The sequence below is a fragment of the Ochotona princeps genome, chromosome 26 (assembly GCF_030435755.1).
Source record: "Ochotona princeps isolate mOchPri1 chromosome 26, mOchPri1.hap1, whole genome shotgun sequence".
Lineage (NCBI taxonomy): Eukaryota > Metazoa > Chordata > Mammalia > Lagomorpha > Ochotonidae > Ochotona > Ochotona princeps.
The window spans coordinates 13,169,083-13,241,171 of NC_080857.1; the positions used below are offsets into that span (position 1 = coordinate 13,169,083).

Sequence of the window (72,089 nt, forward strand, 5' to 3'; positions counted from 1 at the left end):
TATTATAAACATTCTCCTGAAAGTATTTTTGTAGACCTTCTGTAAATTGGATTGTGGTGCTGACAGGAAAAGTCTACAGGTGTCAACTCCTTCATTCATGCAGACTTCCTTTTCTCAAGAAATCAAATTGCTAGAGCTACTGCTGTCATGCAGTTAAGCCACCTGCCACCTTCTATCAGATGGAGCCTCAAATATTCCACTTATATTCAGCTCCATGCATATGTGCCTGCGAAAGAAATAGATTACAGCCATAATATCTATGCCCCTGACCCAGGCGAGTTCCAGCTTTCACCTGCCCATCCCTGCCTGTTGTACCCACCTGGCATGGAAATCAGAAAATTGAAGCTTTGAAAGACAGAGTGAAAGAGAAATAAATCTCTCTTTTCTTTTTTTTTTTTTTATGCACACCAGAAAGAAATACTAAGGAAACTATGGGCCTACTAAGGAAACTATGGCATTAGATTCGCTAGACTGAATTTCCACTAAGTGTCCTGGATATTTCCTTGCACTGACATCCTAATCTTGACACCTGCCAATTGCAATACAGAGTCGAGTTGCAAATAACTAGAGTTGTATTTGTTAACATGCTATTTTTCCAGGATAGTTCCTATGTCGAAGGTCCACAAATTCATAATTACTAGTTTTTTTAAATGAGATAAGTTATTAAAGGTAAAAAATACACATTCCTAAACAGTAGATTTTTATTTTACGGATAACATTAACTTATCTTTAATCCAATATGGCATTTTTATAACCACGGGGGCTGTGCAAAAATCTTGGAGATTTCTCAGAATCATAATTGAGCCTGTTCCTGACTGGTTCGTTATCTTCACTTTCACCTCAGCCCCAACCCCTCTGTATTTCTCCTTCTTCTCTCAGAAACAAGCAAGTTTCCTTGGTTCCTACATATGTTTTAAAAATTACTCTAAGCCACTCAGTTCACTGAGGACATTTTTTAATCAAATGCTTTAGCTCCTCAGGATTATTTGCATCTTATAACTAGGCAGCTGATGGCAGAATGAGAAGTTTACTTCCCGTGGAAGAACTTCAACCATCAGTGACCAAAATACAGTGTCTTTCTTAAAGCCCTAATGAAACATATCCTGGTCTAGGTAATGGGCAAATAAAGTTTGAGTAACTGAAGTAGGTCTATTTTAGTAGGCATTGGTCAGGGTTTTAACTGGCTGATGTTCTGCATTTTAAGCTGCACCACTCCAGACCCACTCTGAAATTTAGATAGGTAAAACCAGCACTGCAATAAGCTCAAGCCACGCGATAAATAAATCCCTTATTGCTTTTGAAAACATTTATCAAACCCTGGCAATACATCACCCCCAATTGAATAAACAAAACTAAGATCAGTGTCTTTTCCTCAGGGGTGTTCTGTGTCTGCTAGCAAGAAAATGTCAAGCTGACACGATTTATTCAGAGCACTGATAACCCAGCAACTTTGCTCAACATCTCTGCTGCTCAGGGGCAACATCCTTTGATTTGGGACCTTGCTTCCAGCTCTGGTTCTGTGATTTTGGTGACGCAATAAGCACGCCTCTCCCTCTTTCTTTCCCTCCCCCGTCCCGAGAGGGAAGCTTGAGTGCTGCTTTCTGATAATGCAGCATGTTGCAAGCCAGTCTTTGTTGATTTCTCTTTTTATGCAGGAAATTTTGCTCCTATAATTGCCTCGGGGAGAACAAAGTCTCCAAAGGGAAAAGAGACAGCACTTTCATTCAACAACCATTCTCCTGGGGAGTTTCAACATAATCTCCTCACTGAGAATTTCATTCCATTGTACCTGGCTCTTTGCTACAGAAGCATTAAGCCCTGGCTAAGATGTCATCTCTTTGGGGAAGTCACTCTGACCTGTGAGTCTTTGTTACATTACTTTCCTCAGTGGCTCTCAAGTCTTATCATTGTTCTCATCTCCCTGGATTTTAATTTTCTGACTCTCTGCCCTACTGAATTGTAAGGTCTTGGAAGCAGAGTCTATGCCTGTGCAGTGATAACCCTGTAGCCCGAGTTGCAAATTCTGTTCAGTGAAGGCAGACAATATATCTAAGGAAAAAAAAAAACATGCATCAAATGTTTATCACTCAAAGGGATTCTTGGGAGAAGCAAATGTGATTTAATGCCAGTCAGATCTTATCTGGATCCTAAAGCCTTGGAAATTATACGATGTATTTGTTAGGTAATTTCAGGAATACCTCAGGAAAACCCTAATAATAGAAAATTTATTTTGCTTGATTTATGATTAGAGAACCACTTCAACAGGAACAAAGTGATTTTTGTTTTTGTTTTTATTTTTGTTTTTTTGGAAGGGCAGATTAACAGAAAGGAGAAAGAGACTGATCTGCCATCTGTTGGTTCACTCCCAAAGTGGACATAACAACTGAAGCTGAGCTGATTCAAAGCCAAGAGCCAGGAACCTCTTCTGGGTCTCCTACATGAGTACAGGATCCCAAGGTTTTGGGCTATCCTCCATTGCTTTCCCAGAACACAAGCAAGATGTTGGATGGGAAGTGGAGCAGCCAGGACACGAGCTAGTGCCCATATGACAAGCTGGCACTTGGGCATAGAGCATTAGACAGTTAGCAATTTTAAGTGCCCCCACAAATGATGTAGCATTTCTAAGAATTACCATGATCCAGATCTTTAGGGGACCAGAAATAGAGGATTCCATCCACACTACCATACGTATCATCACCATGTCTTTTAGCTCTAGGTCATGAAACAGAAAAGTAATAAAAACAATGTTCTACAACTTTCTTGTAGTAAGTAGTGCAAACAGTGAGCTTCATCAGTTCTACCCCAACTGAGACACCCTTGGAGAAAAATATAGAGCATGTAGAAAGCACCACTACCCCTTCCCTTAAGGTCGACATGCACATCCCCGACTCTAGTGTGTAATTATCCCCTGTATAGGTTAGTGCTTACACGTGGTATCCTAGCAAAACAATAATATCTAGTAGCAACAAGGTAGTCTTTTGCTCATCTGTGTTTCCCAAGCCTCCAAGCCCCGTTTAGACGAACTCAAGTGCTTTATTCATCAAGCAGTTGTTAAGTTCTGCAAATGCTGCCTTTTGTTTCCAGATTTTCAGAGAAACTGTCTAATCCCCAATGTCAAGGGCACAACAGAAATCTGAGCTGCAATAGCTAGGCTTGTCACATTAATTACAGTTCTGCCAGAGTTGTAAACAAAAGTAACCGTGAGTCTTAATGCAGAGGTTCCAGTGAGGTTGCCACCTATGTCCCTGGCTACTCCTTCCCAGACTCTTCAAAGCTGTTGGCTTTCCTCATTTCTCCATGTTTTCGGTTTCTCTGCCTATGGTTTTTTTTTCCTGAGTGATACATCTGCTTTCCTGGCTTCAACTATACTCTCCTATGATGACTATATATTTAGGTGTCAATCCCTTTGATATGATCACAACTGTATTTCCGACTACTTACTAAATGCAACTCAAATGACCACTATTACAAATAGTTCATGTGTCCCTCTAACTCCTAAATCCTTAAGCATTTCCCCTCTAAGTACTGAACTTACAAGCCAAGGAGTTTGCACTGCTAAGCAGTATGCCTAAAAAAAAAATTGCAAACCCTGACATAATTCACTTATTCCATTGGTTCACCATATCTGTTTTTCAGATTTTCTCACTCCAAATGTAGGACCTTTCCTTACAAGTTTCTGTCACTCAGTATGCCACTTTGTCCTCATTTTGCAGCTGCCTGATTTCCAGCCTACATATATCTGACATTCTTTACTTATACACCCTCTATGGAACAGTGTTAAATTTCTAAACAAATACTCTGTTCTTTTGATTTCCATTGCTTAATTTTTATAAGTGTGTGATGGAACAGACTTAGCCTTTTCAAGTCTGACAGGCTGATTTCCTAAATCTGAGTTTGCTTCATGTTATTGTCACTATAAACCAAAATTCTTGAGCCGTTCAAGACACAGTCGTAACCCGTATTCTACACAAAATCTCCCACCACTCTCTTCTCGGCATTGTCATGTGAACAAACTGAAATCTTCTCATTACTCACTCTGGTGTGTTCAGGTCCTAAGCATAATGCAAGCATGGGATAACTTTGGGTTCACTGTAGCCGATGTGTGCAAATACTTTATTGATCATTTCAAATGTTACTTACTCTCCTTGAAATCATTCATATTTTCTGATTCTGGCTATTCAATATCAGCCTTTCAAAAAAAATCTATGAAATGTAGACACACAGGATTAGAGAAATCTGCTTGCTGATTTATCCCCATCATGTAGTTGTAATGATGAGGACAAAACTAAGACTTTATCTAGGTTTCCAACGTGAGTGCAGAGACCCAAAAACTTTCAACCGTCTTTTACTGCCTTATCAGGCTCAATAACAGAGAACTTGACAGGAAGTGGGACTCAAGCTGGCATCTACAAGATGCCAGGATTATAAGCAGTGGCTTAACCTTCATAGCTGCCCTTTCTTTAAAATCTAAATATTAGTCACTTTTTTTTACTCCCACTGTTTCAATTAAAAATGGCTTATTGAGTATGTGCCAAAAACTTCACACATATCAAACAGGAGTCACAGTCTGACCTTGTATGTACTTGTATAACCCTTTGTATCTCTTCTTACATATTGACAAGTAGATGTCTCACTTCATAAGTTTGGTACAATTTAATGATTTCAAGTTACTCAGAGCCATCATATTAATTTATAAAGAAAACCTCCACATTAAATTCTGTAAAACTTTCAAATATTCATGTCTACTTTACTGTCCCGTATCCGATTAAAATACTTGTATATCTCCTAGCTAAGAAACCATTGATAAATGATTCTTACTTTAAGAGTGCTAGACAGCTATTTGATTTCTGATCATGCTGCCAATCTGAAATCCAGGAACCTGCCATCCCAAGCGAGCATGAGTTCTGGCCTTTTCTTTTTGGCCATGACTGTTGTAGGCACCTAGACACTAAGCAGCAACTGGAACCAACTAGGTCATGTTGCTTTTCAAATACATGAAAACGCATTAAAACATTTTTTAAATCCATTGCTATTAGCAGAAATGGGTGGAACAAAGGTTTTTGTCTCTACTAGGAATTCAGGCTTTTGACAGCATAATGCGTTAGTAGCAACCTGAAATGGAATATCACAGCAGATAGATATCTCTGCCGATCAAATCAAAATGTTCCTTGTCACTCTGGATGGATTACACAAGGTTTCATAGATTAATACAAAGAATACACCTGCTAGGCAGGCTTCTTAGCCGAGAACTTAGAGCTGTGCAAAATGCTTTTGATAGACCAGGAGGCATGTGTGGAGAGACCAAACATGCAGTGTATATACAGAATGGGGCTTAGTAAGCAAATGGTATCTAGTTCTTACTTTTGTTATCCCTTCCCTATCCTATCTTCTCCTGTACAAAGTGTTTGCTGGGTGTGAAACATGTTTCGTTGACTACTGGGTAGCTCACTGAGTACCACACACAGAGGACTCTCCTTGGGAGACTGCCAGGACCATGGATACAGTCATCGGTGTGTGAGCAGGATGATACAACTAAAAAGGCTGGGCTGTATCTAAGTGAGACTGGGGAAGCTACAACAGCTCAGGACTTTCCGTTCCACATATGCTTTGCTTTCTCAGGCCCCTGGCACACACACAGGCTGATTTTTAACTGCTATGTCACATGGCTGCATATGGATCCTTTTAAAGAGTTCATGACAATTCACAATCAGAAAACTATGCATGGATTTCAAAATATTTTTTCCATCAAAACAATCTTTTCTTATGACCATTTTTTTTCCTTGAGTAGGTAAAGATCACTCACATAATTAGCAGAGAATTTTGTGGCCTGTACAGGGCACAAGGGTTGAATTCTAGAGCCAGTTTCAACTCATGACCCCCGCCCCAAAAAAGTAAACATCAGATTTTTTTCTTTAAAGTGAAGTTTTAGAACATGTGATAGCGACCTTTTTCCCTCCCTCTTTTAAAAACTGAATCATGCACTAGTGGATTAAATTATGATTTTCCTTGGTTTATGATTTCATAAATAAACATGGCTTTACTTTTGGCAGTGTGTCAACATGGCTTGGTTTCACAACACAAGCTGAATGAAATCATGGAGCAGCTGTTCTAGCCAGGTCATAACAATTTAATTTTTACCATATTAACCTTTTTAAAACATATTGATTTTTCATGCTGAACGGTACCCAAAACCACAGCAGAAGCTCATTCTGTGTTAAAGAACAATAGTATCAAATTAAATGGTAAAATAGATGCCAATTCAAATAGACTTAGTATCACAAAATCAACATTCATTTCCTAAAATCATTGGATTCCAGCATGACTGTAGTTACATGTGCTGAAAGAAAGTGAAAAACAAAGATGAAAACCAGAAGCGATTAGTTGCTACAACAAAAATTAAGCACTTCCATCAACAAGAAACTGCAAGGTGAACAGTGTTACAAAGAAAAAAAATCACTTGAAAGAATTCATGAGGAGATTGATTAGGTGAAGGGATATAAAGAAAAATTCAACGTTTGACTTCCTTACACTCCATTTGCTCTTCAGACTCTGAAACCCCCTTCCCAGCCTGTTTTCCATTCCCAGTGCCATAGAAGGATCCTGGTTCACCAGGTTATTCCTTGAAAACCTTGCACCTCTCACTGGCTTTTGGAGTGGAGGTTGCTAAGCAGCCACTTCTGATCTTCTCAACTCGGGCGCTGCTCAAGCCTAATAAAACTTAGTGGCCAAAAAAAAAAAAAAAAACAACTACCAGCATTTGGTAAGATCTTTTAAAAAAAAAATGTTTCAGACGATGAAAAAGGTGCTCACACATGAGCATGCATACACACAGACATGAGCACATTCCGAAAGACCTGCAGGGGTGGGCCAAACTGTGACTGCGATTCACTGAGTCAGAGCAGATTTCACTGCAGACTGCTGGAAGAGTCACAGGTGCCTCCCTGTTGCGTGGATCTGCAGGCAGCTGGAATCAGGCACCAGAGCCGGGAAGCAAAGCCTAAATTCAGATATGGAAGAAAGGCATTTCAATCAGACTGTACACTCAGACCTAAACAATCTTCCAACAGGATTTTACACTCACTTTTTTGAATCTACTCTGCTAGATTTTTATAGATAGCTGAGGAACCTAATGTCTTGCCTTAGATATCTTCATCCTCTTTCACATATTTTTAAAAGCAGCTTCCAGCATGGTGCCATTGTAGCGCCGCAGTCTCTAATTATGTCTCCCAGTTGTTATATTCTTCTCCTTCATAGAAAATACCTGATTTCCCGGGGAGCACAGGGGCAGGGGATGGTAACTGCTATCCACAACAAAACTTCTTGAAGAAAAAAAGTCAGTGGTCCCTGTCACCCACCCAGGAGGCACAGAGTAAGTTCCTGGTTCCTGACTGTAACCCAGCCCAGACGTGACTGCTGTACTCACTAGGGCAGTGAGCCAGCAGAGGAAGATCCATTTCCCTCCTTCTGCAGGTCCCCCACCCACCCAACCCCGTTACCGTGCCTTTCAAATACATCACTGTTTAAGTAGTCATCTGGGCTCTTAAAATCTTACAACTGACCAAGCCAAGCTTCTTAGAATATTTAGAAGGATTTATCTCCTGGAGAAGCACTGGGCACATCACTTAGGAATGGGGTTACGGTTCCCACATTCCACAGTAAAGTACCTGGTCCTCATGACCAGCTTTACCAGCACTCTTCAAGAAGCACAGCCAACAGCTGATTTGCTTACGTCCCTGCCACCCATGCACAAGACTAAGCTCCCAGCTCCTGATTTCAGCCTGACCCAGCCCCGATTCTGTGGTCATTTCAGGGATGAATCAGCAGACAACAAACTCAGGGATAACAAAGTTAAGGAAGCAATTATTTCTGTGATGAGAACAGCTTCCACATATTTCACCGGTATAATTGTGTACAAATAACCATACTTCCTTCCCTTCCCTCACCCCCACCAATTTCTTTCTTCACTCTTTGTAAAAACAAAACTTCAGTCTATTCTCAAACTCACATACCTTATGCTAACTCTACTACTGAATGAGTATAAACTAGAAAGGCCATGTTGATGAAAGGTGTCATGTTGTGTTTTAAACCAACATCTAGCAAAGCTGTAGGAAGAAATACCAAGGGAACATGCTCAGAAAAAAAAAAAAAGTTACTGAACTGACATGTCGCCAGTAGAAGGTAGAATCCTGTCATGAGGGAAAAGGTACAAAACCCCAAGATAACATAAAAAGCAAATGTACGCCGATTATATACAACCTATTATGTCTTTCAATCTAAAATGTCTCCTACAGGAAACATACAGTTAATTCTTTCCCTTGCATCAAATTTGACATTTTCCTTTTTGTTTGAAGTCTCATGTCTGTTAGCAACTCGCCTCCAATGTGAGCAGGTTATGTTTTCTAAGGTAACATGAGTTTATACATCTTTGTAGTATTAACTGACACAAAGATTGCAAAGGTAAATAGTATATAATATGTGAGTTTTTCTTCAAAATTGTATTTGAAAGATGAAACACAGGTTAGAGTGAGAAAGTCAACACAGAAAGCTCATATGTACTAACTTCTTCCCAAAATGCTTGCAGTGGTCTAGAATTCAAGCCTGGAAGCCAGGAGCTTAATTCAAGTCATCCTTGCAGTTGTCAGGAACCGGGTTATTTCAGCTGTCATCACTGTCTCCTAGGGCTCATGTTACTAGAAAGTTGTTATCAGGATATAAAGAAAGCAATTGAACCCGGGCACTCAGTTGTGGGAGTTAGGCACCTTAATCCATATCAAGACCAACAGATCAAACATGTACCTGCGATGTTTTAAAATTTGTATATATTGTGTCGAATCAGGGTAAATCTCCCTATCTAAAACACTTAATGCATTGTTAAAAAATTCAAATAGTTCTGTATGCTTTCATAAACATTCAGTGCATTATCTACAGTTACCCTCCTGTATCAAGAAAATCAGAATTTATTCTTTAAATGTAACTTTGCAACGTAAATTTTCCCTGGGCCTCTTCTACCCACACATTCTTCCTGATTTCCAATAACCATCATAACCATCATAACATCTATGGGATGCACTGTTTCATACACCACATGAGTGTGATGATGGTATACCAATCTTTCAGTGCTTGGCATTTTTCAATTAATGCCAGCCATTCTGAGCCACTTCCTAAATACAAGATTGCATTTTTTTCCCCACATGCTTCGATAGCATTCCATTGTGTGTGCCACATTCTCTTTCCTGATTAGCTAATGAGCACTTATTCTTATTTCTTAGTTGTGGAAAACGTGACAGTACACATTTCCTTCGTGTGTGGATCCCAGTGGTCACTGTCCCATGTGGTAAATTGATTTTTAGAGTCTAAGGAGTCAGCAGACTTTCAGATTTTAGCTAAACCTGCTTTTAGCTGTTTTCTTAATGATTGCTCAAGAGTTTATTACTGATGTTTTTAAGGGTACTTCGAAAAGTTTATAGAACATATCCAAAGACATTAAATTTCCAAATGTGTAACATTTATATAATACATATTTCCATAAATTTTCGGACTCCTTGTATGAATGATTTTGAATTCTTTACTCCATAGCATCTTAATTTCACCTTACACAAACTTTCTGAAATACCTAAAAGGACCAAGAAACAACTCTATTCAAATTTTCATTTTTATAGGTAATTAGTGTAGATAATGTACAGATGTGTTATATATATATTGACTTTAGTCAGTCTGTCCAAGCATTGAATCAATTTAAAACAATAGAAAAATCACCGAAAAGGCAAGAAATGTGGCAGTATTGTTAGTGACCAAGCTGGGCTACCTGATATGAGCGACACATCTTCCCAAGCATATCTTCCCATACTGTCACCAGTGTCAACTTGGAATCTCACAATCCTCAACGACTCATGCCTACTTCCTCTGGGGATGGAGGCTCCTTAGATGCTTACTGCAAGAGCAAGCCAAGAGGTCTGGACACGCAGAACAACCCGAAAATGGACACCAAAAGGGGAATGACACTTATGCTTCTTTTAACTCCAATTTCAGTCAAAAATGCTCCTTGCACGGGTATATGTGTGCCAGGAGTGGTGGCGTACTGTGAGCATATATACATAGCACCTGCATAGACATCACCCAGTCCCCTGACATGGTAGCCAAAGCTCTTCCTTCTTTATCCACTGCATTGCGCAGTACAATTTGGTTGCCACCATCCATCCACCCTCTTCTACTTACTTAATTGAGAACTTAATGTAACTTAAATCACATTATGTAACATAATGTAACATAATGTAACAAAATCCACATCTTTTTGAATATCCATCCTAAGCGATGAACATGAGGCTACCTGATTGAACAGTACAGTCCGCCTCTAAATGTAATCTTTCCTAGGTATCCCTTCTAGGATATTTTGTCATATAACATACAACACACAGTCAGCTGTTACATTCTTTCTTAGGGTTTGTGGCTCTTTTCCCTGGTAATTCAGAATAAAACCACCTGATGATGTCATAGCAGCCAGATCACTGTCCTGCTGATCGACCCACTGTTCATGATCTATTTATAATCTTATCACTTGATTCATGATACCAATCACCCAACACTGTTCGTATTTTATAGGTATCTGATATCCTGTCTACATCTAAATTAGATCATAAGCTCTTCAGGGCAAGCACCTTGTCATCACTGTTTTATGTTTTACTAAGCTTCATGTACACTTAGAGTACTCTATAAATATTCTAGAGAATATTTATAACAAGTCCAACACAGCAAGCAATATCACCCGGGTCACTGTACTCTGGTGGATTTAAAGCTACATAAATTATAGCAGCTACCTAGTTAGCAATATTTTATCTAGAAAATTTTAAGTTCCATAACAATGTTAAGTCCTCAAGTTTTCTACGTTGCCTGAAGAAAAAAAAAAAGAAAAAAGAAGAAGAAGAAGCCGCCAACATGGCTTAGTAACTTTTCAAAGAATCAGAATACTATAGAAGACCATAAAAAATAATAGGCACCCATGGTCAACTCCTGTTGTGGTTCTGTGTGCTCTGAGCAGGAGACCTGCTGCCGCCCCAGCTGCTGCCAGACCTCCTGCTGCCGCCCCAGCTGCTGCCAGACCTCCTGCTGCCGCCCCAGCTGCTGCATCTCCAGTAGCTGCCCTACCCCCTGCTGCAGACCTCCATGCTGCCAGTCTGTGTGCTGCCAGCCCACTTGGGGCAGACCCAGCTGCTGCATCTCCAGCTGCTGCAAGCCCACCTGCTGCCAGCCCACATGCTGTCGACCCACCTGCTGCGTCTCCAGCTGCTGTAAGCCCCTGTGCTGCCAGCCCCCGTGCTGCAGACCCACCTGCTGCCAGCCCACCTGCTGCCAGCCCACATGCTGTCGACCCACCTGCTGCAGAACCCAGTGCTGCCGCCCCAGCTGCTGCACTGTGTCCACCTGCTGCTGCCCTAGCTGCTCCAGTGCTTCTTGCTGCTAAGCATTATGGCCGAGACTCACCTGTTTTTCAACAGCCTATACTCTTGCGGTAGTTTGCCCTCTCCTGTTTCAGGAGAGGCTGATTCTTGACGCCCATTTCAACCGCATTTCTGATTGCCTTTGGCCCTCAAATAGATCACCTCCAATCCATACCATGTATCTCTCTCTTTCCCAAGGAACCCACATTTGAACCCTTTCATATCTGTGTACTACCAAGTCACTGCAATTGAAATGTTTGGTCTGTGTCATATTTTCTCATATGGAGATATTCCTACATCTTGAATAAATCTGAATTGTCAACTCATACAAAAAAAAATAATAGGCACATCATTATGGTTCAATTCAAATTGTAAATAGACATGAATTTAAGTCTCATTTTTGCTTATCAGTTTTGAGTTTGGATTTCTTTACTCACTATCAAAATTGCATAGTTTCAACAACCTCATGGTCATTTTGTAAACATTTTGTTCAATCCTTCTTTATTGATAGAAACTGGTAGTATGAATTAAAATAGGAAAAGCAGTAACATTAGCAGATTTCCACATAAAATCCCCAAATGTGGTTTTGGGTAAAGAACACAAAGCACTATAAATACAAAATAAATGGAGAATGTAAACAATGCCTGTGAATGTCAAAGCTCAGCTGACCTCCTAAGACATGGACTGTGGAAGCCAGATTGGCATATGGTGACTGTACCAGACATAAATAACTATGTTATAATTTTAAAGACTATCAACACAGTGACTGTGGTTTCTATCAAGTCTGAATGAAGAAAAATACCTTAATGAGTTGCTAATGTATTTTGCATTGATTAAAAGCCACTATCCTAGACCATTAGCCAAAGTATTTACACCAGTTTATCAGGGAAATCCTGACAGCACACATTAAGTTGTCAAACTCAGCAGTTTCCCAAAACATCCATTCAGTAACACCTGCTGCAACGATACTTTCTCCAAATAATACTGAGGAAAGTTGGGCAGCCAATGACCAGTTCCTTCCATGAGAATGTTTCCAGTTGCTTTTCTTTTCCACTTTTATTTGTAATTAACAATGGAGTGATTTATTTTAGCCATCAGCCTTTTGTGAATTGAATTATGTGTTCTACAGTTGCTCTCCTCCCAGTACTCCAACAGTGATTTTCTGAAGACTGAGATGCTTTAGATTATAAAACAGGACCCGAGGTATGTCTAGACTATTGAATTTGTCTCATCAGCCTCTAAGAGATTATTTCATCCTTCAACAATAACAGAAATAAATTTAAAAATTTCAAGATGGAGTGAACAACGGATATAATAATTAGGTTACCACTTGGGATATCTACTTCCCTTGTTGGAGTGCCTGGTTCCAGTCTCAACTTCTATACATCCAAACTTTCTACTAAGGCATCTTGGAAAATAACCAGTGGTGGTTTAAATATTTAGGGATCCACTGACTTAACATGAGAGACCTGGTTGGAGTTTCAGGATCCTGGTTCCTACTGGGTCTAGCTCTTACTGTTGTAGCAGAAGTGATCAGGTAGAAGACATACTATCTTTCAAAGAATTTTTGGAGGCAATGTTTTTCCCTCTGAAGGCAGAAAATCAAACATGATCCTAAATCTTTCCAAGACAGAACTGCAATTTACAGAGCCAGAATAACTTTAATTGAAAACATGCCTAAGGAGCCTGGCACGATAGCCTAGTGGCTAAATCCTCGCCTTGCGTATGCCAGGATCCCATATGGGCACCAGTTTGTATCCTAAATGCATCCAGTTCCTTGCTTGTGGCCTGGAAAAGCAGTAGAGGACAGCCTAAAGCCTTGGAACTCTGCACCTGCGTGGGAGACCCAGAAGAAGCTCCTGACTCCTGGCTTCGGATTGGTTCAGCTCCGGCTGTTGAGAGTGCTTGGGTAGTGAAGCAGCAGAACCAGCAGATGGAAGATCTTTCTATCACTCCTTCTCTGTGTATATTTGCTTTCCAATAAAAAAAAAATAAATCTTAAAAAAGTCTAAGTATAAAACATTACTGATATTTTTAACACATGTTTTAAAGATTTCTTTATTTTTATTAGAGAGGCAGATTTGCAGAAAGAAAGAGAGACAGGGAGAAAGATCTTCCAACCACTCCCAAAGTGGCCACAATGGCCGGACTGTGGGATCCTGGCACATACAAGGCGAGGAATTTTAGCTACTAAGCTACTATGCCAGACCCAGAATCTTTCTCTTTATGTCTAGTATTAATTCAACAAGAATGGAAAGGCAGGTGATTCCTTTGTTAAAACCAATAGGCTAGTATTTCGCCATTTGTTGTGTTGAAGTATAATTTTGCTGATCTTGGCAGATTTTAGGATAATCTAGACTGGCTTGTAACTCTAACAAGACATTTGTTGACAATTAAGGTGCAAAACATTTTTTTGGGGGGGGGTGTGCAGGAAAATCCTCAACACCATGGTGAAGAGTGACTAATCTTCGTGTCCCACCCAGCGAGGCATGAGCCAATCCATGCCAGCTCTTTCCTGTCAGATTCCAAGCTCTACTTTTTGTTGTTTGTCTATTTATTTTAGGTTTTTTTAGTTTGTATGATTGTTTGTTTGCTGTGAGGGGTTTTCGGAGCGATCCCGATGGTCATTGCGAGGGAGAGAGGGGGTCCAGAGGTGGGGCCAGGCTTGGACCAGAGAAAGAAATAGACACGAGACAGCTGAATGGTACCTTATAGCCATTTTAAGGTATATAGCAGCTGGTCCTGTATATAAACTAAAATTGAAATGTCAATGAGTTAATCATAGGTTGGTTGTGGTTAAGAACTTGCTTTTTTTTTTTTGAATGTACCGGTTACTCAAAACCATGTCAATTCCATAATGTTGCAAATTGCTGTTGATGTTATATTGGAACTCTTAATTGACTGGGATGATATTCTACCAGCTCTGACTTCGGACCAGAAATGGTCTCCCCAAGAAACTGTTCAACCCATCTGGACAATAAATAGCTGGACTCTATGCTTGGTATATGTTTGCAAGGAAAGAATTTTGATTGAATTTGAACTGTAACACTGCATCAAGGTGGAGGAATCCACCAGGGGGGAGGGGGATGGGGAGGGGTGGGGGGATTCCCAGAGCCTATGAAACTGTCACATAATGCAAAATAATTAATAAAAAAAATTATAAAAAACTAATAGGCTAAAGTGAAGGCCTAGATGCTTACAGCTATTTCTACTTTTCTTATGCTGAGTGTTGATCAGCTTAGGCTTGGCAACAAAGGGTACTGCTATATGCAAATTCAAGATATTCGTTGTGTTTGTGCTATAAGAGATCTCATTATGGATGAACATCACATACCACGTTATTGCCTAAAATCAGGATTGCCCTTAGTTTACACAACCCAACTCTCTATAGAATTATGATTCCATTTGTAAATTATATAAGGTATTTTCATTTCTTATTTCTAAGAAAATGTTACATAAATTAATTCAAAAGTCAGCTTCTTACATTTACAAGGTTGTGTGTGTGTGTGTGTGTCTGTGTGTGTGTGTGTGTGTGTGTGCTCATGACTTGTTTCAGAAATATAAGGTGCCATTTCTGGACGACAAAGAGTATTTTCCCAATTGAATGTTTCAGAGACTGTCATTTTGCTGTATATTCAGTTAAAACTGAGCAAAGGATCTCAATTTTTGAAGGCACACTGTGCATGTACCTAAATCTTCGTATTCAACAACTTAGTTTATCCTACTTTCCATAAGAAAGGAACCTGTAGGCACAGTATTTTTAAAAAAAAATATGTATTCATAATATTACTTCCTTTCTGGTTTTCTCCTAAAATACTTGAAAGGTCATTCTTTTGATTTGGAACAATATTGAATGAAAACTACTTCAGGTTGAATGGCTTGAGTGGGTTTATGATTTTACTTTATACTTCTTCTAGCCACAGGATGACTCACTGCTCTGAAATCAGTAACTGATTTTACAATTTTGTTCACAGTGGATTTCTGCGCACTCCTACTGCTCCACAGGGCGTTGTCAAGTACCCTTCAGTGTGTGCTGTGCACACTCGTGCCTTATCCCATATGGAAAGACACGTTCTTGAAACTCACTGATTACAGATACTGTGGGAAAAGGAAAAAATAAACTATTGAAAAATACGGCTCAGTTATTTAAATGCAACAGCTTTCTATATTAGTTCCATTTCTGTAGAATGCCATATTTAAACAGATACACAAACTGAATCCATACCTACATTTCATTCCATCCCATACAATCAAATGAAACTTATGCAACTGAACTCATATTTAAGATATGCACATATGACTATATGTTTACTTTTCATAGGTTATTGCAATTTTACCAGGGCCCTCTGCTCTCTAATTTTAAAAAGTGCTAGCAAAATTAGTGGTTACATTTTAGTCAAGAGTATTATATAATAAGAAAGATATAGAGAAGTCATCAATCTATTAGTATACACAAAATAATGTAACTTTAACTGAGAAATATGTTTTAAGTAAAAAGTATTGCTTTATGTACTTCAACAAGCATGCTTCTAGATCACTTGTGAATAATTACTGAGTGATTACAAAAAACAATGACATCAATGATTATTAAAAAATGAACCTCGGCTGCAATTTTTGTCAAGATAGTTGATTTTGGTAAAAAAAGAAAGAAAGAAAGAAATGTGACTATATATAAAATGAGTACTATTACTAATCATATTTCTACACTGTATGTACATAAATAGACAAGCCCTGTTACCAATGCAATTGATGACACAGGGGAGAATTTAACTGTGCATCTTACTTAATCAGTATAAGATAATATCTGCTTAAATGCAGAACAATTTATGGATTGATTTATGAAAACATATACACTCAGTCAGGAAAATCAAAGCTACCAGACATGTATCAGATTTAGAAAGATTTGTAACATTCAGAATTGTAAGTTTTGCTGTGTGGAATTTGTGCAGTATTAAAAGAAACCAATCCATTAGTAAAATAGCAATGTAAATCAGAATTCAGAAAGAGGAAGTCCTAAGATCAATAATAACACATAGATGTGTGTTGACCTTGCTACGAATCAGTTACAAGCAAATTAGTAATGCCAGATTTGCTTTAAAATCTGCCTGCTTGTAAAAAGCTGTGAAGTCAATTAATGAAGCATTGGCTACAATGCGGGGATATTAAAATCTTACAAATGGGAATGGCGATTTGGACAGTCATTTTGAGAGCCTTGTGGAAGTATTAAGAGAAAACTTGATGTAAGAACTTTATTAGCTTGAGTATATTTGAAACAAGTGCAAAAAGTAAATATCCTAGTTACTTAACTGAAAAGAAAACTTTTTTTTCTCATGATAGACTCCACTGTCAATCCCTGCATCAGTTGGATTCCCAGGATCCAGAGACACAACAAGCACCATGACTCCGTTCTCTTCATCTCATCCTGCTAAGGTTTTCCAAGGGCTGACCACTCTGTCAGCCTTGAAGAATTTGGGAAGAAGGTTCATGGAAGGACTCTATGGGCTAAGTTTCGGCAGTAACATTACTCGATCACCTCCCATTAATCTGGACCAAGTCACATGGGTTTTTTTTGTTTGTTTTTTTTTTCAGGGGAGAGCGCGAACGCAGTCCCCCACTACCACAAATTATGCAGTCGAGTTTCCCACATTTGGGGAAATCGCAGGGGTCAGCACCTCCCAAGTGCAATGGAGGAGCCTCACCCTGGGAAAACCACCTGCCTGATCATGGTAGCTCCCCTGCCAGGTAAGTATCACATGGTTATTTTTGCAAAAGAAGTTCAGAAATGTAGTCAACCATAGCCCAGGAAGAAAAAGAAATAGAATGAAATGCACCAAGAACCTCAGACACAATCTTTTGATGATTTGTCAGTTCAATTCCAAGTTATACTTGGCAGAAAAAAAATACAACATATTGTATTTTATAAAAGATCATGTAAGTATTATAAAACTTTTTGTTGTTATGACATACGTTTATAGAAATTGTAGAAATCTGAAAATAATGTTGAGTGAAAACTAATTTGCACAAAATTCCCAGCTATTACTTTATTAATTTCTGAAGTACGCATGATGGTACTACATGTTTATGTGAATAAATGACTACAAAGCAAAACTAGAAAGTGAAGAGAGAAATACTGAACAAGTGCAGAAAATTGGAGGATGAGTTTATAGGTGAGAAAGTAAACATTAGTAAACGGTACAGCAGGAAGAGGCAGTGTGCACAAACAGCGCTGACAGTCGGCTGTGCATTCTCAAGTGTCACCACTGCACTTCTGTTCATTTGAGCTCATCTGGAAAGGCAAAAAAACTCAAACCAAATATGTAGAATATATATACATCACACACACACACACACACATGCATTAGTGCCAGGGGATTCTCAAATGCTACAAGATATTCAAGTCATTAAAAATACAACTTTTACAATAAAGAATATTGTGTTATGAACTTGTGAAGAGATCCTTCACCTGATTTTACAGATGGAGTGAGGCTGAATGATAGTTATTTAATAGTTACGCTAATGTTTTTTGAATTGTAAAAGGATAAGATTAAGCTAAATAACAGCCAATAATTTTAAATAATCCCATAAAACAAGGCCTTTTAACACCTGCTTTTTCTTTTTGTGTGTGAGCACAGTGATTCCCTGAGTGTGATTTCTAGATCTGCATCATTTGTACAGTTATTTAGTTGGAATGTATGATCTTGAGTTCCATCAGAGATCTACTGGATTACAAATCAGTGCCTAGTAGCCCATGTTCTAACAAGCCATCCATGTCAATCAGATATACTTCCCAATTTGAGAATCATTGTAGCAACAACAACAACAAAAATTACCATGCATGTGACTGATTTGTATGAATCACAAGAAAAATATTTAGAAACACTCTTATATAGAGGTTTCAGTTATTCAATGGAAAATAAAACTGAAAACCTATTTAAGTTATGCAAAAATGAACTTTCATCCTATACGTGACTTTTGATTGGCACTAACATTGACCTTTTTGAAGTCTGAAGCTTCAGGCCAAATGCCTTTAATTTGATACAGATTTTTGACCTCATCACTGATGAAGAGTTGACATTTCTGATCCACAAGGACAAGATTATCTGACCTTTCTGCATTACAACAATCATCATGATTGGCAGACCTTGCCACTTCTTCAGAAACGAAGTGGCACGTGGCACTCTTAACTCATATAAAGAAACTTCACCATGTCCTATACAGTTGGAACATGACAGATTGCCCCATCTGGTGCTATCTTCTGATTCTACTGCTTCAGTTAGCCTGAGAACCACTCTGAACTTGCTGATGATGACAGACATGAGTAGGTTGGCAGCTGCCATTCTGACGATCTTGGCAGCAATGATACTCCTTTGACCGACAAGACCTTTGTTTAAGTAGCAGTAACAGTTGATTTGAACCCAGCAAGGAAAAAACATTGAAATCCTTCATCTGGACTGCATAGACCTCGTTATTCTTGACATTTTGCTAAGAAAATAACAGACAAGAAGCAATGCAGGACATAATACTTTCATCAGTTGGGAAATCCAAATAGACTAATATATAATGCTTTTATCTAACCATAACGCAATATCATTTTTCAAAAGAGCATTACTGTTACACCACTGTCATCATTTTTAGGTAAACATATTCCAAGATGTCATCAGGAATCAGACAATATTTGTTCTTAGCTTTATGACCAATTTGGCACAAAAAGCATGGATATGCATATCCAAAGGAGTAAGATGTAGCTTGCTGTTATCATAGCGGCATCACCAAACTCTCATTTTATAAAACTCTAAGATTTTATACTTGGTTCTGAAAGTACTAAATCAAGTTGAAAATCTTGTGTATATCCATGCTACTTATATAAAACAGACCATGTCTGTGTGGCATGCTGCACCCTCACTACCAGCTTTTATCCTTAGTGAAGATGTCTGTCTCCACTTCTGACCACCCTTGTTCTTTTCCTGTAAGACAATGTCTCCATTGTGTGAAGTGGGAATTATAATCCAGTGTTTTTCCTGTACTGGAATGACACAAAGAACTGAGATTAAGGCCAAGTTTTTTTTATCAGATCATTGATGTTTTTGAGTTTGATGATATTACCTGATGACCTAAAACTATCTGTAACTAGAATCCTCTCTGATGCACCAATGTATCCATACTAGTTAATCATGGATATGGTAAGATTGAAGTATATGACATCTCCCATATTCAGATATGCACAATTCAGCTAAAGTGAACACCAACAGATGAAGTGTTGAGCCTGTACTGTGAAATGAAATGAGAACAAGGTGGAGGAATCCACCATGGGGGGAGGGCACGGGGAGCGGCTGGGGGAATCCAAGAGCCTATGAAACTGTGTCACATAATGAAATGTAATTCATGATTAATTAATTAATTAGTTAATTTAAAAAGATGTGAGAACATGCCATGCAAAAATTAGGGCATAAAAAGAAATATGGAAGGAGGAGTGATGGTGGGGGTTGAATAGGATGGGAAGTACCACTATGCTTTTAAATCTATCATGAAGTAGACGAAATTTGTTTACTTTAGAAAAATACAAATTTTTAAATTTCAGAAAAAGCTAATTCCCACTGCAGCACCAAGTTCAGTTTCAAACAGTTCACTGCCCAACCATGCTTACCAGCCGACTCTCCTACCACTGTTTGTCAGCCATTCTATATAGATGTCACTTTCAAGCTAGTCTCATCACAGACTCAATTTTCTTTTCTTTTTTTTAAGACTTATTTTATTTTTATTGAAAAGTCAGATATACAGAGAGGGGGAGAGACAGAGAGGAAGATCTTCCGTCCGAAGATTCACTCCCCAAGTGACCACAAGGGCCGGTGCTGCGCCAATCCGAAGTCAGGAGCCAGGAACCTCCTCCAGGTCTCCCATGCTGGTGCTGGGTTCCAAGGCTTTGGGCTGTCCTCAAATGCTTTCCCAGGCCACAAGCAGCAAGCTGGATGGGAAGTGGGGCTTCTGGGATTAGAACCGGTGCCCATATGGAATCCCAGCGCATTCAAGGTGAGGACTTCAGCCACTAGGCCACTGCGCCAGGCCCTCAATTTTCTTTTGTCATCTTCAAAGACTAGATGAATACTTTGTCATACCAACACCTTCCCAAGTTCTCCATAACTACTTCTATTTATCAAGTATGAGTTACTTATTATACAGTGGCCTCTGTCCTTGCTACCTTATGTTATCTAGTGCACCCAGTACCGATGTTACTGAAGCATGTGCGTCGCTTCATTTTATACAGGAGAAAATAGAATTCACCTGCTTATCTCCACATGTGCAAAGCATTTGTATGCTGATTAGTTCCTCTAGGAAATTCATTTATCCAATCATTTTGTGTGACTTTTCTTTCCTTCTCTTGTACACCTTGGAGTATCTGATGTCAGGACTAGCACCTTTGACCAACTACTTGTAGCATTAAGAAACAAAACATTAGATGCTATGTTATCAGTAGTGAACAAATTTTACTAACACTTGAATTTTTGTAATATTTAACTCTGCAAAGCCAAGCTGCATATTATTCCTTTTTCCAGGTGGGTAGAAAGGATTTGAGACGTACCATGCACCTATTTAGCTCACCCTCTACTTGTATCTCCAGAATTCTGTTATTGACCAGTTGCCAAGGTCAGTATTGTGGCATAGTGAATCAAACCGATGGCATCCCATATGAGCACTGGTTCAAGTATCAGCTACTCTGCTTTTGTCCAACTCCCCACCAATGGCCTTGACAAAGCATTGTGTAATGACCCAAGAACTAGGGCCCCAGTCATGCATGTGGAAGATCAGGAAGTAGCTCCAGGCTCCTGGTTTTGGCCTGGCCTAGTTCCAGCATTGCTGCAATATGGGGAACGAGCATGGGCAAATGAAGAACTAGCTCTCCCATTGCTTATAACTCTGATTTTCAACTAAGTGTTAGAAACAAAAATGGTTGGCCAGTTTCATTGTGATCTTTTAGCCTAATACCCATACAGCCCCAATTCCAAAGATGCAGAGCCCTCGTTCAGGGTTTCTCTGCTTGTTCTGTTGCTACCTACTGTCTTACAGGAAGTTGTGTACTACACTGTTTACTTACTGTCCCCCACACTGCAAGCCGATGCATTAACCAGAACCACTCCATCATTCAAGAAAGGAACAAGCTATCATTAAGTTGGTTGGCAGGAACTATTGCTCGTTTTGTTCAGCCACCTTTAAAGGCATGAACATTTATCTTTCACAGAAATTCCTTTAGTGACTTTTGTAAATATATTGTTTTACATGTCAAACACGTGCTGAAGTACTGTATTGTTAAATTCACACACCACTTCACACACAGATATCATTGTAAGCAGGAGTTGCGACAAATGAGCACAATGTATACCACTCCCCACCCTCCACCCCTTCACACAAGAGGTTGTACCTTCAACTTTCAAAAAGATGATGTTGGGCCCGGCATGATATCCTAGTGGCTAAACCCTTGCCTGCATCCGCTGGGATTCGATGTGGGTATTGGCTCATATTTTATTTGAAAGGCAGAATTACAGAAAAAGTGGGAGACAGATCTTCCATCTGCTGGCTCACCCCTCAAACGGCTGTAGTGGCCACAGCTGTGTCTTCCCAAAGCCTGGAAACAGAGGCCTCCTGCAGGATTTTCTCTTGCGTGCAGGGGCCTAAGCACTTGGACCATCTTCTACTTGTTTCCCCAAGGGCCTTAGCTGGGCACTGGATAAGAAGTAGAGTAGTGGGAGTTCACATCACTGTCTGTATGGTATGTTCCCACTAAAGGCAGTGGCTCTGCCTGTTGTGTCACAGTAACATGGTTAATTATCAAGTTCAGACTAGTTGTGTTGGTTGTGATTGCATACCAGTTAACTGTTGGCTGGAACACCTACCACTAAGATGCAATTAAGAGACCAAGTGTGGATAGAATATAAATGGACTACAAAGGAGGCACTGGTTCCATAGAAAACGCCTAATGACTCATTTACTAACAGAGCTCAGCCTTTCAATCATTTCTAATTTTTACCAGAACCCTGGGAAGGAATTAATTCCATGGAGGCAACTACGAAACACCTAATTTTTGTTTTAACTTTCAGATCCTTCACTTTGAATGAGGTTTTTGAGGATTGAGACATTTAAAACAACTGGAGCATTAACTATTAAGGGAGTCATGCTTGGAATTATTAGCACTGTTCCAATGCACCAACTGCAGCGCATCGGATAGGACAGCGGCTAGTCAACCTGACTTCCTGGGCTTCAACCAGAGTACTGCCCAAATCAAAGTCACAAAACAGGATCTCACTTTCATGTTGATTCCCACCACTAAAGGTGGTAGTTTAACTATAATTAAAACTCCACAGGAAATGGCATGTAAAATGCCTCCCAAAAGCAACATTTCATTATTTTGCAGTATTTTGTGGCTTCTCTTTACAACTCCAAATAACAGGAGTATGAACTAGAAAAAAAAAATCTAACAAGGTGGAGGGAAAAAAAGGAAGGAGGTGTATTCATTCATCAAGGTTGGCACAAGAAAGATCACACAGATTAGGTGACATGAGACACCTCATATTCAGGAGAGTGAATTATTTCAAGTAAATGATACCAACAAAATCATCTGTGTTAGGGATTATACAAATTAGCATATGACAAGTATGTAGCACTGACAGAAAGATGACTAGCATAAGATTAATTGTTCATACAAATATGTCCAAACAATTATTGAACTTAGGGCCCGGCAACGTGGCCTAGTGGCTAAAAGTCCTCACTTTGAATGTGCCAGGATCCCATATGGGCACCGGTTCTAATCCTGGCAGCCCCACTTCCCATCCAGCTCCCTGCTTGTGGCCTGGGAAAGCAGTCGAGCACTGCCCAAAGCCTTGGGACCCTGCACCCGTGTGGGAGATCTGGAGGAGGTTCCAGGTTCCCGGCTTCGGATTGGCACAGCACCGGCGTTGCAGTCACTTGGGGAGTGAATCATTGGACGGAAGATCTTCCTCTCTGTCTCTCCTCCTCTCTGTGTATCTGACTTTATAATAAAAATAAAATAGATCTTTAAAACAAAACAATTATTGAACTTCATTACATAAGAGTGAAAAATGCTTGCATTAACTGGTTTTACAGAAGCAGGATGACTAATATTGTAAAAGTGATAAATATAGTTTGTCCAATCCTTTACATCTAGAATTTATGATTCTATACATGACCTCTGCTTATTTTCTATTTTCTTCCTATTCTTTGCCCTTGTTTCTGTTACTCCATTCAGAGAAATTCAGCCAAAAAAAAAAAAAAAAAAAAAAAACAGAATCTTGACAGAACAGGAAAAAAATGGAAATTCAGAAAACTAATATTAACATAAATGGACAAGATTGGGATAATGAAAGGCAGCAAGTGTAAAATGGTATGGAACAAATTTAATTTTATGTGTGTTTGCAGAAAATAATCTCTCCATCTTTATGCTAGGTAACAGTTAAGAAAGGTAAGCATTGTGTTGATTGAAAAGATGAAAGATTTCTGCAGATAACACAACAGAGGCACAATACCTTGATTTCATGACAAAATGTGGAAGTCGGAACATCCGTGGACTGACCACATCCAGTTTCATAAGTTAGTGAAGCGCAGGTGCGGTGGGGCATGTGAAGCCACAGCTCCATGTGCCCAGGTTCCCTGCTGAGCGCAGACTGAAGTCTGGCTCCTCACCTTCCCAGCTGGCAGCAAATGAAACCTTCAGTTCCTGTGCCCCAGCCAAGGACGTGGGGACATCAATTGACATGTCAGGCTCCTGGCTTTACTGTGGTCCAGTCCTGGTGGTGGCAGCCACCTGAGGGAACCAGTGGATCCCACAAACTTAGCATATGTTTCTCTGGTTTTCAAGTAAGAAAAAGTTGACAGAAGCAATTATTCATGACAGACTGATTATAAAGTTACAGTCATTGAAATAATGGTTCTGGTTCTGGCAAAAGAAACTGCAATAGGACAAAATATGTACATAAAGGTTAGTTTATGTGGATCAGTTTATCAGGAAACCAAAGGAAAGATAATCCTTCACATATACGGTGCTGGAAAACTGAGTACCTATACTAAAAAATTTTTAGTTTTCCCGAACCATAATAAACTAGACTCTAAAATGGGTTACAGTTCTAATTATAACATGAAAATCTACAACATCTCAGCTACTTCCCTAAAGCCACAATCTATAAAAACCAAACACTAATCAAAACACACACACACTCAAGAATTGATGCAAATGTTTGGATCAACTAATGATGAAGAATTATATACTAAATATACTAAAAATTCTTAAGACTTCATAATCTAAAAGGACAAAAAAAAATTGACCAAGAGCTTAGCTCAGCTTACCAAAGCAGATTTATAGGTAAGCATACATGAAAAAAAATTCCCCAGGCATGTGAAGGCAGGAATTATTACATATTTGCTAGAAATGCAATGACAGCATTAAGTATTGAGGATGTGAATCAACAGCAACTCTTTCCCAGTGGAAATAATAAATGGTACAATACTTTTGGTAAACAATTTAATGTAAGTTTAAAGAATCCACACACACACACACACACACACACACACAAAATGAACACTTAATGTGCCTGCCAGACTTATTTCTAATTGGCAATACCTGAAAATAACTAAAATGCCCAGCAGGTGACTGAACAGAAGTGTCTTCAAACACTAGATATTATTCATTGTGAAAAACATAATAAAGCAATGAAAATGTATAAGCAATGTAAATGCACATTGGAGTGTTTCTGTACTGCACTGTTGTTTGCATATACCTCTTCAAAATTTATTTATTTTTATTATAATGGCAGATCAGATTTACAGAGAGAAGGAGTGACAGAATGATCCACCTGCTGGTTCACTCCTCAAATGGCCTCAATAGCCGGAACTGAGCTGATCCTAAGCCAGGAACCAGGGGCTTCCTGTAGGTCTCTGCACACAGATGCAAACCCCCAAGGCTTTGGGCCATCCTCTGCTGCTTTCCCAGGCAAGAAGGGAGCTGGATGGGAGGTAAGTGGAGCAACCAGGACATGAACCAGCACCCATCTGAGATCACAACACTTGCAGAGTGAGGACTGTAGCCATTGAGTCATCACACCAAGCCCACACACTTAATGGGAACAGCACTCTGAGTTACTAACAACATGCTCAGATAGACTGCATTAACTTTACCGTAACTGGCTTGAGCCTGGCCTGGTCTTAGCCAGCCCAGGCATTTAGAGAAACCAAATGGTAGATTATAGCTTTCTCTGAGTATTCGTCTTTTTCAAATAGTGATATTTGTATTTCAAGTAATTTATGATAAAAAAAAGTAAATCTTTCACACTAAAATAATTAGGAAGACACAAAAATACATACCTCCAAGAATATTTTTACTGGAACAACTGTATTGATTTCATGTACACACAGCCACTTGTTCCTTGACAAGATTGTATGAAACAAAATCATCCTATGAAAAACTCAATTTTAAGATCACAGAAAGCATGAATAATTTAGCTTCTCATTGTATCAACAGTATTTCACGACACACAGTCATTTAGTTTATATACATGTTTTCCCTTCAAGAAAACCGAAAAATATTTCTTCAAATATTCTGAATTTTAAAGTGGGCATTACAGTGTTTTAAGAAAAACCAGAGTTTAAAAAAAAAATCGTCATTACAAACACATACTACGTAGTTTTAAAAGGCATTTTATAACGTTCACACTTCATCTCTAACCTCAAATATATAGACAGTAATGTGAGTTTCATATAGGTTGCTACAGCGTATTAAAAAAGGGAAATATAAATCAAAGGATCTCAAAGTATCGATGCCAAACTTACTGGCTGTACACTATGTCTCACATTACTCATCAAAATTGAAAAAGTCATACTGATTCTCATAGGAAATTAAGGAGACTTGAGACGACTTAATACAAGTTATTTTAACTTATGAGGCAGTTGTATAAAAGTGAGATTAAATTCCCACTTTCAGAGGAAGCCAGAACAAAAATGCTGGTACCTAACAGGAAATAATGGAATAATGAGATGCCTTGAGGGCTTGAAAAGTAATTTTATGAGACTCTTTTTCATTAAGCCTTTCAAGTCCACAGATGTTAGGTGGCTGCCTCTAGGGGTGGGCAGCAATCAAAGGGCAGATCTGATGGGGAAGACAATAGTAATGGGCCAAAGCAGACTGGCTCACCAGGCTGTCATGGCTTGGATCATGGATACTTCATCAAGAGCTCATGACTCTGGCCTCCGACTCAACTATGCATGAAATAGAACAACTGACCTCAACAACCAATTCTCTACCAATTTGACAAAATTAAGACTTAATCTTCAAGAATGCACACATAATGTTATAATGACAAAGGTAGTTGTAAATCCATCCTGTGACCAGAGTCATATAAATGCATAGGATTTTTATAGTATTTTGATAATCCTGACACAATTTTGCTGGCATTGAAAAGTAGCCTAACATATACCCCTCCACCCCCAAAAAAAGAAAAAAAAAAAAGAGAGAAAAATTCAAAGGCAGACAGGGACATGCCATTCTGTATTTCAGTTACAAGGCATGTTAATAACACTTTCCCAGACCATGTTGGGCAATTGTACTCATGTACATCAACCTTCAATTAAGTGTATAAACATGGTATGCTTAGGAAATTTATTGTAAATAACGCATCTCCAAGTTGTTAGAAAATCAAATTTAATATTTGTTTTGCCAAATATATATATGCATATATGTACATATATATATACATATTTATATAGCAATCCTTGCTTTCATTATCTTTTCCAAGTTTTTTCTATACTCCTTAATTGCAAAGTAAGAAATTCTATGAGTGTATGCAAATGGTTATAATGATCCAGTAGGGGCTTAAAACCCATTAAGAGGCACAATGCCACAGATACCCAGAAAGCCTGCAACAATTTATCTACCCAATTGACAACCACCCTCATGGATTTGCTGGAGACAAACAGAAAAATTCTTAGAAAAGCAGACAAAAATTCAGCATTACACTAGCTAATTGGTAGACTTCAAACTTCTTCTAATATTTTTTTTCATAAGTCGCCCAAGACTGTTAAGATATAGAGGTAAAAGTTTCAAGTAAAGCATGTAACATGTCCCAATGTGTTTTATCTCTATAGCTAGGATGTATTCCAAAATGCTACTAGCTCCAACTTAACACAGTCCCTGTTGCCAGTAAGGTATAAATGACACTTTAACTAGACATACTAATTTGGCTGGGAGTAAGTAACATTTCTTTGAAATGATCTATCAGCTTCCACTGGAAAAAAGTAAACCAACTACATCACTACTTATTGTGCACAGTGAAAAAAATAAATTTATGAACACTCAAGACTCAGTTCAACAAATTGATTTCTGGAATGAACCAGCCATACATACAGGTGAACTCAGTTACAAATCAATGGGCCTAAACTTACTGAAAGGTATGAAAGTAATACTTCAGGATATAGTTAAATTAAAAGCAATCTTTTTCTTTGCACCCCAAACTCAAAATGGCTCTATGAAATTCTCACACTTCCTAAATTTTCTACACACCCACTCATGGTAGATGAGCCTGCTTATGAGATATTGTGCCAAGTCTATGTATTTTTATTTTCCTTGCCATGCTTATCCCAATCAGAGTTATTTAGAACTACAGCAAAGAACATCCATGAAAGTTTGGATGAGGAATACCTTCAAGATGACTGAACATTTTGCAGTAATTATCATATTACACCTAATAAGATAAAATTTATAAGAAGTCCATTAAGATCCAACTTTAAGATGTATTTTATGAATGTACATGTATACATATCGTGAAGCTGAGTCTATCAAATCTACTAGATTTTAGTTGGAAGTGTTAAAACCATGACACACAGCTTAATGTGGTTTCAATGTACAAAAATAAATTGATTTTCCTAATCAATGTGATGTTACTTCTAAACATGGAATGATAAACATGACTGGGATCGACAGTAAGACCAAAAATAAAGCAGAGATTGATGATGTTTATTTCTTGGGGATATTTAATATTGCTAAGATGTTCATTTTCTCTACAGTAAAACATGGAGTCAGTACATGCCCTATTCTTTACTCTTGAAGAGTGATGAGATGATTCTACATAGGTTTCTCAAGCAGGCAAACATCTCTTAACTCTGAACAGAACACCTTGTAGAATAAGGCAAAAACCTATATTAATTTTCCAAGAGATGTAGGTTACTTACATTGACATGAAAATATGTGGATCATCATAAACCATCCAGAAATAAGAATTAAAACCATAATGAGAATTACTGGTAGAATCAATAGAACAGCTAACATTAAACTCTAACACCAAGAGATTTCCTGGATGTTTAACACTTGAATTCCAGCACTATACAGTGTCATGTCCACCTGAGCAAATATTTTAGCATGTTTTATGTCATATATATGCCACCAATTTACCCAGCAATCCATTTGTAAATACTTAGGAAAAAGGAAAAGATAGAATATTGAAGCTACTCTTCATAGTTTTATTCATAGCACATATTGTAAAGCAACAAATTGCTGACAAACCAAAAACCACAAACATGATATATACTTACTGCAGAATCCTATTTATTATCTGCAACAGAAACCCAATTATATAACCACCAATTTTCCAGAAAACAATGTATTGGGCAAAAGAAAAAATAGAAAACATTGGATGTGTACATACTATTATATATTTTTTATGTAACATGTCAGAATTTTGTGAAGTGATCTATAATAATAAAAGTCATTATCATTGCCTGATGATTAGAAAAACAACAGCATGCGAGACAGGACCTCATGCTGATGATCACGTCTGTTTATGTTTGTTTACAGGTGTTTATTGATGTGTTCATTATATAGTAGTATTCATTTATCAATATAAAAACTACATTTAAATTATGTGCAAATGGGACAGGCATTTGGCTTGGCTGTTCCGATACTAATTAAGATACCTGCATTTCATATTAAAGTTCATGAGTATAGTGTCTAATTCTGAATTATGGCTTCTAGTTAAGGAACTGGGAGGCAGCAGGTGTTGGCTCAGGTGGTTAGGATACCATCATTCTTTTGGTTGACTTGGATTGAGTTCTGGGCTCCTATCTTCTGCTTGGTCTGGGCACAGGCCACATAAAGTATTTGATGAGTAAATGGATAGGAGTTTCTGCTATCTCCTTCTCTTGCAGGGAATAGATTATGTTTTCTCCAAAGTATACCTCCTTAATTAAGACAGATTAGAATGCTCAATCTATCTTAGCAGGTTTGGACCTATCTACCCTCTTACTCTTATCTACAATACCAAACAAATAATCAAAGCAACCCCTCCAACAGAGAATAAAGAGAAACTGGTCATGGGTGGGTTTGATGAACTTTATAAATAATGAGGAAATCAACAGATTAATTGAAGAGATAACATACACAGAAAGAAGACTGAGGAATGCAGGGCATAAATTCCAGATGCATACACATAGGGTTTTGATGACTACTGTGTTGAGTTTGGGGATTTTTTGTTTGTTTTTAAACATGCTTTTGTTTGAAGGGCAAATTTACAGAAAGAATGAGAGAGACAGTCTTCCATCTACTGGCTCACTCCCAAAATGGTTGGCATGGCCAAAGATGGTCCAAGCCAGGAATTTCTTCCAGGCCTCCCATGTGGGTCCAGGGTCCCAAGGCTTTGGGGCAACCTCTGATATGTTCCTAGGCAATAAGCAGATTACTGGAATGAAAGTGGACCAACCAGAACATGAATCAGTGCCTATGTGCGATACTTGTGCCAAAGAGTGAAGGATTAGCTTGTTGTACCACATCACCATCCCCATTACTATTTTTAATCTTTTTTAAAAGTGAGTTAACATCAAAAGCTTGTACTGGGCAAAGTCATTATCATCACAGGTACAGAAATGCACTTACCTGCAATGTGTAGAAGAGACTTGAGTGAAGCTGACTTAGCTCTAAACAAGAACAAGGTATAGACACGGAGCCATGGACAGTGAAGTTAATTCTCAAAATTTCTAGTTTTGATGCTGCTCAGACATTCTCTGTACCCTATAGGAAACAAACAGCAAATGAATAAGTGACAATTTCATATAATTTAACTTGTCTCAGTATAATGAGAATATCTGTATTTTGTTGATTAGTATACACTGAGATACTCCTCAGAGAGAAGCCTGCATCAGCTAACATCACTTCTGTTTTGTTTTGTTTTGTTTGGGCTCTGAACAAAAGGTCATTATCAAGTCACATATGTACAGTCATTTGTATGTGATGATATGTAGTATGACTACTAAATCAGCAGCCAACAAAATCAGTTCTTATTGCCTTAAAATTGAACGTTAAAAGACTACAACCAAGTAGCTCAGGTCTTGGGAACAGAACTGGTAACAGGCACAAAGAAATAGGTCCATGTACGTGTTTGTATTGCAACCTGACCCAACTGAGATGAGATGTCTGAAGATTATAGTGCAACAAGTCTGCTTCAAACTAGGATTGTGTTGTGATGTGTGTGCTGGGACAGCCATTGAGCTACAGTAACTGAAGATGTCACTTGGGACACAAGAATCACAATTTCCAGGGCGTAGTTCAAGTCACAGCTACTCTACTTCTGATCTGCTTTCCTGCCAACAGGCACCTAGAGGGACTGCAGATGACAGCTTAAGAACTCAGCTGGCTTCCAGGTCTAGTTTGACATGGCTCATGCCAAACTAATGCTAGCATGTAGCGAGTAGATTAGCGCATAGACAATCATTCTTTTACTCCATTAAAACTGAACTGACACGTGTAAGGAACACATACTCTCCTGATAATATTCTAGATATTTACCCATTTCAGCAGCTTCCATAAACATTCAGTGCTAATTCATCCAGGCAAGTCAATGATAATTCATAGAATAAAGCAACACAACCTGTTCTCTCTCTGGCCCATGTGATATGAATATACCACCTATTGATGTAAACTTTACTACACTATTTGTGATTATTCTGCAAGGCATTACACATTATATCATTTGGAGACTCTCCAATAGATTTTTTCTTAAACAAACAAGCAAACAAACAAACAAAACCTCCCCAGAAAGCAGGTGCCAGTTTAACACTCAGAGCCATACAAAAATGATGAAGTAACATTTCTCAAGAAATGAAATAAACTGTCTAGGTTTACATAACAGTAACTAGCAAAACAAATACAACCAGATTTGTATTTGTTTGGACTGTTCTAAATTTGAACCAATTTAAGATAGATTTAAATCTTGAGTCAAGTTATATTTGGCATTTCAAGGATTGGAACTTTCATCACATCACCAGAAAGCCAGTTTTAAACTAAGAGTTCTTTATAATAGGAATTTTAGAATTTAAGCACTTCTAAATGCAACCCTATGAATGGGGGAACAAAATATAGCTCAAATGTTCCCAAGTAAAATGCTACTAGGTAGCATCATATCACTATTTCTAATTTTATCTTTTGGACTATTCTAATATATTGTGTCCTTTTGATAGTTATTGATAATTTGAATTCCTTCAGTAAACTCAGAAGAACAAGACCTTTCATACTACGTTAACACACTGAACCTCCAGAGAATGTCTGCTTTCCTGTAATTATGTACACACTTCATATTTGTATAAATATTTTGTGCCTCTAGGGGGTAAAATAGGTATCATGAATATTCAACAGTGCTATTTCTCTCAGCGAGACACGAGTATCTTTCTTTGTGGATATTTAACGCTATGATGTCTGTGTGTGTATTTTCCTTCTTGAGCTTTGTTTATATACACCTGGTAAAATGAAGGAGGCACTACAATGTCCATTATGCCAGATACCACACCTCAACATCTTCATCCACACAACTCAGTAGCATTTTTCCTAATGTTACACACACACACACACACACACAAGTCTGAAACTTGACAACATTCTGGTGGGAAATAACCCCGAAATTCAAGGTCTTTGTGTTCCACAACTAATACAACAATGTAAAATCTTACCATGAACAAAACAGGTGAAAAACAGCAAGAAGCATCAGAAAGTAAAAATGAACTGCCTTTAGATATTTACATTGCTGTCATCCATTTGCATGATCATATATTTTCAACATCTAACATCTCTGCATAAATTATCAGCTCTAAGAATGTAACAAACAAAAAAGCTACGTTTCCATTACTATGGGACTTAGATCATTAGGGGGAAAGGGGATAAAACATAGATGCATAACAATGAATAAACGAATACAGAAAGTAGTTTTTAATGCCATGTAGATTATTTGGTGGCATTATCATTCTCAATAATGTGTTTATCAGGTATATCTAGGTTTTGCTACTTTATAGGTTGTTTGTACATGTGCCCTGCTTTACTGTAACAATAGTAAAGAACCCTCAAATTATCTCCAGCATGGTCACATATTTTGTATATAACACTTCAGTGCTTAACATCAGTTTCACAAGCTGTCCATTTTGAAGAACATGCCCTTAATTATATTGTTATCCTAGTGTTCTGTAACTTGCATCACTTTAGTCACAGGAATGTGGGCTAGAGACAGTCAATACGTACTAGCTGGAGGACAAAAATATGGTTACAAATTTCTTCACTGAAAAGTAGCTACTAGACAGACTTAGATTCTTGGAAAAAATAATTCCTATTTTGAATTACAACTACTTTTGGGGTACTACTTTTGGGGTACTACTTACTTACTAATTCAGTCCATGTCCACAATGGCCAGAAAAGCCAGTAACTGACAATCAGCTGGTGCAATAAAGTAGGTATTCCTTGTGAAGCACAGAGCAAGGCACCGCACAGTTATCAATCATTTCTTAAGCTACCCAAAGTGTTAGAGGTGAAGGTTCTTTCAGATAGAATTCCTGCTGGAGAGGTGATGTGAACTGCAAGGACACTTATTTCCCTTTTGTTCCCCTCATAATGACGAGCTTCTGCCTTCTGAACCAGGAATCAATCTTTTCTACCCCAAACAGCAAAGTTATCTAAGCAAGCATTCACCTTGAAAAACATAAGACTCTCTACCAATTCCAGGATAGAAGAATTTTTACATTTCTTGCTTATAGCATATTTTTATCCCACCTCATGAAAAGCTTCAAGTTTACAAATAGCTTCAAAATAATCCCTTCACAAGGTCTTTGTAAATACTTAAATGCTTCCAAATCTGAAACTACCCTGAAAATTCACAGAGAAAAATGAACTATATAATGCACTGACATAAGCCTTTTTCCACCTCTACAAAGATGATTATGGAAATAGCCATGAATCAGCAGAACTATCATTAAAGAAATGAAATAAATAAGGAAAGGAAAAATGATGACCACACATTCAGTCTGGCTTTAGTTGACTTTTAGAAAGCCCAAGGAGGAATAAATCATGACAACAAGAGCACAAACCCTAGATGCAAAGGCTTCACAAAAACATGGTTTCTTTGATGGTCACGAGTTGATGCCTTAGGAAACCAAAAGTTTCAAAATTTGAATATGGTTTCGTCAGACTGTTGATAGCTTGTGGCATCCAGTACTTTTGAAATTCAGCATCGAATACTTTTGAATTTTAAGTGATATCTCAAAATGCACAGATTAGGGAGCTGGGAGAGAAGACTCACAGGTAATGACGATAATCCTAAAACCATACTAAATCTACAGAGTAACTATGGGCTAAAGGCTTTTGAAATAAGCAGTAGAGTGTTCATGAACATTTTATTCTGTTACTTCTACCTCATTTAGAAATATACTTAATTAGAAATACACTCATTTAGAATCCATTAGGTTCTTAAGATCAACAAACCTACAGTAGTATACATCCCATCCAAAGGAGAATGAACACTTTCTGGCCTCAACCATTCAAGAGCGTCACTCTTCATCTCCAGGTTTCGACCTCACACTACTATTTCCTACCCAAACATGTCTTTATGTTGTGTGTAAATATACAAGCCTATGTTCTATGGTTTTATTTTTTATTTCTCAAGATTTTCTGAACTGGTGTAAAATGAAGTAAAACACCAACTGTAATGCTATGCTAACCATGCAAGTAAAAAGTTGGCAATAAGTGATAGAAGGATTCTCTAACACCTAATCTAAGTCTACCACCTCAATTCAATCCAGCTGAATTATTAAAATGTTGTTCATTGAGAAATCTAATTTATATTCAAGCATCGATTTGTTCATCTTCCCTGGGTAGATTGGGCCAAGTTTTCTTTAGTTTGAGCCTGATCTTAGAAACATGAGGTGAGGTCAACTCCAAGTACTTGAACCAAGGCAAATCAAAGCATATCCTTCCATGAATAAGGATGCATACAAGATAACAAAGATGCACATATAAGCACAATTCACAATTCAAACCAATTCCTACTCACCAACATGTCTGTAGTTAGTTTATACAACTGAAGCCAACATTGGGGGGTGGCGATATTCTGTGTACTCCTCTCCCACAGATCAAGGACACAGAAGTCAAGGACATTAATTGCACTCAAGTTTTTTTTTTCTACAAGGACTAAGTTAAAAGTCCAAGAAATAATTTTGTAAAGCCCAAAGTACTTCAATACAAAGTTCCTCTATTTTCTTCTGACCTCACAGCACAGTGAAAAGTCACCTCACCCAAAGGAACATTGGACTCAGGCACAAACTCCTTTTCCCAAAGACAGGAGACATCAAGAAGTTTGGTGGATAGGAGGAAGAGCATACTGATACTACTCAAAGAATTAAGCTTCTACTCAGGCAGGACATATTACAATTTGTTGCTACCACTTAGGTTTCTCCTCAAACGCAGACATACAGTAGCCTCAGGCAGGTTGAAGGTGGTTCTTGGTTCAAGTACATATCCTTTAGTGCCTCAGTCAACATCAGCAGGATCTTCACATTTACACACTTAGTGCAAGAACTGAAAACATAGCACTCACTCCTGGTTTTCTGCAGCTCACAGTTTTCCAGTGGGTCTCATGTCACTTCATGTATTTGCTGTGAAAATTCCAGCTAATGTGTTCTATTCCATTCATTTACTGATGCTTTTCGAATTGATGTCCCAGCTGTGTTTTTGTGCCTCTTCCTTCTTTTGCTTAAATCAAAACATTTATTTCTTGAAAGCAAAGCTTCCACCAGGATCTAAGCAGCCATTTCTAAGTACCCAGAGGATTGTATGGTTTTGTGAAGCAAAATTTGAGAGCAAGTTTAAAAGTAACTGGAGGACTTCCAACCAAAAAGTACTATTCAGTTAAAACTCGGCTCTATAGTTTCTTTCCTGACTATTAGCAATAACATAGAAGCAAACGCAACTTCAGGGACATCTGTAATTACTAGAACTAAAAGCTACCCAAGCAGTAGTTGCAATTTAGGATACACTTATTGAGCAACATATGCAAAGGCAAGCAACACTATTGAGTGGTAAAATCATGCTTCCTTCAATAATCCGAATTTCAATGGGGTTCTTAAATCAGGACTGGTTTTAATCATAAGCTAGTTAGCTATAGAATCCATGAGCTTAAATGATTCAGTTCTATTTGATGGTTCTTAGAAGTGTGTTCCAAATGTATTTCCAGTAGCAATTGACAATTGCTTTCCTCTCTTCAAATCCCTAAATTAGGAGAATATGTTTCCAATTATACTGGGTACTGCATACATGGATTTTATCATCTCTATTCATTGACCATGGTGACACTGCATAATTTATTATTTTCTAATCAACTGATGGCCCGTACTACTCTAAATCCAGTTTAAGATATTTTCTCCAAACCAAAAAAAAAAAAAAATCTCAAACACATGGTATTCTTAGAAACTTTGATACAAATTTAGGGTACTATAGTCCACACTATAATTCAGTATGAGTCAAATCTTTTTGTGATATCATTAACGAAAAAAAGACAATCTACCTGGAGTGTGTTAGTATGGTACACTGATGCAGTTTGTTGTGTAACTGCACTAAATGTAGGCACTTCTGTGTAAACAGGTGCCTTCATTTCCTGATTTTTGAAGTGCATCTTAAACCTAGCCAAAATAGAGATTGCACACATATACAGGTGAACATGCATACATGCATACAATTTAGGTGCGTTTGCATTTGTGTCGAATCACACGTTCATGTTTTCATTTCATGCTGTGTTAACTAAGTACTATATTGCCTACCTACTCTCCAGGAAAGCAGCAATCAAGGTACTCTGTAATACAAACTATTTTCTCTCTTTCCCTTAACAGTCAGATTCTTAACCAGTAAATATTTGCCACATCTTCAGTGTTTTACCTCAGTTTTATGTGTCTCACGGGATATTCTGCCCTCTGTGTTAGCAGCAACACCACAGCATTTCTGCCTCTAGCATCCACGTACTACCAACCCAGGAGTACACGGCAAAGGACACCATTCAATGCACTACTGACCAGTAACAAATGTTCAGAAAGTGCTTTCCTCACTTAATTCCTAAAACACAGTTTTGAAATGTATCCCAAGACTCCTCAAGTTTTGTACGCTCTAACAGCTGCAGCCCATATCAATGATTAGTTGAAATACTTTCATATTGCCTTTCCTTTCTGGATTTTTTAACACTCCCAAATGAGATCATTCCCTTTATACTACCTGTGTGGAAGCCACTGCTTTAGGCTCTGTTCTCAGAAGCTCCCAGTTTAAATAGTTAGTCCTTCGTGAGTAGAGCAAATGAAGACAGACCACCAAGATGCTATTATCTAAACAGGATTAGAATCATTTTAGGACAGTTCACATATTAAACTAGTATTAAGTCTTATAATCTAGTATGATATAGTAGTACTGGTTTATATTATTATATTATATATTTTATATATTCATATATGGCATATTTATATTATATGAATGTATTTTAGTAGTAATATATAATTTGCATTATATAGCTTATTATAAGATACTACACTGATAGACTTGTTTCTATGTCATAGCAGATGTTTTGTACTTAACTTTGGCTTTCTAATGTTAACCATATTTCAAGAGTGCCTGAAACATCAATTTCTAGTTTTAAAACTCACCCCAAGATAGAAATTTGTGAAGGTCAACATATTCAGCCACAAGCCTGTTTCTTAACAAGTCTCTAGAGCTAAATGGGATGTATGGCTATGATCTTGCCCTTGAGGTACAAAGGAAGAAATTCACAAGTCACCCACTTTCTCTTTAAAGGGGAACCTAGACAGGTTCCTCAGGTTGCTTAGCCTTGGCACTGGATGCCCTTCTGTACAAGGATTGAGATTACACATCAACTCTAGGAAGGGAATCAGCAGAAGCTTAAGGTCCTCCTAGAGGCCTTGGTGATCATGGAATTGCCAAGGTAGCTGCAAATTGCCTGACTTCAAACTTCCACCATGATAAAAGTGCTTTATCTTTTTCAGTAACCCCCATTAACAATTGGTCAAATGTGCTCATACATATTTCTCATTTTCTAAAATTGCAAAGATACTTCAGAGATAGTTTTGTTAAACACAGTGTCTCTCATGTTGTGGAGAGAATGGTGAATACTGTTCCCAAATCCATTCCAAAGTGTTCCGCAAAACTTACATTGTTTCTCATTGAAATGATGCTGGCTATCTGTGACACACAGCACAGCTCTCACAATGAAGAAGTACCTGGTTCAAAATGTCAATGCCAGGGTCCAATGCAGTGACTAGTGACTGAAGTCCTCACCTTGCATGTGCTGGGATCCTATATGAGTGCCTCATATGGGTGTCGGTTCATATCCCAGCTATTCCACTTTCCTCCCAGCAACATGCTTGTGGCCTGGGAAAGCAGTTGACTGCAGCCCAAAGCCTTGGGACCCTGCATCCACATGGGAGACCCAGAAGAGATTTCTGGTTCCTGTCTTTGTATCAGTTCAGCTCTGTTCATTGCAGCCAGTTGGGAAGTAAAGCAATGGATGGAAGCTCTTTCTCTCTGTCTCTCCTTCTCTCTGTAAATCTGACTTTCCAATAAAAATAAATAAGCTTCTTTAAAAATACATCAATTCCAAGGTTGAATAATCCTCAGTTAAGCCTAGCTATGTCTCCCTTGATCCCTGGCTCCTTGGCTCCTGTACATATCAATTAATTTACACAAGCAATCACACAACTGTTTCTTGGAATAAAGTAACCTGTTTACTCTATGAGTCTCCTTGATATTTGTGTCCTCTGCTCCTCCATTCAACAGAGATGTGACACACATTCTCCAGCTTTAGGGTACATACTGCAACTCCTTTTTTCTAAAAAATAAAGTTTATGGAGATCTTACTGACATGGAGCTAAGTAAAATTCTATTTCTGAACAATGGAATACAGCAAATACAACTCATTTATATTCATTTCACTAATGTTGAAACCTAACCCCCAGAATGAAAAAGCAAGCAAGACCCAGCTTCCTGTCTGCCATGCTTAGGACAAGGTATCCCTGCCTACCCTTTATCAAAAGAGAATTGTCAACTTAAGGCAGTAATCTCCCCAACCTTACAAGGTTCTAATCACCAAACTCAAGGAGTCACTTCTTCAATATATAAGAACCACAAAGGCTAGTATTATCCTGGAGAGATTTGCGTTGGGGAATTCTACATCTGGGCAAAATGTAAATACTACTTTCAATTAACTCCCAGACCAACTGGAGTCCCCCTGGCCATCATAAACTCCCTGAAGAGCATGACATCATTAACCAACCAAGGAAAGTCACTAACTCCACTGACCACACGAGAACTTGGACATGAGCTGATCATGCACCTCTTAGTCCCAATTCCAATGTGTAAGAAGAGTCTTCACCCTGAATTCCTCGGGAAGCCTGGGAAGCAAGCAATGCCTGTCTGGCACCTTGCTCTATGCGATGAATACCTACTTTCTTATACCACCCTGATGTGAAAAATTGGCCATCTGTGCATCAGGCAAGGGGATCCAAGTTGGGGCATCTGCAACAAGGACTTCAGTTTTTGAGTTGTTTGGCAGCAATTCCTCTATAGTCAATGACATTTGCTACCTCAGCGGGTGATGTACGTAAGTATTCAATCACTCCCCCAGGACTTCCTGGTGACTTTATTATTTTCTGCTTACTTTCTTCGGGTAAAACATGTTCATTCTAAGACACAGGAGTCACTGAGCAGAAGAAAATTATAACAATCTCTTATCCCAAAAGACCTAGAAAATTCCTTTTCAAAATATGTGTGTCCCAATTCTTTTTCTATACATACATACATATATACACACACGTATATATACATGTATATATAAAATGCTAATTTTTTATAACCAGCAATTTTATTGCCCATTTAAAACTAGGGTCCATCTATATGTCCATCTGAAAAGTCTCAATCTCACTTTTTGAAAGGAAGGAAATGGTTTATTAGACCACAAGATGAACTGGAGTTTCAGCTCTTACTCTGCTTTCTGGATACCAATATTCCCTGGAAGAATAACCAATTTTCCTCTTACATTAGCAACCAAGCAAATCCATTATTCTTGTGTTATTTATAGCATCCCCAATGGCCCTAACAAAATCACACCATCTTTCCGTTTTTCTCAGAGGCATTCCAACAGTCTCAGTGGCAAATACTTTGTAATGAAACATTTAATACCTGTCCTATTGAGAAGCCACACCTTTAAATAGATATGTAAACTTATGAGCAATGATATCAACTCCCAGTTCACAAAAGCCAATTGGAAGGCATCTTAGAATAAAGAACTGCTTTGCCAGGAAAAAAGAGAGAGTGATATCAACTTACTACATTGCCAAACTTAAAATCGTTACAAGATATATTTCAAATAAATTGTAGGAATTGACATCTTCCAAGACATGTGCATCAACTAACCAAGATGTAATCAGTTAGATACAGTAGAACTTGAACTGAACTATGGACTACCAGTTTTCCCATATCCGACCAGGGCTACAGAGCCACATTTACCTTTGTTCAAACACTAAGGATCAAGTAATCAGATCCATTCCAACCCAGGGTTCACCTCAAACATTGTCTGAATTAATAAAGTGGAGAAAAATCAACTTCACTTTAGCCTGAATCGATACTGCTAAATCAGATAGTTTTTACAAAATCATTGTTTTATAGGCACTGACATTTCCCAGACCACCTGGAACACGTGCAAAGTTTCATTATGCGGAACAAACCATTTTTAGTCATGACTTCATTTTCTGTTTCCAACAGGGTCATCAACTTCTCTGGGCCATAATCTCTCCCATTCTTGGTTTTACTCGTCAGGAATGAAAACCATGAACTAATGAACTAATGCTTTAAGTAGTGCAGCAGAAATTGAGCAAAGGAGAACTTAACCTATCTACTTGGCATTAATTCTACAGAAGTTGTATTTTTATAAATAATAATATGCTGTATCTATCATGTCCTTTCAATGTTATCTAATTGAAGTAGAGCTATTTCACAAGTCTAAGTTGTAAACAATGTAAGTTACATAAGAGATTGTGGGTGGACAGGGAAATGAAAAGCCACAATTCCCAACCCTACGTAATCCTATTTATGCACTTATCAAATGACCCCTTTTCAGGGGATAATTTCCTTCCCTGGGACCTGAGGGATGTTAGGGAAGCCATGTCATGTAACCACTCCTCCATCAAGGCCCGTAAGATCACATCACTAAGTTGGGAGAGGGATATGAGTAGGGCAGAGAGCAACCCTCTCCCACTCTTTTCCTTCCTGACCCATTCTATGACCGAACATCTCCAATGTGAATCTTAGTTTCTCAATTTTTAGGTAACTTTAACCGTTCAGCTGTATTCACGCAGGTTTTTTAAGTGACAGGCAAGACTGTAGCAAAGGAGTTCTCCTTAGCTGTTTTCCCCAAGAGCTCAGAGTTCTACCAGAGGTGTTATTCCGGTGGGAGGGGCAGCCGTCGGGCAAAGAGAAAGCTGCAGCAGAGGGAGAGTGAGAGCCGAACAAAGGAAAGGAACCTTTAGGGCGGAGGGTGGGTATCAGGAGAACAGAGCTGTGGGATTGGCTGTTGTAAGTGGACACAGAGGACAAGTGCTGCAGGGGAGTGGTGAATAGAGCCGTCAGGCATGATGTCATGAAGTAAAGTGGATTGGCAGAGAACGGGATTTAAGTTCATCTAGCAGCTATCACTGATCTTCATGTCGTGTTAGGATAGTTTACACAACCCTTCAACATTCCTTATCTGTGAATTTTTCTGTTGTTTGGCTTTTTTCCTTTGAAGTCACAACATTTTGATTTATTCATGGATTAAATTTAAAATTAGTGCATTTTAAGGATGTCTAAGTTTACATTCTCTTTTAAAGCATAGTATATTTTAAGTATTTAAAGCCTCCCCTTGTACACATAAATAGTCATCAACATCCATCCAACTTTGCTGCTGGCTAATAGCATCAGTCTATGCTAATGTAAGATGAAATTCCTGTATGTGCCAATACTTTTTAAGAAGCAGGCACTAAAGCCATTTACATTGTGTATCTCACAGCTAAGTCTCTCCCCCAGCAGCTTCAGAAGAGGCTCTCAGAAGACAGACCCCATCAGTATTTTGTAAGGCTAAATTAATGGTTTTCCCTGAAGTAGAGCATTTAGGATCAAGAACTTCGGTGGTGCTATTCCATTGCGCCATTCACCCGAATCTATAGTTCACTTATGCAATTGTGATGGGAAACAGACTTCCCATGCAACTACCTGTGTTTAGTGTTTTTATTTCAACAACAGAATTACTTCCAACACCCCTTACGCTAATGAACAATCTCTTGTATATGCTTCTATTTATTAATATGCAGTTGCCACATGTGAAGGTGTTGATATCTAATCAAGGTGCTTCCTATGACATATCATTTAACCACCACTCAAGTCTGGATTACTGAAAAGTGAACTGTGAACAGCAATTTACCCTAAAGAGTACATTAGAATTAACTTCAATACACAAACATTTCACATAGTTAATATAAACCCAACCTGGAAGTAAGATGTGCACAGATAAGCTGGTAATCTCAGGAAGAGCATCATACAAACCCTGTGGCATCAAGCCCCCAGTTGAAACACTGGCATACCAAATGGACACTGAATCCAGCCTCAGTTATTCCACTTCTAATCCAGCTCTGTGCCAATGTGCTTAGCAATGCGATGAAAGATGACACAAGTGCTTGGGACCCCGCACTCTTGTGGGAGACCCAGGATGGCATTCTAGCCGCCTGGGTTTCAGATAAAGCTATTTGCACAGTGAACCAACATATGCAAGCTCTCTCTGGTGCTCCCCATCTCTCCATATCTCTGCCTTTCAAATAAATAAGTCTTATTAAAAAACCACTTTATATATTTACCTATGAATGTATTTCTTAAACATAATCTATTGTAGCAAAATGCAACAAATTTATACAAGTGTTTAAAGTTTATATAATTGGTTGTACACTGTTTGGGATCTTCTAAGACAAAAAATGCAGAATTACAAATAAGAACTAAAAATGTAGGTACACCCATGCTTGTTTATATTGGAAACAGATCCCAACTAACTACCAACAGCATTATTTTCTGAGATGGCCTTAAGGAAATTTATCAAAGATGCTTGTTAATTGCGACTTGGTTTCCCTTTGCCATAGGTTAATCTTGAAAACACTCAAAGAGCCAGGCTTGTGGGACCCCCAACCTGGTGCTTCAGTTCATGGGTTTTCAGGAAAAACCCACCACTGAGCTATGCATCATATAAAAGTGTCATGTGTCTGTTGTAGTACTCTCTTTTTCCTACTTTAAAATAAACCTGTAAATACATGTATTTACATAACACTTACCCAAGCAACTGAATCACGCAGTTGTCTCACTGCAGACTCAGCGGTTTACAACAAGTAACTCCTCACTCACTTGATGGTTCTCTGTGCAAATACTGCTTTATCCAAAGCACATGGATTATCAACTTGGCTTCCTAGCTGCTCTCCACCTGCTCGCTTGCTTCTGATTTCTGTTGTATACAGAGTAGCCCATCTGGTCTTTGAGACTGTGTATCACACTGTGGGTGCTTGTCGAAATTCTCCAGAGACACCACCTGCCTTCCACTTATCAGCACCTAATATATATTTAGTTGTGGTATTTATCCTCCCACAAAAAATATATCAACTATAGAGTAGCATGAAGCCCAGAGCACATATCTGACTTTGCAATAAAAATAAATGAAACTTTAAAACTCTCCCAGGCCTACTGAATTAGGAAGGTGCATCCCAACAGTCTGTGGTTTAACAGATCCCGCAGGTGAATCAAAGACCCAGCTGTTCTACTTTCTTTTCAGCTACCCGCTTGTGGCCTGGGAAAGCAGTCAAGGACAGCCCAAAGCCTTGGGACCCTGCACCTGCAAGGAGGACCCGGAGGAGGCTCCTGGCTCCAGATCAGCTCATCTCTGACCATTGACGCCCCTTGGGGAGTGAAGGAGTGGAAGGAAGGTTCTTTTGTCTCTCCTTCTCTCAATAAATCTGCCTTTCCAATAAAAATTAAATAAATCGTTAAAGAATAAAGAAAGAAAATCACCAGGCAAGGTTTCTAAGATTTTTTTTTTAATTCTAGAAAATAAACTTGAAGTACTTCCTGTGGAACATACTTACTGTAAAATATTTTCTACCAATTACGAGATTTCATGTTAATTGGTCATCTTGCATTTTAACAAGTTAGTAAAGCTGGTATTATTCAAGTTTAAACGTTTCAGAAATATACGTATCTCATTGAGTTAGATGAGCAAGGCTTGGCTATAAGGAAAGATGTGTTTATTAATATTTAGTACCATTAGATTTTAGACTTTTGAGTGTTCAGTATTTGTAGAGTGCACATAATCTATCTGAAGGCAGGGACCATAGATATACCGATATCCTAGCATATTAATAGACACATAGAGGTTATTCAATTAATTTACAGTTAAGCTTTTGCAAAATAATGACTGGATTAACAGATTAGTGTATAATGAAAAAAAATCAGTTTGTATCAAGACATAGTTCAGAATGAAAATGTACCCAACACAACAGTGTGTGATAACTTAGTATTAGGCTTAAGGAGGCACACAGCAGCAAGTTGTGCTTCATTATTTTTTAAAAGTCATGGGGACAGATAAGGTTAATTGCGTAGTGTCCACTTAGTATGTGTTACTATGAGGAACTTGAATAGCTTAGCAAACAATGAGCCAGAATACTAGAAAACACACTGGATTTGAAAGGACATCAGAAAATGATAAAACTGCTGAATTGGAAAAGCAATGGTATATAAAGGGTGCTTAGTGTTTTAATGGGTTGTAATGATATTTCTTTCTATAATAACCAATGTATTGGTTGGAATGCTTTTCTTGTACTTGAAAACACAGATGTACTTCGGGCATCTCTGCCTCAGCCAGCCTTGCAGTAGGTGGTACTGCCATTAAAAAAGAAATTGCTTGTAAAAATAAGTCTTCATCTCAATGGAAGAATTTATGGCTCCAATAAAAGAGAAGGCTCCTGAGGTTCACCATCTCCACTTTACTGAAGAAGAAGAAAATAACTTTTGAGAATTTCTCTGTATTATATAGCTAGGTCATTGTAGCAAAAATGGGTGGATATGTTGAATAGCTGAAGATATTAAAGAAAGTTCAGCCTAAGGGGGAAATAAGGAGTAGACATTTTGGTTGTTGAAATAAAAATGAACCTCATTTGAAAAGGGGCAAGCCAGACGTTGTATGAGTGTATTTTACTCTATGGGATACTGGTAGTCATTTCTACTGTCCCATTACATCACTTATTGAAACTGCCTCCTCCAACAATGTATTCCTTTCTTCCTGATGCTGAAATAAATTACTACAAATTATAGTGGCTTAAAACAACTCCAGTGTGTTATCTTTTAGTCCTCAATATCAGTGCACAAAATACATTTTTCTCAGTTAAAATTCAGGAGTTAGCCTGAATGTGTTCCTTCGAGAGGCTTCCAGGAAATGACTTCTATCCTTGCCCTTTCAACTTTCTGGAGAGTGATCGCAGTCCTCTGCTTAGGTCAGTTTTCACATCTCCAAAGTTGGCAATAGCCAGTGTTATCTTTCTCACATCAGCTCACTAGGACACATATTCCCTGCCTCTCCCTTTTATCTACACATGTACACCTCTTTAAGGCAGGTGTCTGAGCTACCACTTAAAATGTCCACACCCCACATTGGTGTGCCTGGATTCAATTCCTGGCTCCAAATCTTGATTCCAGCTTCCCGTTAATGGAAAGCCTGGAATGTAATGGCAAAATCTCACAGGGTTCTGCCACCCATGTGGCAGACTTGAATTGCATTTGCAGCTTTCAGCTTCAGCCCGAGCTGAAGAGCTCGAGAATTCAGAGTAAATCAGTGGATGGAAGAGCTCTACCTGTTCTTGTTTCTCACGTTCATTCTCACTCCCTTCATCTCTCATATGCATAAACCAAACATAAATTAATAAAAAGATAAACAAATAAATAAATAAATAAATCTTTGTTATTACATTAGGCTAAATCTGCATGGTGTAGGAAAATCTCCTTTCTTCAAGATCCCAACTTTATTGACATGTGCAAAATCTCTGGCCATGGAAGGTAATTGTCACAGATTCTATGGGTTAGGTTGTTGATATCTGCAGGCCGTTTTTGGACTCAACAAAGAGAAACAATACCCTTTTTGAGGTCTAAATAATATATAATATCCACAACAATCAGATATGAAAGGAATTGAACACTGTAAAGTTTTCAAGGCATTTATGATCACCTTAAGGTATATCTACATTAGCAACCATAACAAGAGCACTGAATATTTAGGAAGTGATATTCTTTGCTGCTTTAGAGAGCAAAGGTAAGACAATGTTGGTTCTCTTACAGATTTCATGTTGTAGAAAAGACACCAATACTACCATTCTATAGGCAGAAAATAGATTTCACAGAAACACACAGTAGAAAAACTGTGTGGTGGAAAAAGTAATATTTCATCTGGTCTATGATTGGTTGTCTCTATCCCCATCACTCATACTAAATGGGGGTAATCTCATTCAAAACCTAACAACTAAACTTGGAAGGGTACATAGTTTATACCAGTATATATGTGTAGTAAGAAATAGGGTAATTAGGACTATCAGGATAAACAAAACTGGTAGCCTTGAAATACAAGACAGGAATTTGCGGATGGCTCCTTGACAACAGACTATCAGGCACAATTCCAGGCCACTAAGCAGCTAATGAGTTAAAAGCTGAGATAACCAATGAGTATGGCCTTTGAATCCATGAAACCACCCAGACTCTTGACTTGCAGACTGCCTCCAGGATTCAAATGAGAATCAGGAGCTGTGCTCATCACAGCAGCCCACCTTATGAAGGAAGACAGAGAGATAAATGGGGAAAGCCATGCACAGGGAAGGGAGGACATCTATTTTGTTACTCTGGGAGGTAAAAAAATAAAATCAGCACAAAAGGAAACCATGTACAACAGAGGAAGCACGTACTTGCTAATATCATAAAAGGAAATTAAAGCAGGTGATTCAAGGTTTCTGGAGGCCACCTCATAGGGACAGGTCAGATCTTCACACAAAAGGTTCTGGTTTTGAAGTATGCTCAGTTGAAACCTCGTTGTGGATGGGTCTACAGGATCAGAGTAGGCTGGGAAAGGTAGACCAAAGGCATAGTAAAGACATGGGAGACAGTAGAAACATTATCTGACATAAAACAACAACAAAAAAATTCTTTGCTCTTATTTAAAAGCCCATGAACAGCAAGGGAAAGTAGGATAACAGGGGAAAAAATGTTTTTGTTCTCTGTAAGGTTGAAAGGACTCTGACATGCTTTTATCTGAGCAGCTTCATGAGTGTGATGATATAAATATCCCCTGCCTTCAATTCCCCAAAAGTCAAATGAGTAGATAATGAATGGATCCCAAAGGAGCTTCCACAGCAGGGGGAACCCTGGAAGAGAAGACCACAGGCACCAGTCGTGGAGCCAACAGGTTTGTGTTTAGGTTGTATCACAGATTTCTCAGCTTTTCTTTGTTGTCTGCATGCATTTGGTTTGTTGGGTTACTTAATTTTTAATTATGCAATAAATATTTTAACGCATGTTCATTAAACCAAAATTCAAGAAATAGAAGTCTTTAAAATACCCCATTGGCTCCAACGCCCATGATTTCAATCATTTGCTCCTCTGCAAAAGTAAACATTTATAACTTGGAATGTTTCCTTTCAAAATAATGTTTTTATACTTGTTCATATGAATTTTATGTATAAATATTTAAGATAATTTTAATGGACTTATAAAAACTGTTATTATGTGGCTTTCTTTTTAATATTGTACAATACATAACTTTCCATCTCTCTTTCAGTGTTAAACTTTTAAATTGTATTTCATAGTCCTATTGTATTAAATATACACCATGGAAAAAGATCAGATGTTTCTAGCATTTGGCTGTCACATAAAACACATATTCCCTGTTTGCACAGTTTGCATGTCTCCTTAAATACCACACAAAATTTATATTTTGTCTTGTAAGGACAATGCTAGAAAATGAGTTATGAAGTAAAAGATGTGTGACTTTTCTTCCCATTAACAAAATCTATTACCATATAAGTATTAGTTTAATAGTTATGTTGCAGGTTTGGACACTAACATTCCACATTGGAGTGCCTGGATTTGAATCAAGCTCCAGTTCCAGTTCCAGATTCCAGCTTCCTGTCAAAGATCTTGGGATAGTTCACCTAGTCTGGTGTCTGTCATGCATGTGCAACACTGTTCGGTTCACAGCTTCTAGCTTCCAGCCTGGGCAATTCCTGGCCAGTGCACGCATTTGGGGAGTGAAACAATAGGTAGGAAATTTCTTTCTCCTTTTGAGTCCTTCACATTTTTAAATTTAAAAAGTTTCTCAAACATGTGGATATTACACACATATTTTTCTATCAGGGTAATCTCAGAGGTGTTGAAATTTCTGATATGGCCCCTAGTTTCCACCAAAGCGAATATCCCACAAGCAAGGAGGAATTTGCTTGGCTTCTTATGACTTAGCCCTCAAAAATTTCTGAAGCTTCATCTTTGCTATATTGTATTAATCAAAACAATCACATGCTTCTCCCACTTCTTTTCCCTCTGATTCAATGAAAATGATTCATAAAGCCAACATATTGATAAAGGAGGCGTCATAACATATGCACACATTTTAAACTACTAATGCTACTGAAGGTAATATATTGAAAGCATATTCTGTTGGTAGATCCATGGTTCTTAGGATTCATAAAATATTGTTTTCATTGAAATTTTTTTGTAGTAATTGGCTTAGTTGCTTGAAGAGCTTGAGCAATTACACAAGGATTTTCCAATAAGGTGAAAATAATACCCATGTCACAAAGCCCTGACTCCCTGAGCAGTTGCCTTCTTTTCTAACAGAATTGTTTTCTTTCTTTCATCCAAGACCACACAATGTGCTTTGACAGTGGTCTTTGCCACTCCCACCTTGTGGAACTGCTATAGCCCCAGGATGCACTCAAGTCTCATCTGACCAGACTCACAAAGCTCTGTGTACTCCAGAAGCTTCCAGAACAGACCATGACTATGGAGGCCAGAAAGCCACAATGGAAGGATTGAATCAGTGAGAGACAAGAACTGAAAAATGACAGGGAAGAAATACTGATTGTCTTTCCTGGGCGCTGCAGTCGTACACGGTCATTCTAAGAACATTCAACAGGTCAAGCAATGTTTGTTTGTTTTTTTTAAGAGAATTATTTATGTATTTAAAAGGCAGAGTTTCAGCAAGGGGGAGGGAGAAGCAGAGACAGAGAGAAAAAGTCTTCCATCTGCTGGCTCACTCCCTAAGGGGCTGCCCAGGCCAGGGCCAGAACAGACTAGGATCAGGATTCAACATGTGTGCAGGACCCCAAACACTTAGACTTTCTTTGCCCTCTTCTCTTGCTTCTTTTTCCCGTATCCCTCTCATCCCTGGATTTCTGTCCTTCATTAACAGGTAAGTTTTGAATTAGATTGTTACTTCTGAAGAATTTGGGTTGGGACAAAGCATGACACTATTATAAATTTAAATTATAAATTTAAATTTTCTTTGAAATTGTATAAAATATAGACAATCTATAATATAGTTTGGTTTTAGGAAATGCAGTAACTAGATTTCTAGGATTTTAAATTTCTTCTTGATCCAACTCTTGGCCATTTTTTTCCCTAGAAAATTGTAGTAATAATTTCTACAAATTACCATTTTCCCTTTAGAGCCATCACTGTTTGTGAATTTCTTGGAAAAACAGAAACACACACCAATACTTATCTAATCTCCATCACCAAACAATATAGGAATGAAACAAAGTCAACTAGCCAATCAGGATTTAAATTCTTTTATTTGTAAAAATTTTTAAAAATACACTAAACTTTCATTGTTTTGGATCTGAAATCTACAATGCGGACGATGATGGTCACATGTCAAGTGAGAAGTCACACCAGTGACCTAGATGTCAAAAGGCAATATTTAATCATTGGTATGACCTGCAGAAAGCTAATTCATTAGTCAGATGTCTAATTTTCCCATAGGAAAATGTAAAATTCAAACATATTTCATGCTTATCAATCAGAATAGTCATGTCAATTATAAACTGAAAAGCCTTCAAAGTCACTATGATGAAGAAAAAGATGAAAGTTACTGGAAAGATTTTTTTTTTAAATTATATGTGAATCTATGCAAGTTAACTGAAAGTAAAACATCATGTCAATTTCAAACCCAATATAAAAGTTGACTGAAAATAAAACTTCTAAAGGAGAATAATAAATTTGCTGCTGTAAAATAAATATATATATATATATATATATATAAACACAGGGAAAAATTTCTCCTTATAAACCTTTATGTACAACATAAAAGAAAACAGAAAAAAGTGAAACTAACCACTGAAAATACGAAGGCATAATGGAAAACTATAAACAGAAAAGGGCCCTCCTGGAGTAATTGCTTTTATATATACCAATTTTTAGAAAACAAATACAGTGATAACATAGTTTCAAACCAGTTTCATCAAACTGCTTTAAGACAAAGAGCTCATTTAAAAGTAGTCAGAAGCAAAACACGTCATGTACATCAAAGTATGCCTAAGCTACTACAGAATTCCATTAGAAACGGAGGACAATGGAACAGAATTCAGAATTTAAAACAAAACATGAATTTAAAAAGCAACAACATGGGCCCTGCGGCTTGCCCTAGCAGCTAAAGTCCTTGCCTTGAAAGCCCTGGGATCCCATATGGGCGCCAGTTCTAATCCTGGCAGCTCCACTTCCCATCCAGCTCCCTGCTTGTGGCCTGGGAAAGCAGTTGAGGACGGCCCAATGCATTGGGACCATGCACCCGTGTGGGAGACCCGGAAGAGGTTCCTGGTTCCCGGCTTCGGATTGGCGCGCATCGGCCCGTTGCGGCTCACTTGGGGAGTGAAACATCGGACGGAAGACCTTCCTCTCTGTCTCTCCTCTTCTCTGTATATCCGGCTTTCCAATAATAATAATAATAATAAAAAGCAACAACACTAATATCAAAACCTGTCATTACAGAATTTTATACCCAGAGAAAATAAAGATCAATGAATGATATACAAAAGCTGAGAGAATTGGTCATCAGGAGAGATACAATACCACAAATACTATGGATGCTTTACTGTTTGTAAAAAAGTATAGTGATCAGAAACCTGTATCTATGGGAAGAAAAAAAAAAGAGATTCAAAACGCAGTAGATATAACACACTGGCATTTTTTCCTTATAATTCCCTTCATAGTTAACTGAAACTTACAGACTTGTAAAATGCATAGAACAGAGAAAAATCAGTTCAAAACACAGCAGTTAGTAAATGAAAATACGTTATAATGTTATTACAGTTTTTAAGGAGAAAGTATTAAGGGGGAAGTGAGAAGCTGGAAATGTGAAGGCCCGGGTGTGAAGTAGGATGCTGCTGAGTGTGAATAGAATTGAGAATTGCAGAATGCATATTGTTAGCAAAAATTCTCTACCTTGACTGAATTAATATTTGGAGCAATGTAATTGTGGTGGGGGGTTCTCCAGTACACTGTAGGATTCTTAGTATCATTCTGGTCCTCTGCTCATTAGATCCCAGTGGCACCTGACCCCCCTCCACGTGGAACAACCAAAATTGTCTTCTTGCAGAGAATGCAAAACAAACAATGTGGATGTGGGCGCACCCCTGATTGAGGAATATAGTTAATCGATGGTGTTAATAAAATAATTAGAAAAGAAATAGCAGAGAATGCTAGAAGTTGTTAAATAACAAAAGCAGAAAAGAAACAGTAAATGGTCAAAAAATAAAAAAATAGTTGACAACAAACAGTAAGATTTTTGTATTTAAATTATACTGTTTTTACTTAGGGGTGAAGGGTTAAGCCTCTGCTGGAGGAAATGGTATGAATTTTAGAGTGCAGGTTCAAGTCCTACGCCTCTGTTTCTGACACAGCTCCTAGCTAGTGCACTTGGGAAGACAATAGGTAAATGACCCAGTGCTTGGACTACTGCTGTCCTTCCCAGAGATATGAGAGGGGTTCCTGGGTCCCTGTGGAGGCCTGGCGCAATCCATCTTTGTAGAAATCTGGGTTTCCTTACTGTGTGTATGGACTGTCTTATTCCGTTCTTTTAAAATGGTTCATAATTTCACATTTTTAAGATACATCTATCATGTAGAGAGAATATAATTTGGCCTTAATTTTTCTTGACAATTTGCGATGTTTAATTGGAGTGGTATTTCATTTTTATTTAAGTAAGGATTTTTTTAAAGACTAACTTGTTTTTATTTATTGGAAAAGCAGGCTAACACATATAGACAGAAAATGAGGACGACTTTCCATCCATGGGTTCACTCCCCAGAGAGAGACTGATCTTCCATCTTCTTGTTTATTCCACAAATGCTGGCATAGCCAAGAGCAGGCCAAGCCAAACCTGGGAGCAAGGAACTCCATCAGGGTCTGGGAGGAACCCAAGGACCATTCCCCAGTTCCTCCCAGGTGTACTAGAAGGAAGCTGGGTCATCAGTAGAGAATCTGCGGTTTACACTGGGCAATCAGACCTGGCCTACAGGCACTCCAAGAAATGGCTTAACCTCCCGAACCAAAGTGTTTGTCCTGAGAAGCCGAATTATTTTCAAGAACCAGCTATGAAGAACTAAGGATTTACGATAAAAGAAAACAATATAAAACATTATCTGTAGTGGAATTTAAAGTATATAGAGTACACATATTGCATGAATGTCATATTATTGGCTATAGTTACAAATATTGTAATTCCTGAATTATACCATTGACATCTTTTTTTATGTGTTATTAATATCCCTGTTCTCAAGACAAAAAGGGCATGTATATGCATATATATTTTTTTATATAACACTATTCATAAGGATAATTTGGTAAAATGTTAAATCTTAAATATTGAAAATGTTTCTTGTGGCATGGCCAGCATTATGGAACAACATATTAAACTGCTGCTTACTGCTCTGCCATTCCATAAATGACTGCTGGTCATATGGCCAAGTGCTATACTTTTCAATCCAGTTTCTTGCTATTTTCCTGGGAAGGTAAAGCATGATTGATGGTCCAGCTGTCTTGATCTCTGCCAACTGCATGGGAGACCCTGCCGGAACTTGGGGCTTCTCCTGTTGTCCAGGCCTAGACCTAGCTCTCACGGGCATTTGGGGAGTGAACCAGTATGTGGATGATTTGTTTCCTCCCTCTCTGTCACTCTTTTACAAGAGATTTGTTTGTCATTATGTGATAATGTATGGCAGAATATTGATAAGATATATGGTACTGTATTTCATATTTTATACTTTAGTATTTTTCTTAAATCCTTGAAAAAGCTTTCCATTGTGGAAAAAAAAAATGCCAATTTACCTGTAGTCAATTGCATGGAAAGAAGTTAAAACGTCTTTTAAGAAGGAAAAACAGGGAAATTGTGGCAATAATGCTTGTAACTATCAACCCTTCAAAACTGATATTATTTCCTATCAATCACATATCCTGCAAACACAAGAATGCTAAGAAATGTGAAGAATGTTTTGACATTACTAGGGATTTTACGAAAGCTTAAGAAATATGCTCAAGCCTCAGCAGCCATGCTGATGTAGGAATCACATTGTGCGAGTTAAGATGAATATTTCACCTACTAGGTGTAGTCAATAGCTATGTTTCCAAAAGGCAGGATGAAATCCCTAAGATGGAGTGCCTCCACAATAGCTACAACCTCATTTTGCAAGCTCTTCTTGCCTGTAGTCTCAAAGCACAGAACAATAACAATACATTTCCAAACATGACAAGTACAATAAAGTCCATTTTTAAAAAGCAGGAGTAAGTAAAATTTGCTTCAAAAGTGATTCAGAAGCTTATCTGATGCAAAGCTCTGAGTCAGGATAGCAAGCATACAGCTTGTATCGGAGGCTGCCACGTTTCAGTCACCTTGGCCTTGCTTTGCCTCTTAATGGCCAAGTTTAAAACTTTCCAAATGTACAATGCCTTCAAGCTTGCTCCATTCTGTGAGTGCAGCAGAACAGATGCAGAATGGAACAGAACGGAGAGGATGCGCTGCCTCTATGAGGTGTTTACATGCCAAGGGAGGCCCTCATGGGCGATCGTGAAGGGAAGAAGCAATCTGGAGATGGAATTAGTTAAAAACGAATGTTGCTTTTCACTGAAAACCACCCAGAGAAATCAAATGCTTGAAGAGCTTCTGGTTTCTAACTAAGGTGATGCTTGCAAACTAGAGAACTGTTAAAACATTTAGATCTCTAAGTGCACAAGTGCACGCGGACAGATTTTCTCCTTTTCCGCTTCCCTGGAGTGAAGAGGACATTCTGAAGCCCACGGTTAGAGTTCATTTCCATTTCTTTGGAATACCCATATCCTTCAGGTGAAGTCAAAGCCACCTTTCTCGGCCCACACCACACTGAAAAACTGACTTTGTAAGACCCTTAAAATGTGACTTCTGAGCTACTGTTTATTCTATCAATGTTCTCAGATACCGCTAACACATTTTTTTTAAATCCAGTTTATCTGATTGGAGCATTAAAACTTAACTGGTTCTGTAAGGCTACAATTCAAAAGCAAATGTATACAGGCTCTGAAAATAAGTTTTTTGTCAATCCATGTGACCATGTTCAAACATCTATATTTGTCCAGTACATGTAAAAACTGTATAATTAAGAACACACATTCTTTGCTAAACTGATGATAGCTTTCCATAGTTTCTAATCTACTTACAAGTATTTAAATTATAGATTACTGACAGTAACAAAATAATCTTTGTGTTTAGAAACACAAAAATTTTTTTGTGTTCCAAATTCAACCAGCTTGTCCCTCTTTCTATTGTGGAATAAGCCATTTTGTTTTTCATTTCTAACTTTATTTTATAGTTTTACTTTATAAAATTTATCACTTTTTAACTGATTGTAACATCTGCCCATTTCCTTAATTAATGATGAGTTACAGTTTTTTAATATGTTAACTAAGTGTGTCTATTTTATGTCTAAATGAGAATTAATGTTTGATCTTTTTGGTTTTTTTCTCATTTTTCTTGCACACCAGGATTCACAATCCAACTACCACCACTGTGCAACTCGAACTCATGAACTATGAAGTAATGAGGAGTATGTGTATCTCATGCATTTGGTCTCTATATGTGAAAAATGATAAAACTATGTTTCACATTTTATGTGTAATTTTCAAAGTTTTAAGACATGTCAGTAATTCAAGAAGTTGTGCATTACAATAGCAAAAATTGGAAAAGGCTGAGATATTAAAACAATAAAAATGATTCCTTTAATCACAATTGCTAGCTTCTTTTCATTCATTCTTTATGTTTCTTTGAACTTCCAGACACTTGAAAACAAATGCATAAAAATACTGGCATGATAAGTTCTTTTGACTGCATAGAAAAAGAAATGACTGATGTGTAATTGCACTGAACTGATAGCTTTTCAGAGAAGTATTACACTCAGCTATTTTGACTTCTTGTTAAATATAAACTGAATCTGTTGAACTGTGCTGCCATCCTAAATCCTGGACACCTCAGCGCAGGGAAGCAAGGGAAACGGAGGACAGGATCTCCAAGCTGCCAGTGTGCAGTCAGGCTGCAGTTCCACCAGTTGCTCAACGTGTGAGTCTGATCAAGCACTGGAAAATATCATTTCACAGATGCTTTTGAGGTTTAAATGAGAAAAGATGAGGGTTTAAAAGGTTAACATTAGAATTAAAATTAAAGTTGCTGCAAAAATACTTTAATTCCATGCAGAGCCATTTCATAGTACACATTTTCCATGACATTTGAAAGTGCCTCTTCCATGTGGATTTAAGAAATAATCATGCTAAACCAAACTTATCCTTCTATTTTCTGATCAACTTAGGAGGACCCCCTCCATGGCACTAGGACCATACTCCATCACACGATAGTCACTGAATAAACATTACCAATATTTTTCTATTACTTATTTCATATATATCAAAGGTTTTATCTCATTAGTTCATATATAAACTTCAACATTATCAATTAGATTTGAGAATTAGCTAATGCAATGAATGTCCCATTATAAATGCATTGCAAGACCAAAAGGAAGATGAGTTTGGCGAACATACAGTCAAAAATGAGACATCAGAAAATTTAAGGAATACATATACATCTGTCTCATATAAGCACATTAAGTGACCATTTGTAACAATACTCCAGAAAAGATCTCCCTAAACAGTTGATGCATGTGTGTTATGTTAGTATATCAGAAACCTTGTTTTCAAAAGTAATGTGCACCCTCTTTTGGGAATAATCTCTTGCATGCTGGAGTAAAATAAAAATTCAAGTTTGTGTATGTGTGTGTGCGCAAACATATACCCACCCATCTGCATACACATAAAATATGTAATGTTGTTGCTATGGATGTTCAGGGATACTATTGTCACTGCTAGAAGAACATTTACTTCATTAGATCATTACTACATTTAAGTGATAGTTTAGTGCTTTAAACAGAACCTAAAGCCTAGTCAGCAGCATAAATTCAGGTCATTTTTTAATACATTCCACTCTAGTTGCTAATAAGAATTCGAGCTGGTCAATTATTGTATGCAATAATGCAGGAGAAAGAAATGAAATGAAGTACAAAAGAACATAAGATCAATTTGCAAAACTGTGCTCTGTAACTCCAAGCTAGTGTAATTCCCAACAAGACAAATTTAAGCACTTTAGATGTAGTAACTAGATGGTTGATGCAAAGATGTCTTTATTTTTCCACCTGCTCTCTCTTCCTATATATTTCCCAGGTGCTGCTGCATAATCTTGCTCACCACCAGGCAATTATACTCTGTGAATTGTGTGGTTAGTCAACTAACCATCTGCTTTCCAGGAGCAATCATGTACTGTGTTCACAATTTCTTTGATCCAAACCATGAGAAGGGTGTAGGAACCTCAGCTGCAATATTTGAAACTTCCATTATTTTGGAAAAATGAACCATAAAGATAAAGATTGACCTGCTTTCCCTGGCTTACTTCAGAAGTTTAAGTACCAGGAATAGGTTCAGGGAGTCAAGGAGAACAAAAGTAACACTCACCTACTATATATATTTTATATATGTATACACACACACACACTATTTTGATTTTTTTCTTAATTGTGCTTCCTCTCACCACTCCAAACTATGAACAGGCTATAAATGTATGCCTCCAGACTCCCAGACAAAAGCAACAGTCTTAATTAGCTAAATTAAAACAGTAAGACACATCCGATTATCCCTTTTTAGTCTAAACCAGCCCCTAAAATGACAACTGATGTGCAAATAATTAAACCAAGACAGACTTGAAAAAAAGAGAAGAAATAATGTATTTAGATTTTGAAAAGAAGTAATTAGTTTTGGCAGGTTATTTATTTATGTAAATTGAAAAATTAGCTCTACTAGGCAGAAGCGATACACTGAAGGGTTTGCATTTCTGGCACAACAGAGAAGAAGAAAAAGTTATACTGAAAAGCAACAAGATGAATTTCAAATGAAGAAAGACTTTCTAAATCGTTGGTTTTTAAAAGGAAGACAGATTTATACAGAAAAACAGAATTCATAAAATCTATCTCAATAGCTCAGTAGTACTGTGAATAAAAAAGCAATCTTGCTAATTTCTGAATATTGCTTTTTCTCCATACAAATATGGATTTTTTTTAATTTAAACAGCTGCCTTTGCTTTTCTTGTTTGCTGTTGCATTCATAACTTGTTTTTCCATCAAGCTGTCATTTTTGCACAGCTCTACACTTACATTTCAATTGTTGTATTTCTAAAGGAACTATACACTTTCACCACTTACCTCATCTTGAATTGTCCCATGTCATCTATTTTGCCCTTTGCCTGCTGTCACAAACACTATGGTATGAATCATATCAGATGTATTCATTAGTCCTAAAGTGATAAATCTAGCACTGTCATTATATTAAAAAAAAATCAAACATGTACTGAGCTGGAGCTGGCACAGTGGATTAACACACTAATCCCCCTTCTGCAAGAGCCAGCACTCTATGTGCGTACTGGTTTGTGTCCTAGCTTCTCCGCTTCCAATCCAACTCCCTGCCTTCCCAATCCATAAATTAAAGAACAGAAACCATGTGTGCCTTCTATTCGCTGATGTACTCCCCATGTGGCTGTAAGAGTAGGCCAGGCAGAAGCCAGGAGCAGGAAGTGCAGCAGTTGAGACCTAAATTGGTGCCACTATGAGATGTCAAGTCACAGATAATGGCTTTACCTACAATACCGCAACACCAACCCAGACTATGTTTTGATTTTATAAAAGATGTATGCATGTATGTATGTATTTATGTATTTATGAAAGGCAGTTTTATAGAAAGAAAGAAATGTTAGAATTTTTTTATTTCAAAATTTCATTAAATATTGTCTTCAATAATCTTCTGGGATATTAGTTGCAAAAAACCTTCTGTGCAAACTGGTTGGTATAAGGAAAATAAAGCAGTTAAAAGAGTTGTGTTCTTAACAGGAAACATGCAACCTATTCACCACAGTCCTGTTTTTTATTTCTTCCATTTTACATTGGAAGATGATATTTCAGTCTTATGATGTTAGATTGGCAGCATATGAATGAGAATTAATGTATCAATGTAAAGAAGAGTTGGTATGTTTTTCAGAATACATACATATTACATCTGTGTAAAGATAGAAAAAGGGCCACTTGTCTGGAAAATTATGGCACAAAAGCAGCTCAAACACTGAGCTCAGAAGGCTCTCATAACCATTCATACAAGTCAGATACAACTATTCATATGTTAGACCACTGTGGTTTGGAGATCTGGTACCACAGTATAATTTAGCTTATCATGACAAACACAATGTTACAGAACCCACCACTGATTAAAACTGCCTCCTACACAAAATGAAGAAGCAATCAAAAATACCAATAGCTTACCAATAATATAAATGAACATACTGTATAGAGTTAACTACGAAGAACTGGGACCTTAGGACAAACAGCAGGAGTTCAAATGTTGGCTCTGTCCATTACTAGATGAATCTGGGCAAATGTCTTAACTTTCCTGCAACTCAGTTTCCTAATCTGTAAGATGAACATATTAATACTATTTACCCCATATACTTCCTTAAGGAATAAGTAAACAAGCCCTAGGGTATATTAATCTTTTCTGAGAAGTATGTGCCACTATTATAGTTCTGAAGGTAAGTACTTTCAAAATGGTTGCTCTTAGCACGGTTGACCAAATGATTTTGGTGTCATCTAAGCACCTCTATAGAGGATGATGACTGGTGTGTACAGTTGTATGACAGGAGAGGAATATTTATTTATATAAATCCTGAATCTCTCTAATTGCTTGGCTACACAACTGCTAAGACCTTACCTGGGATATCATTCACTGTGCTAGGTAAATGGGTAGATCCTTTTGATGCTAGTCAAGTTTTATGCACAAACACAAAGCCTATGTATAACCAAGGTAAACCAAAACACAAATCTACTGATGTTCCTTAATTTGTGTATTGACATCAATGACCCAAAATGACAAAGATGAGTACAAAAAAAGAGCAATTCAAGTTAATCTAATAAGATGTTCATGAGTATACAATTTCCAAAGTCATACAACATATGGATACAACTATACTCATGAGAGATGTGTTTTTATTTTCATTTTTAAAAAATCTCAGAAATTACGTATATAGCTAAGCATACTTATGTACTTTAAAAACATATGGTGTAATGCAAGGATTTATCAACAACAAGCATCAGGCATTTCATGACATTTCTGATTTACTCCTAGACAAGACAGCCAAATCTAGGCATCACAGAACCAGCTAAGAAAAAAGAAAAACACTCATTCAAACATGTTTGGGAAACTTGAAAGTTGTTACTCTGTTTGTATATATCCAATGTTCCTCTTTCCTAATTTCGAAATAAGATTATAAACTAGAGATTCAAAACTATTCACAAAATGTTGACACTCTCGGAGCATGGCAAAATCTGACTTTCTAATATATTTCTGTGCTATGGATATTGTCATTGATGATGATAATGATTACGACACAGCCAGCATTGAAAATAAGCAAAAATTTGTTGACATTGTCATCTTCTAGCTGACCTACTCAGATTTTATACTCAATTGTTACTTAATCCCTAGTTACACAAAGAATGTATAAGTTTTTTTTTCCATGATAATGCTCTTTCTTAGCACAAGCACTATTTCTTTCACACTTACTGATCCACACGTTCCTAAAACTATTTAATAGAAATCACAAGCCATTCATTACACACAGCATTCTCGTAAGAGTACTCGTAGGAGTCACCTGCAGCAGTGTTATGACCAGAAGGTGAATGCTGCCTGCACTCTACAGAGGTGCTTTTGGAAAGTGTGAGATTAAAAGCTTAGGAGAGTAAAATATATGGGAATTAGGGGATTGCCCTAGTAAATCACCAAGAAGTAGAGCAAACGTTGTAAGCACAATGACCAGCCAGGGGATATTCACTGTGTTCCAGGGTGTCGACGTTAAATTTTTCTCTCTAAATTTGGCATTTCTCAGTATATTTTATAAGCTTATAATAATATCTTTATTACACAACCCACACATTTAACATTTAACTAGATGTTTTCTCAATCCAAATAGACACTATGTTCCACTTTCTCCTTTTCATGACTCCATGGAAGTCATCTAGCTAAACAAGAAAATGTGTTCTTTCTTGATTATTGAACTGTGCTTCCCCATATCACAGTCACTACTGCATGCTTCCTGTGTTGATAATTCAATATCTTAATTGAAACAACGGCAATCTGTATTATTTTTAAGAATAGTGCTTACACGTAACGTAAGTAAACATTGGTACTTCTTCAAATTGCCAACAATTTGATGATGAGCAAGAAAGGTCAGATTTTTTTTTTTTTTTTTACCTTTTTGCTTTGGCTGTAACAGAAACATCAGCTCACATACCACACTGGTAGGTAATTATTCTACAATGAAAATTCACAGAGGAACATAAAAAGAATATTAACACTTCAAAGCTGTGTTCACATCGTAAGGAGTGACTGAAACAGGGGTCCAGAGAACTGACCCCTGACCACACCATCCTGGACTCAGCACCAATTTGAATGCCTCAAATGCTAACTCAGCACTGTCACAGATCAAATTGGTGCTGAGTCCAGGATGGTGTGGTCAGGGGTCAGTTCTCTGGACCCCTGTTTCAAACACTCCTTACACATATGTCAATAATTAGCTTCTATCTAGAAAACCTGAGACAACACACCACTAGGTTTGTTGAAAGTATAGAATTGGAGTTCACTGGGTTTGATATATTTGAAATTAAATGTATTCTTGGATGAAATCACAACATATCCAGGATGGAATTTAATTTGATTAAAGAGATTGAACTGTATCCTATCTTCAGTTTCTAATTATAAAATTTTACCATGAAGTTTGAAATATTTTGTTCCACTCTCAAGAAACTATCGAACTTATTTCGTTCCAGTTTCATCATGGCTCTTCATTTAAGAGACTTGGTTAGAAACACACAGCCAAAGGGGGTAAAGAAAAACTCAAAGATACATCCCCAAACCTAAATTATTGCCCGTTTCCACCATTTAAACTGCTCCACTACATGCTGAAGTATGTATCTTCCTGACCTACACTTTAGTAATCAAGACATCCATCCAGAAATAAGTTCAACACTGCTACAGGCAGAGGATGGTCTCCTACTCCTTCAAGCCACTGTTGCAGTACGCTGGCTGCTGCAGAGTGTGACAATAAGGAGCTGGCATTTCACACCTTTCCCTCCTATTCTCATTTTCTCAATCAATTGAAAAGGATGTCTTTTGGCCTAAGTCTCCATTTACTCTGGGAAATAAAATATTAATCTGTCACTTTGAATATGAGGCAAGGTAATAAAGTAAGAATATAGGTCCCAAATACATGCTATTCACTCTCCTAAAGTACAACTGACCTCTTAACTCACAGATTCTCTATCCTTCATCCATGATAGATAACCCAGTTTATAGCAATCTATTGCTGGCTGTGGCTTGTCATGATTAGTCCCCTAAGAAAAAAAAGACATTTTCAGACTCCATTTTATCTACTAATTCTTCTTGGCAAATGTGTAAGTGGGTAGTTGAGTCTGCCCTTTGGCCACTAGACTGTGATCATATCCTACAATCTTTGGGGCACAGAGGCACTCCAGTATCTCAACATTGAAACAAGCATTGAACCAAGGCAACGAAACCAAACAGCAATAAAACAACAAAACAGCTGAGGTGAGGGCCTAGAAGAAAGTAAGCTAGGAAGAGTCACTTCTTGATGTTCAGTTTTAATCTATAACTTTTAACATCACTGTGGGAGTTGAAATCCATCCATGCCCCGGTGTCCTTTCTGCCCACTTTTAGGAATTACAGAACAAATAGCATGAGCTGTGTCTCCCATAGCTAACTAAAACTGAGATAACAACTGCAGACGGAAGTATCCGCAGAAAGAGATGGTGTGATTACATCAGATGTTCAGTCTTATTTTAACAATTTAGTACATCAAATTATAACAATCTCAATAAAATAAATTTTTATGGGTTAAAGTAATGCTAAAGACAGAAAAAAAAAAAACATGAAACAGATACTGAATGTCTAACCAAAAGACAAGATTGTGAGCTGAAGATTTGGGTTCATGAATGAATGCTCATGGTCTCTGAAACAGCAGCACTTTCAAGTTAGCTCTGGAGTTGCTTTGTTCCTACTTCAACATGTTTGGAGGTCTCATGAAATGCTCTTTAGCCAGCAGGGGAGAAGTTTTTATGAGTTTGGAAAGCAAAATTTCCACACAACAAAAAGAATAGCGCATGTTTTAAAATATCAGTACGTCGTGGTATGTGTGGACAAACCACGGTTAAGGTCCTAATAAACAGTTACACTCAGAAGACTGCTATCGAAAGGCCCACACACACAGCATGCGCATGAGAGGATCACTCAGGAACACTCACAGATTTTTTGGATGATATCGTATACTCTAAAACCATTTCTGCAACACTTAGCAAACAAAAATACAAAAACAATTATATTTTTAGTCCCAAGCCACAATTTTAGAGGTTTCATAGACTATGAAAATAAGCAAAATGTTTTCTTTATTGTATCTGTCTTTCTAGCCACTAGCTTTGAAAAAACAGTAAGCTTTAACATTTTTTTCCTCTACCATGCTGTTTGCTTTCCAGTTAAATATAGTTTTGTAACAATGAAAATGTCAAAAACTATAAAAACAAGAAGGGATTAGATCATTGTGAAAATGCAACTCTTTTATTTCTGCATTTTCATAGAACCATGATTTTTCAATTCATAAGATTATTACAAATGTCAAGCTCAAGGAAAAGTTATTTTCTAGAAGTTTCTTTTTACTTCCTTTAAAAAACACTTATTCCACTTCCCCTGTCCTAAAAGTATTTTATATTTTTATTTGAAATATACTGTACTATCTAATAAATTAAATTATATAATCCATAATGATGTCATACATTGATTACCATTGTTGGCATTTATTATAATTTCTCCCAGTGTCATTTTTCCCCCAGCTGGGGGTGGGAGGAGATCTGTCAAATGTAATTAGCATATTTTACTTCACCAGCTTGAGCTATCAAAGTCTCATGTTAACACTAAGTCCATTTTGACACCATTATGTTTAACATCATCCTTTTAAAATCAGTATGCTGCCCAACCATGCTAACAAGGCACCTGTGACACATTCTAGATTTCATATTTTCCCACACATAGCATTCACTTCCACTGCCTCATCAAATACTGTAGATTCTATCAGCTTTCCATCAATTAGTCCCATTCTTCTCTTCCGTCACAACGCTATGGTACTGCCTGTATCCGTATCATCTCTCATTGTGGCTGTCACACTGGAACCAATTGATATCTCTGATCCTTAACATGACATGTAAAGCTATTTGTCCTCGGGCCTACTGTTAGCAGTCTTTATATCTCCTTCCCTCCTCCACTTTGTGTTTCAATCATTGTGGATGTATTCAATCCTCCAAACCCCCAGCTAATTCACATCTTGCCTAACGCTACCGCTCATACCATTCCTGTTTCAAGAATATTTCCTTCACTAGTTCCTCTTTGAAAACAATGCTTTCTTTACAAGTACAATAGCTATTACCCCTACTCATCTCTACGTGACACTTTTATCTACCAACTTTGGTTGTCTTCACCTTTTACATGCTTTTCTACACATCCTAAAACTGTACTTTATTTATATTAGGGGCTTAATCTGAATCACCCTTGTGCTCCTAGGATCTAGAGTCTAAATCCAAAGAAATATTCATAAAATCTAAATAATTAAACAAACAATGGAGAATAATAAGGATGTTATTCATAGATAAACATCAACCAAAACAGTAGTGAATGCCATTTGGACAAACACGTTCATAGCATTTCTTGTCCATCTTTATTTGACATTTATCCATTTCTGACTTTGCTTAACAATACAAATGAAGGGCAAAAGCAGGCTATTTAAAATCTCTGTGGAATGGCAAATCATAAAATGCTGTAAAGCGCTGAAACTCAGCAAACACCACAAAGCCATTATGAGAAAATTGTCATGCACTAAATCTGCTCAGGACAGCAGGGCGCTTAACTGATAGTCACATTTGTTTTGGGATGTTTGCCTAGAAATGTTCTTTTAATAAATGTACTAAATAAGATGCATAATTTAGTTCCTTCTCTGTTACTGGAGAGCTGCCAGCACAAAAATTCTGCTCTGCCTCTCTCCTCTCCTTCCTTGACGGCTCACCATCTCTACCTTGACTTTGACTCAGCATCAAGGTTACCTGCTGGCTCAGTACAAGCAGTCTCGTAGTTTCACTTCTCCCCCAATGACTCGCTTGTATCTTCCACTGGAACATCACACAGAAAGTTCTCTCCAGGATAACTATGTACAGCTCTATATGTGCACACTGGTGGAGAGCAAGATGAAAGAGAACACGGGCCTTTATTGGGCAGATAAGAAAAACAGCTTTACATAGTCTTTCTCTACTTGCGAACATGGGATTTGTTAGGGCTCTGTTTTCCTTTGGAAGCCATGGTAAGTTTGCTCACTTATCTTGCTTCTGTGAAGCTTCACATGAAATTCAAAAAAAGATTTGACCTCAAGAGAAATTATTAAAAACTGTTGGCTATTTGGTGAGCAACTGAACCTTTTTGACTGTACTTTGTCTTAAAAAAAAAGATATAAAAACTGCCAATACATTTGATAATGTATAACAACCATCTCTAGCCCCAATACCAACACATACAGTTACGTGGCTACCTGATAATACTGACAGAAAGGATTGAGACAATAGGTTCCAAAGCAGAGATAGATGGAAGAAAGAAATACTTTGTGCAATATAATTTAGCAGGGAAACTAAAATCTTCCTGCTAAATGTTATAAAAAGATAGAGGCTCCACTCAGAAAGTCAAAGAAGAATCAGTTAAGATCATGTTTAGATCATTACACCTTATATGAATGTGTTGAAACATAACGGTAATGTGTACATTTTTGTGCTTTTAATTCTAATTGAATTTTACCAGATTGATGTGATTTATGGAAACAATTCAAAGACCATAGTGATATTCTCTTCCTCCCATCCTCATACCCTCCCTCCTTCTCCCTGTCTTGGTTTTTATCCGTTGAGTTTTTGGTGAAATAAAAAAATAAAGAACACCAGAATAGTTTCAAATCATCATTCTTATTTTCTTTTCTAGTAAAAAGAGAGTAACTTTCTGTAATTTCAAATTATGATAGCTCCTCATACTTTCTTTCATCATGATCATTGCAAACCAATCTCCAAAATTTCTTGGGCCACAATTTTAGTCATAATCCAGATCTAGGATATATATATGTGTGTGTTTTATTTTATATGTATATAATATGTATTATACAATATGTATACATATGTATTGCATAATACATATATAATACATATACATATATAATACATAGGTATTATATGATATATTATGTGTGTTATATATAATACATATGCAATACATATATACACATATTATATGTACACATAGAACATATATGTGTATATAAGCATATAACACGTATGTGTATACATATACATGCATGTATACACATATATAATACATATGCATTAGAATATGTTACATAAAGTATTTATGTGAATATATATATAAATATATATATATATGTATAAAATTCTACCAAACTAACATTTCTACCAAATCCCTTATCTGATTAATAGAATTTGGATTATGTCTCTGGAACTAATATAAAGTGAATGATGATTTTCCCTTAAAAAAACCATTGATAATAAGAACTGTCGCATAAGATAAGAAATATTTCATATGCTGTGGATCACTTAGTCCTTGAAAGACCCTATGAAAAAAAATCCTAGTCATAACCGTTTTATAGTTATGTAAGTCCTAGTGACTATGAGACTTGGCCGTACTCTTTTGTCTCTTCAGGTTCTAAACCTAGGGTTCAAGAGCGGGTTTGTCTCCCTCAAACTTTCTCACTTTGGCTACAGCAGCTCTTTTTCTCAACTACATCATCTTTGGTTTCCCAGCCAGGAGCCCAGGGATGAAAACAGAGCTTTCCATCAGAAACTGCTCTGTCATGAACAGTGTGCACTCTAGGCGTGCCTACTCATCTGTTTCTGCAGGACCTTTAAGCACATCCATCTCCCCTCCCTGGTTGCAGCACAGCCTTTGTTGGCCGTGATTGCTTCCCCAGTGCTAACCTTGTGCACTGGAGCACAGCGTGCTGCCTGGCGATCCCATGGAGAGGAGGCTGTGCAGGGCACACCATCTGACAAAATGCCGGGCATGGCTCTGGGTGACCATTCCTCATTTCTGTCGGTTAAATCCAGAAGCAACAACATACATTTCTCTCACAGGGCTCGGAAGAGGATCCAGAGAGTGTAAGGAGACATTTTAAAAATCAAAATACTTGCTCAATTCTCTCATGGCATGTCAGTTAATCTCAGGAGACCCTCAAAAGACAAATTTTGTCAGTGGTTGCTGCTTCCTAACTTGAAACATCTATGTTCGGTTTTCATTCAGATACTTTTTCTTTCTTTTTATTTTTTTCTGTGTCAAACTCCTAGCTTGTATGCAGTGGAGAATGGAGGAGAGCTGTGAATTATTATCTCTGAATCATAGTCAGTCTCAATCTTAAAGAATTCCTACATTGAAAAAGTTTAGAGGAGACATCTTCTATATAGAATTATTTCAGTTTCATAAACCGCAGTTTAGTCACTCACCACACCAACTGTTACAACTTGCATTGCACTATGATTTTAGACTCTGCTTCTCCATTTCTGTGAAGCAACAAAAGCTTTGAACCTATGGATCAATTTGGAGAATAATGATGTTTTGAATAGATTATCTTCTTGGAGTGGGTGTTTGGTAATTATTAAAAGATCATTTCAGATTCCTCCAACCCAAGGTTAAAGTTATGACTGCAGTCTTGATTTCGTGTAGTGTACATGCTGAGAGGCAGTGGGTGATGCCTTGAGTGGTCAGATCCCTGTCACCCACACAGGCTGAACCTGTTTCTGCCTTCTGCCTGCCCCATTGCCAGTTGTCATGCGTACCTGCGGAATGGACAGACAAGATTTCTCTCTCTCTGCCTTTCCAATATAGAAAATAAATTTAATTCTAACTTAAAAATTCTATTTTCTTCTGATAATGAAGAACATGAAGATGAAATTTCTTTTCATTATTGTACTTTTAAAACATCATTTAATAATACTTTTCAGTTGAGTGTTTCCCCAGGAGTTCAAGTTTTGAAAGTTTGTTCTTAGTGTTCACATTTCGAAGATGGTGTGGCAATCTAGTATGAAGAGGGTAGGTAGGCTGTTAGGCAAGCTGCCTTCAGAAGAGTTCAGGACAGCTTTGTTGGGACGCCTGAGATCTCAAGAGTAAGTTAGAAGAGGTAGCCCAACCCTCAGATCTCTGCTTTCTTCCTTCAGGATGGGTTGTCTCCCATAGGTGCACACACCATGATGTGAGCAGCACCAATGGATTCAACAGAGAACCCTCAGCATAGCTGACCCAGTAGCAGAGTCATGCTTTGAACCTCCATTGATGTCTTCTCTTTGTAAGCTAAGGTATTTTGTTTTAGTAATGTAGAACACACGACAAATGAAAAGACTAAAACGAAAGGGTTGAAGAAGATCTATCATACACACATCTTCATTTCCTTATATCAGGTGTTCTTTAATTATTGCATTAAATATGAAGTAAACTTTTGTACGATTTTGTCTAGTATGTTCAACAAGTCAGCTTGGTCAGGGACAGATTCCATTGGCTGTTTTTTTCCCCCTTTGGTATGGAAATGTTTTCCTGTTTCTTTCGTATCTCATCGCAAAATTATTTCTGTTGAAAACTGTATAGTTTTAAATAATATACATTCATCCTTCAGTGGCTCTGAAGGATTGGTTCTAAGAATACCAAAATCCACAGATGCTCAAGTTCTTTTTCTAAAACATAAAAATATTTATATGTGACCTATGTGTATCTGTCTGCATACATGAAATCATTTCCAGACTACTCATAATATCTGATAGATATAAATACAATGTTCGTATAACATAATACAAACTATATAAATATTGTACTCTATTATTAGGTGAACAGTGCTAAGAAAAATCCACATATATTCAGTATTAGTTTTTATTTGAATATTTCTGATCCCTGATTGGTTGAATTTGTGAATGTGGAACTCTCAGAAATGGAGAGCTTTAATGTGAAAACACTGGATATTATAGTCTTTCCCCTCCCAGTTTCTAATGTTGCTGTTATTACTGTGTTTTTGTTTATTTACTGATCTTTCTGTCTTCTAAAATACCTGCATTTAAGGTAACCTGCGATCATTGAAGTCTTTAATTAACTCTATGGTTACATAATGATTGAGCATAGATTTTTCTTTTGATGAAATGAAATAAATCTTGCACACTTTGCTCTGTTGTGAGTTTGAGCATATATTCAATACTCCAGCAGTTACAACCTCTTCCTTAGATTCTGTGAATGGCTTTGAAGATCCTCATGACACACTACAAGTCAGAAATTAGGCCTCTAGGAGCTAAGCCTACACAGCACATCTCTGTATGCATGTGGGCTTGTAGCACCCTAGGGAAGTACTGTAGCTTCACAAAGACTCCTATAGACACCTTATGCCCTGGAGTTTCCTTTGAAGACCTTTGTTCAGCTGATTGTTTGCCTCAATTGTCACAGCCACTTTAGGCTTGCTGCAATGCTAGACAATTGTCACTGATTGATTTTGACAAGGGTCTTGGGAATAAGGTTTTCCTCATTGAGTCAGCTCCTAGTCAGGTCAAATACACACAGGGTATGAATAAAGCCAAGCTCAGAAATATGTCAAACACATCAAACAATAACTGTTCTCTGCAGATGGGGCTTTTTTAAGAGTCCCAAATCTGTTCTCCCTTCAATGACTGCTCAGCTAGTAATTTTCACATCTATCATGATTCTTCAGCTACTTTTTTCAAAGCCACCAAGGGGTGACTTTTATTTCTAATCTTTTTCTTCTCTGAAAAAGACCTGGCCAACATTCACTATTCAAAAGCATCTATTCTTATCAAGTCACTTTCAATTTCTAAATACGGAATATTTAGTGGACAAACATCTTTTTCTGTATTATGCTCACTCTAGTCTCTATGAAAGAGTCTATGCCGTCTCCAGCAGCAGTAGACTGCATTCAATTCGTTTCTCATCTATGAACCATTTTATAATTCTTGTCCATAGACTTTTATAAGATACATTCTATGTATGATGGGAATAATGGATTATCAAACTTGAAACTAGCTATCCTGAATGTCTAATGTTTAAAGACAGAGAATAACACTCCATCCCAGAAAGTAGTTTATGCTCTGCTTTCCTTATAAAAATGAAAAACTATCATTTTTCCTATATATAGATAAGTACAATTCTTAGTACACCTTTTTTCCCCCATTCATTGCTAACTCAACTTTTACCGCCTGAACTTAAAAACTTCGGCAAATGGAATTTGAGCAGCATTTTGAAACAACACTATGACATTCAAAAATAACCATTTTCCTCAATGTAAGCTTAGAACTCAAGGAAAATATGTGTAGTTAATTATATTGAATTGATTCCTTTTATAAGGAATGTAACTTTCATAATGCACAGTATTACTATCTGTGTACTGCAGTAGAAAGTACACAAGACAGTCTGAAGTCTTATCACATATTTAATTTCCTTGCAAGTACATTGACAAGATAAGGTCTGAACAATAAAACACAAACAAAATTTATATAGGCAACTTCTGAGTAATAGCCATTTTGACAAGCAAGATTAGAACAAGTATTCAATTGGATGGAATGGAGAAGGACATTAAGAATCTTTGTTTTTGAGAGAATCAGAGCCAGTTGAATCTCCTTTGAAAGGCTTGGGAAGGAAATGAATGAACAGAAAACCTCCTGGTTTGCAGGTTTACATAGGGCACCTGCAAAATGACTCAAGCTGCCTCCATGGATGCCTACCTTACAACCTTCTTTGAAAAATCTGATGCTGTTAATAAACTTTGGCTATTGACCATCAGTCCATAGTCCATGTGAGTTATTATCAGCTCCGTGCACCAAGTCCATCACTGCAGTACAGCGAACAATGGAATATATATCTATATAGATATAGATATAGATATAGATATAGATATAGATATAGATATAGATATAGATATAGATATCCTGGAGTTCTAATAGGCAGTTTAGATCCTGAGATACTGTGAGAATATAGGGTTCACATGCTTTAGAGCCTCAAATGCCCAGGTTTCATACTGTGGAGTCACTACAATCAGTCCCACTCAACTGGCAACCTCGAGATCTCTACATGACAGGGAAATAAATGACTGTCTTATTAAGGCCAATATTCCTGCAAATCACAGTCACTCCTATAGAAATACAGGATTTTCAAAGCTCGAAACTTGCTTTCATGAGCTAGTGAAACTATTAGATACATCATCCAAATTCATTTAAGCTACTAAACAATAATAAGCCCTGATCAATCAAAACATGTGTGGAAAAGAAAGGAATTCCATGCATTGAATTTCTTAGCATGCAGATTAAAATGAAATGCTTTAAAATTCCTGTTAGCTTTTCTGTCCCATAATGCTATAGGCACCTGGGGCACAACACCATCTTATCATATGTTCAATATGCAATTATTAGAGCTCTAGGAGTTTGAGTAATATGCCATTACTAATTGGATCAATAAAACTTAAACAAAGCTAAGAATGAAATATATGAAATTTATTAACCCATTCTCTAGGGCAAGGGAAGGTTAGTTATTCTGCATTCTAATAGCAAGAAGGGCAGGCTGGTCTTTCTGAAATAAAGACTTTCTCATAAATGACCTTGTGCACCTGCTGCTAGTGAACACAATTTTCCCTAAACAGCACTAAATTAATAACACAACTATTTGTGAAAAAACCAGAAATAACAATAAACAGTGCAGGTAATTTCAGAGGGGAAGTATGGTTATAGAAGGGTAATTTAAACATATACAAACAGTATTAGCATTTGAGTTCAATGATATTTGAATATAAGAACATACCTACATCAATCTGCATAAATGCATCTGGAGTAAAAGAGAAGTTATTGTTCTACAAAAGAACTTAGACTCCTAGCCTTGTTTTGTCCGTGTCTACCTATTCTACTGCCATTCACGGTTACTTCTCTGTGCAGTTATGTGTATTTGGACCTGTTGACCTTCCTCTGGTCTCTTCATGACCTCAGATATAAAGCATGTGTTAGTTAACAACATAAAGCATCTTGAAATGCATAAAACCAGTGTCTCTAGATTGCCCCTTTCCCTCTAAGTCAATGTTACACTCATCAGGAATTTGTTTTTAGGACAACATACTTGTTCACAGACTGGTCCAGAGTGGGGTACTGTTCACACCAAGAATAAGGCTTACCTACATAATTACTCCTCTGTTGATTCTGTAGGACATGTGTTCCTGTTTTATATGCTAGCCACCTTTCATGGTTCTGCTTAGAGGAGTCAGAATTCTCACACACATTTCAAACCACAGTAAAATCTGCTCTGCACTCTGGACATTGTAACTGACTGGGCAGGTCAGTGCTTGACTATGATCTGCTGTCAATTCCAAACTCCTTTCTCTTTCCCCCCAGCCAGGAATATCTGCGTTGAAATGGCGCTCAAATATCAGCATATTAAAATTCTCCCATAGAGAACATCTGTGTATAGGTTGTACCATCATCCATAAA

At 37.6% G+C, this 72,089-nt stretch overlaps 1 protein-coding gene and 1 non-coding gene across 2 annotated transcripts; one reads left to right on the forward strand and one right to left on the reverse strand.

Moving 5' to 3' along the window:
* The first annotated feature begins 10,996 nt into the window (after nt 1-10,996).
* On the forward strand, nt 10,997-11,458 carry LOC101531730 (keratin-associated protein 4-12-like). The gene has a single exon (XM_004584570.2). It carries the CDS (start codon nt 10,997-10,999, stop codon nt 11,456-11,458), a length of 462 nt encoding a protein of 153 aa, XP_004584627.2.
* Nucleotides 11,459-17,021: 5,563 nt separating this feature from the next.
* Nucleotides 17,022-17,185, reverse strand: LOC118759815 (U1 spliceosomal RNA). The gene has a single exon (XR_004996407.2). It is a non-coding gene; the product is annotated as a U1 spliceosomal RNA (small nuclear RNA).
* Between the last annotated feature and the right edge of the window lie 54,904 nt (nt 17,186-72,089).

Bases quoted from the DNA above. Each gene is read 5' to 3' on its own strand.
- LOC101531730 (XM_004584570.2), top strand. From the start codon at position 10,997: ATGGTCAACTCCTGTTGTGGTTCTGTGTGCTCTGAGCAGGAGACCTGC.